Source organism: Heloderma suspectum, chromosome 4 (genome assembly GCF_057233095.1).
Source record: "Heloderma suspectum isolate Gila_16-S chromosome 4, 16-S_ref, whole genome shotgun sequence".
In the NCBI taxonomy this organism is placed as follows: Eukaryota; Metazoa; Chordata; class Lepidosauria; order Squamata; family Helodermatidae; genus Heloderma; species Heloderma suspectum.
The window spans coordinates 33,978,435-34,049,911 of record NC_139461.1 but is presented as its reverse complement, the minus strand read 5'-3'; the positions used below and the strand labels follow the sequence as shown (position 1 = coordinate 34,049,911).

General features: G+C 46.6%; 2 protein-coding genes across 2 annotated transcripts; both read right to left on the bottom strand.

Moving 5' to 3' along the window:
* Nucleotides 1–14,095: 14,095 nt before the first annotated feature.
* On the bottom strand, nucleotides 14,096–19,843 carry LOC146346682 (uncharacterized). The gene is made up of 3 exons (XM_084851446.1): nucleotides 19,780–19,843; nucleotides 14,259–15,139; nucleotides 14,096–14,176 (listed from the first exon to the last, which is right to left on the bottom strand). The coding sequence occupies exons 1-3, from the start codon at nucleotides 19,841–19,843 to the stop codon at nucleotides 14,096–14,098; spliced, it is 1,026 nt and encodes a 341-aa protein (XP_084707572.1).
* Nucleotides 19,844–22,022: 2,179 nt separating this feature from the next.
* Nucleotides 22,023–46,954, bottom strand: KCNV1 (potassium voltage-gated channel modifier subfamily V member 1). Its single transcript, XM_084847986.1, has 4 exons — nucleotides 46,811–46,954; nucleotides 39,077–39,597; nucleotides 31,631–32,157; nucleotides 22,023–22,853 (listed from the first exon to the last, which is right to left on the bottom strand). Exons 2-4 carry the CDS (start codon nucleotides 39,556–39,558, stop codon nucleotides 22,342–22,344), a joined length of 1,521 nt encoding a protein of 506 aa, XP_084704112.1. The 5' UTR covers nucleotides 39,559–39,597; nucleotides 46,811–46,954; the 3' UTR covers nucleotides 22,023–22,341.
* Between the last annotated feature and the right edge of the window lie 24,523 nt (nucleotides 46,955–71,477).

Sequence of the window (71,477 nt, the reverse complement as noted above, 5' to 3'; positions counted from 1 at the left end):
GGATCATAGTAAGCCCTTAGTTTGCTTCTAAACAATTATGTGAAGTAATATGTATTTGTCAAATCGATTTGACTTTCCCATGGATTTATATAAAACAAAAAGCTTCAGCATGAACTTTGAGCTAGGGAGCTTTTGAAGCTTTTTTTACCAGATGTGTCTTGCCACTGACACCAGTACTGCACAAAGGAGCTAACATATATTTTTTTCCACATCAAATCAGCAAATGAATATATTCCATCATGGCTTTAATTCCAGTCACTAAGGAAAGAGGTACACGCAGCAGTCCTGTGTTCTTCATGACTAACAATATTGTTTACACGTTTGGGTTGCTGTGGTGACAGTATCACATACATATTAAAGTTCAGGCAACAACTTTCTGGCAATATAATTAGATTCATGCTCGCTTACAAAATCCTCTTCATTCACGTCATTTGCTTAGACTTCTGTTACTGATATCTGACCTAGCTCCATAACAAAATGCTCTTAACTGGCTGCATCAAAAACTGGTAGGCTAAGCATAGATAAATCTCTGTTGATAGTTTGCCTCAGTTTTCATCCATTTATGTTTCCTCTATATTTCCCCAGAACTTTGGCCAACCCTAGACATCCCAGTATGGGTAACAGCAGCATTCATTACTAAGTTTCAGTTGTTGATTCTTCCTCCAGACTGATATTGGTGGGCTTCATCTCATCAACCTACAAAAAGCTCTGTATTTCTGTTCCACTTCCAGCCTTTATCACTGGATTCTGTACTGTAGTGTATTGAAGCTTTAGCCACAGCAGAACTCATATAACTACTTACATTCCTGGGTTATTGTTCATCTGAAATGGGCCACCTCTCTATTCCATCCCAGTGACTGAAAGGGCACAAAGAGACTATAGTTGCCCTACAGCAGACTGTACTGCCAGACCTGCAGCAGGTGTCTTACAGCTCAGATAACCTCTGTATCTACCACTGGAATCCAGTTGTGGAGGTGAAGGCCTAGGACTTTACCAGAAATGGAGGTCTGATTGACAAGATTCTGGCTGTATGGGGTGCACTGTCTAGAAAATTGTCTCTGTGAACACACTGTGGCAAAAAGCCTTCATCACCAGGACAAGGCTTGCAGGATAGGGATGTATGACAAATTAGTTTCAGTCCATTTTTGATTATAATTTCTGCAGTTTGTATCTCCTGGAACCAAATGCAGACCTGAATGCATTGGTGGTTGAAGTTCATAGATTTGCAAGCTTGCAATGGGATTCGTGGAACAACAACAAAAAAGCATGAAAAAATGTGCACATTTGAAAAATGTACACAACCATGTATTAATCAATGGGAGAGAATGCGTACATTTTAAAAGTGTCCATAACTGATGCATACATTTGGTAAAATATGTATGAATTTTCATGCAAAAACCCAACAACAACAAAGCTCAAAATCGGATATGGACATGAGCTGGAATGAGCTTCAAGGTGGAAATTATGAAGCGCCCAGAGAGCTTCAGATATTGGGTGGTATAGAAATGTAATAAATAAATCGATAGATAGATAGATAGATAGATAGACAGACAGATAGGAGAACCTTCACGAGCTTGGGTTTTTCTGATTTGTACATCCCTATTGCAGGGGGATGGACATCTGTAGATGTGATGAGACAAATATGTTCTATTTACATATTCATGACATTAGCAGGGGCCACAGACATGAGCATGAAAAAATAGTCCCTCTTCTTTTTCTTCAAACCTTCACAAGCTAGTTCTTTTCTTTCAAAACTGCATTCCTACAGATATTTTAAAGCTTAGATTCCGGTTCATTTTTTTTTTTTTTCAGCAGCTGAAGCTGCTCCCTTAAAATGCCTACTTTGTCGTTCCTAGACTTACGATAAAATGAATCAGAGCTGGCAAATGTGTATGGGCTGTGATAGTGGGTGTGTTATAACAAAGCGGCTACTTCTAGTTCTCACTGTGGGTGTAAATGGAAAATCCCATCCATCTATGCAGTTCAGGCATATCGTGCAGGCAAGAATGACTTGGGAGAATGTCCCTGTGTATGGCAATGTTAATGAAGGAATCAGCCCTAGCTGGCAATTAGGCTTAGAATAGAGGCAATGCAGTTTGGGCATGAGAGAGTCAGATCTCAGTCCATTTAAGCTAATTAGGTGGCAAGGTTGGCCCCATAAATATAATTTGGAACATGGGAAGGGAAACCAGCTCCAGCTCCAGGCTTATGCGGATGCCCTGAGACTGTACCACTAGCTTGCAAGAGGCAGAATATACAGAATTATCTTATGCAGCTGCTGATCGAGACATAAATGATGAAAATAAGCAACTTGATGCAAATTTGCTTGCTTTTCCAAATGTATTTGTTTTGCAAAATGTGGCTTTTCTTTGTGCAAGATTAGAGCTACTTGGAGATACATATGCTGGTCTTTTGTTTGTGAGTAGAGAGAAGGTATAACCTTATGCATTAAAAAAAATCTCAGGGATACAGGAAGTGCCTTATATCTCAGGTCAGACTATTTGTCCATCTAACCTTATATTGTCTACTCTGATGGGCAGCAAATTTTATGGCCTCAAGCAAAGAGTTTTCACATTATCTCCTACCTGAGCCCTTCAACTGCAGATGCCAGGGATGGAACCTGAGACCATCTGTACACAAAGGATGGATACTACCACTGAGCTAAAGAGTGGCACTACCAAATTTAGTTTTCCTTGGATGGGAGAGCACTGGAGACTTATGGCACATTTGCAATATTTGATGTATTTACAGATAGACAGGCAGAGCATAAATGGAAGCAAAGAGGCACTCCTATAAAGGTGCAATCCTATGCATGTTAGACAGAAAAAAGTTCTACAACTCCCAGCATTCCCCAGCCAGCACTGTAGGACTTTTTTCTATCTAAACATGCATAGGATTGTACCCTAAAGCAGCAAAATGCAAATAGGGATGGGGGAGAAATCCATTCAGTTCACATTAATGCAAACTTATGTAATTTTGCAGCACTATGCAAACCAGACTCAGTTATTTGGCTCTCAGTTAGGAGAGCCAGTGTGGTGTAGTGGCAAGAGTGTTGAACTAGGAGCTGGGAGATCCAAGTTCTAGTCCCTGCTCGGCCATGGAAGCTCACTGGGTGACTTTGGGCCAGTCACAGACTCTCAGCCCACCTCACAGGGTTGTTGTTGTGAGGATAAAATGGAGAGGAGGAGGATAATGTAAGCTGCCTTGGGTTCCTTGCAAGAGGAAAAAAGGTGGGGTATAAATGCAATAAATAAATAAATAAATAAATAAATAAATAAATAATCCTTGGAAATTCATATGTTTACAGTGGAGGTCCACAAAGGTCCGCATAGTTAAAGCAATGGTATTCCCCATAGTAATTTATGGCTGTGAGAGCTGGATCGTAAGGAAGGCTGAGCAAAGGAAGATCGATGCTTTTGAACTGTGGTGTTGGAGGAAAATTCTGAGAGTGCCTTGGACTGCAAGAAGATCAAAGCAGTCCATACTCCAGGAAATAAAGCCAGACTGCTCACTTGAGGGAATGATATTAAAGACAAAACTGAAGTACTTTGGCCACATCATGAGAAGACAGGATACCCTGGAGAAGATGCTGATGCTAGGGAAAGTGGAAGGCAAAAGGAAGAGGGGCTGACCAAGGGCAAGATGGATAGATGATATTCTGGAGGTGACGGACTCGAACTTGGGGGAGCTGGGGGTGGCGACGGCCGACAGGAAGCTCTGGCGTGGGCTGGTCCATGAAGTCACAAAGAGTCGGAAGCGACTGACTGAATAAACAACAAACAGTGCAGTTCTCCAGTGGAAGAAATGTGTACAGACATGCCTATATTAGAGAAAACAATGTTCATATATGCATTATATTAGGAAAATTGCTTGCAAAAATGCTTACAGAAATCACCTATTAGGAGAAATGTGCACAAAAATGCTTATGAATTTTCATGCAACCTTTAAAAAAAAGTCTCAAAGATCGAGATGAACTGCACTTAAAACTGGAAAAATGAAAACAAAACAAAATTGACAGATTCATCCATCTGTTAAACACAAAAGAGTTTGGTTGAGGCTTCCAGCACCCATGGTGGTGTGGGGTACAAGTGACTGTGAAACAGGGAGGGGGGGCAGACCTGAGCTTTGAAGAATGTATCATATGAAGTTCAGCTTTCTCAGTTGAGTTATTTCATTCTTTTCCCAGCAGGTTCCCATGCTGAATGACAGGAAACTCTACAGGTAAATCTTGAGGTTGGGAATATGGTGATGGGGAAAAAAGAGCGACTCACCTGTTTAATGTTTGGCTGTGATATAGTTGGTGACGTTTCAGAAATTCTGCCCCCCCAAATATTTTCCCGAAACCAAAGGGCAAAAAAAATGGAAACTACCAGCACCTGATGTAAGGCCATATTTTTAACAGTCAGCCTAGATTGAAACAATAACAACAGTTGACTGGCAATAGCCTAAAGGCATCTGACTGATGCAGTTTTCTTCCCTTCTCACTTGCATGGGTAAAAATGCTCTCTGCTTCAGAGCTTTTAATAGGAAAGGAAAACCCCCTGGAAATATGGCATAGCTGAAATCAAACTTTCCTTCATGACTCAGAAAGGACTGGAAAGATAGCAGGATTGTCTGCTGTTTAACTGGTGAAGACTCTGTACCTTTCAAAGCTGCATGGCAGACAGAAATTAGACTGGTGACACTGTACTTGAGAAAGCTGTATGCCAGCTTGAGAAAGCTGACCACTTTAAAGTTACAGAATTTTGGTCCATAAAAATAAATTCCCCCAATGGCCAGTCAGCCACTGAATCTTAGAGGGGGTTTTCTAAAAAAAATTCCCCCAAGTGGCAAGCCTGCCTCTTGTGTATGAATCGTGCTGTATTCCCTACATAAGAATCCACACTTGGGAGAACTCAATTCACTATTAGCGTTCATGACGATATGGCATCCTTACCTAAACTGCAGAACAAAGGCGAGAGAAGAAAGGCAACTCTCATGGTAGCTTCTGATTCTACCTCTTGTTATTCAAAGCAATGGAGAGTTAAATGTAGGCCTCAGATGGTTTTAATATGTCAGAAAGTATGAATGTAACATGTATTGTTGATAAGAATTCATTGTTTTTCACAGGAGTGCTACTCATAGTAATCTATGTATGTTAACTGTAACGATAGGAGTAATTCGCTGTGTGCTATAAGCTAGCTTTGAGTGCAAAAATGTGTTCTTAGTAGGGATGTCAGAGAATTTCACAAATCTTGAGGAGGCCGAATGCCAGCGCATTCAGCCCACCGAAATCGGTGGCAGAACGGCCCGCCCTCCCGCCCCCTTCCTGGTGGCGGCGGCTCCGGCAGCGGCTCTGGCGGCGGCGGCTGTGATGGCCAGTCTTCCGACCGGCTGCTGCCGCCGCCATTTCCAAGTTTAAAAAAAACAAAAAACAAAAAAAGTGGTAGGCTATGTAAAGATTTACGTAGCCTATCATGGCTAAATTTTAAAAAACACCGTGATATCACGGCTGAGTAAACAAAAAACAAAAAAACGCGTGTACGCAAATGGCGGCGCCCATGGGCATCACCATTTGCGTACATGCGTTTTGTTGTTGTTTTTTTACTCGCATTTTTTTGTTTTTATTTGCGTACGTGCGTTTTTTTCCCTTTCTTTTAAATCAGCCGTGATAGGCTACGTAAACATTTACGTAGCCTATCACGGCTGACTGCAGGGACGCAAACGGTGGCGGCCATGGCCGCCGCCATTTGCGGACCCAGCCAGGATTCTGGGGGGGAGGGGGGAGCACCTCCCCCCCCGGCCAGAATTTCAGGGGGAGGGATGGAGCCTCTCCCCCCCACTGCAAATCAATTTTGTTAAAAGGTAAGTGACTTTCGTACATCCCTAGTTCTTAGACCTGCGACAAAGAAGCTTGCCATAGGTAGGTTGGTCAATTCTCGGAAGTAAAAAGCTCATTATCTCATGAGGAAATGGACCTTCACAAGGGTACCACTGAAGTTAGCGGTAAGCCTTGCTGAGTTATGGAGATGCCCTCCTGAAATCATGAGTAGGAGCTATGACTGAGTCCAAAATGTTAAGGTGCATAGATGTGTGTTAAGATAAAAGAACTAGAGTTATTACTAGGTAGAACTTTATAAGTGGTAAGATTCTAACATGACAGAGAGATCCTGGGAGAACAAGACACCTACCAAACATGATAACCTAAGCTCTGTCAACCCGGCCTATCAAACAGGAAGCTATAAAATCTTAATGATGACTGCTCAGTTGGTTGAGAGGAATAGAACTTTAGTTTTACTAAGAAATTAGTAATTTTACAAATTACTACATCTTAATTCGAAATTAATAATTATTTCTATTATGCTTCTAATCATCCTAATTGCATTATATGTAGTAATGTGTTTTGCTTGTTCCATCATTGCAAAGTGTTGTTATTCTTTAATACTGTTTGAGCAATAAATATATATTTTGCGGTACCACTTTGTGTTATTTGGCTTGACGGGCATTTCAGGGACAACCCATATCAATTAATTCTTGAAGCCCAGAATACTCAGCTGGGATTTACACAACTGTTGCTGAGTGGCATCTGTCTATACAGGTCCTGTTTTCTCTCTTGGTCAGGTCAGTCACAGACACATCTGGTCAGCTAAGAGAAGCAAGCTAGTGGAGTGGGAATAGTTTACCCATCTCAAGCACAGACACAATTTATCACTGTTAAAGAAATATTAATAGTAATGGGGTCACTATACAACAACTTCCACTGATTATTTAGGCCAGGAGCATGACTCACCTCAAAAGGATGAATGAGAAGTAAGAAGCTGTGAAAACATAGGACTCTACCAGATCCGGTTTTACTATTTACAAAAATTTGCAAATTTCTTCATATTTGGGAAGGAAAAAACTTGAGATTAAGGGCAAAATCCTATGGCCGCTAGACAGCAGCTAGATGGCCATAGGCTTGTTCAGTTTCTGGGAACTGACCTCAAAACCTGCGCTCTGAGGTTGGTTCCCGGAAAACTTTCTATCCACCTGCTCCCCTGCCACCTCATAGGTGGTGTGGATCGTCCCCGGCCTCCGTGGTGGATGAGCAGCATGGAGTGGGAGGAAAGGGGGCGTTCCTGGGGGCCGGGAGGGGCAGGGACCTTGGAAGGGCTGGTACGATGCTTCCTATGCGGCGTCTGGCTGTCCTCGCCCCCCGCTCCAAAGCACTGGAGCCAGACAGCCAAAATGGGCTGTCTGGCCACAAATGCAGGGTGGCTGGAGCGTGGAGGCAAAGATCCGCTCCACACTCCATCCACCCTGCATTGGATACGTGATCACCTCCAAGTTCAGAGGCGGCCACCTATCCTGATAGGATTGCTCCCTAAAAAAAATTCTTATGTTGCAGAAACCGAAATGGACAGATCTGTCCATCCAGGGTCAGGGCTTTGAATGCTTTGCTCTCAAAACTCCAGATTTGAATCCTTATGCATTCAGCCATGTTTGTGGTGATCTAGTAGGGCTGCTTCATCTGTTTTCGGAGAGGTTCCTTATCTCTAACAGCTACAACATGATCCTCCCCATGCTGGCAATAGCTGCAGCTATTCAATTTAGCTGGTGCAGGTGGGTGAGAATTTTGTTTCAGTTAGTGTTTTGATAAGAATTTACCCCAAATTTGCACATTTCTGCATATCCGGAATGGAAAGAATTTGAGATTTTAAAAATTTGAATGCAGGAGAAAGCGAAACTGACAGATTCATTGTTCCTTAGTTACAATGTCTCACGGGTAGTCGGCTATTTTCCATTTTAAAGGTCAGAGAAGGATTTTTGTTGTGTTTCACTTCTTAGTGCAGGTGTGTGACAAGATCCTCTTTGTGTCCTGGCAAGAAGGAGTTCCAGAAGTTGCTGTCCCACAGTTGCTGTCCCAGGAGGCTGTTCCAAGTGGTCCGGAGCCTGGTCGGTCCTGTGGCTCCGGAACCACTGGAGCATTCTCAGGCCTCCTGTGAGGCCTTGGCAAGGCACTTTGCAGATAAAATTGATCAGATTAGGTGTGTTACTCCGCACGCTGTGGACACAGTTAGTGAGCAAGAGGCGGCCTGTGGCAAACCGGTTTGGTGGGATCGGTTCCAGCTTCTTACTGCTGATGAAGTGGACAAGGTGCTTTCATCTGTAAGGCCGACCACCTGCTTACTTGATCTTTGCCCATCGTGGCTCATTATGGGCTGCAGAGAGAGGCTGGGTGAGGGGATCAGGGTGGTGGTGAACGCCTCCCTTGAGGAGGGAGTGATGCCATCAGCCCTCAAGGAGGCAGTGATAAGACTGCTCTTAAAGAAGCCCTCCTTGGATCCTCAAGTTCTGAACAACTTTCGCACAGTCTCAAATCTGCCATTTTTGGGCAAGGTGATTGAGCGGGTGGTGGCAGTGCAGTTGAAAGTGTAGCAGAAATCAGAGTCAGAGAGACCACAGAGTGAAGGAAAAAGAGATTCTTCTTTATTTAACGTGCGGGCTTGAGGCTGGAATCGTTTCCAAAGAGCCAGAAGCCCCGAATCACAGTAATACATGACTTTTATAGATATGACAGCAAGCAGTTTCCCCCTCCCCTTCTCTCACGGTTTCTAACTGCGAGGTCTATGAAAATGGGTAATAGGGCATGATTAGCAAAGAATGAGACCTTGATATGTATCCAAGCAATATGCAAGCCAAGCAGAGGACTGGAACATGATAGGCCAGTGTCAGAGAGACCCAGTCCTGTTAATAATTTGGGGAATTTCCACATTGCTGTTTCTGCTATCCTATGCCAGCTCAGCAAGGACATTTCTGATTTTTGACATGGCTGCTACATTCCCCCCTTTAATGCATAATTTTATTACAATTATAGCATTTAATTACACAAGAAGTTGGCAATGCATAACACAGGATTACTATAGCACTTTTACTGTATATCTTGCTGAGCTATCAAAGCATAGCGGGCAGCTGTTTTAGTGGCCGAGGCAGTAAACTGATGTTTCAGGCAACGCATGAACCAGGGGATGCAGGAGCACAACAGCATTCCTACCACTATTACTGGCAATATCAGAACGAACAATGCTTTTAGCCATCTGAGGTCTGGAAGCCAAGAGGTCAACCAATCGAGCCAATCATGTTTTCCTATTGTTATATCTGCCACTATATTACGCAGATTATTGATCTGCATATTTACAGCGTTGCTGTTATCAGTTAAATTAAAGCAACAAAGCTTTAATCCAGATGATGGAGAAGGAAAAGATAATCTATACCAGCTCTGTTTTCTAAGACGGCACCTCTTAGGTCACGTAATTCTTTATTTAATAATGACAGAGCTCGTGAGGTGGCATTTATGCTTTTGGCTAAGCTACAGGCTAACCTGTTAATCTCCAGACCATCGGCCAAGGCTAGGCCCAGCACTCCAACCAGAGATGCTGCTAATGCTAGTTTCTCTGAATCAGAGTACAGACTCACATGACTAGTACAGCTCTCAGTCAGCTGGAGCGCCCAGGGCTGTCGTTGGTGAATTTTCTCAGGCCATGGGGGAAGGACTGGTACCAGACGGCTAAGGCAACATGGGTGGTTATCAGACAAATTGGCAGGGATGAATGACCAGGTACGGGAACCACAGGTCCAAAACCATCCATGAGGCAGAAGTATATGTGCATAATTAAAGGATATGTTTTGAATTTCATTACAGTGGAAGGGGGGTCCAGGGATAGCTTTACATTTTCCAGAAGATTTTTGACAATTAATCATACGAGCACAGGTGGCATTTATACCAGCTACAATGGGAGTGCATAAAGTAAATTCAGTAGGAGGCAGAGTTTTTGTAACTGTGCCCCAGTTTGCATTTTGGGAATAAGTCAAATTTATATGATAATGGCTCAACATAGTATCATTTTGAATCCCATCGGGATGCCTACAAACGGGTATTAAACAGGAACTAATGAGTCTATTGGCTGGTATATCTTCTGGCAAACAAAAATGCTTTACTCCAGTGATATTAGCTAAGTGAAGGCAATAATTATCGGCAAACCTTAAGGGCATACTCCCCTCTCCCAAAGCAGGCCCCCCTTTAGCGCACAATACTGAGGAGGTGCAACTTATCACTACTAACATTGCAAAATACATGTTTAATCTTCTTTGGGATCTGACCGTACGCAGGGCAGCCATTTACCCGGCAAGCTGCAGTAGGGTCTAGTCCCGCTCTTCAATTCTCCAGCTGCAGGTCTGACCGTACGCAGGGGGAACAATTTCCTGGTATGTCCCCAGTAAGGTCTAGCCTGAGTCTTCTTTTACTGCTTTTTCTTTTTCAATACAACTTTTAAAGGATTGTCAGGATTTCTGTTTGCAATCCACTCCCCCCCTTTTGCTCTCTTGACTCGCGTCCAATGTATCCAAGGTTTAACTCCAGCTACTTTTACAGCTGTAGGGGTGGAAAGTATAACAGTATTTGGTCCTTTCCATCTGGGAGTTAAAGGGTCATTTTTCCAATCTTTGACCCACACTTCGTCTCCCAGCTGGAAAGGATGGATTTCAGTAATAGGAATTGGGGGTCTATTTTCCAAAATATACTGATGCTGGGCTTGAAGAACTTTGCCCAGTGCCTGAACCTCTTGGGTTAAACTAACATTGGCCAATTCTTGCAGGTCTCCCTTTAATCCTACTAAAATTTGGGGAGGCCTGCCATACATTAATTCAAAGGAAGACAGACCAGTAGTTTTGTGTGGAGTGCATCGAATTCTGAACAGAGCTAAGGGCAGCATCTCTATCCATTTTCGCTGAGTTTCCTGACACAGCTTGGCTAAGTGGGTCTTGAGGGTCCGATTCATCCTTTCCACTTGTCCAGAACTTTGCGGACGGTACGCACAATGGAGCTTCCACTGAATGCCTAATAAATGGTTAACTCCTTGCAACACCTTGTCAACAAATGCAGGGCCATTATCGGATCCAATAAATAGGGGTAATCCATGTCTCGGAATTATGTCTTTCATTAAGGCTTTTATAACTTCACGTGCTTTCTCAGTTCGGGTAGGATAGGCTTCTACCCATCTTGTATAAGAGCACACAAAAACTAGTAGATAACGATAATGGCCTACCCTAGGCATTTCAGTAAAATCAACAACTAGGGCCTCAAAAGGAAGAGTGCCAAGTTGCTGAATGCCGGGAGGGGGTCTCTTCCCTTGTCTGGGGTTATTTCTGGAGCATTCTATGCATCGCATAGATGCTAAATTGGCATAACTGTGTAGTTCATTGATGTAGACTTGCTTTTGTAGTAGTGCTGCCAGGGCACTTTTTCCCAGATGGGTAGCTTTATGTGCAGTCTGGACAATACTCCAAGCTAGCCGTTGTGGCACATAGATTCGTCCATCTGGCAGTTCCCACCACTTCTGGGCTATTTTCTTAGCTTGCAGGGTCTCAACAGCCATTTGATCCTCTTCTGGAGTGTAGGTTGGACGCACATCTGTCAAGTTAACTTGGAACAACGGGGCTTCCGAGATTGTCATCTCAATTTTTTCTCTATCGTGCTCGTCTCTGAGGGCAACTTGCTTGGCTACGTGATCTGCCCATCGATTGCCTTCTGCCACCTCACTTGTTCCCTTTTGATGCCCTTGGCAATGTATTACTGCCACACGTTTGGGGTGCCATACGACATCCAATAGAGCTGATATTTCTGTTATATTTTTGATACCATGTCCGGTGGAGTTTATTAATCCTTTCTCAGGGTACAATGCTCCATGGGCATGGAGGGTGGTGAAGGCATACTTAGAGTCCGTATAAATATTGACCGTGAGTCCAGCAGCCAACATCAGGGCTCGAATTAGGGCAATTAATTCTGCCTTTTGGGCTGAAGTTCCCACAGACAGAGGATTGGCCTCGATAACCTTATCTTTAGTTACTACTGCATAGCTGGCGTATCTTTTCCCATCTCGGACAAAACTGCTTCCATCAGTAAAGTAGGTGACGTCTGGGTGGGGCCAGGGGCTATCACGCAAGTCTGGACGACTGGAATAAACTTCATCCATAGTTTTGATGCAATCGTGCTCAGGCTGACCTCCTAGTTCTATTGGCAGCAGCGTGGCCGGATTTAAGTTGGATGACACTTCTAACTTGATACGTGGATTTTCACAGAGCATAGCTTGGTACTTGGTCATGCGCTCGTTGGTGAACCAATAATTTCCTTTATACTCCATTAGCGTGAGTACTGCATGTGGAACCCGGACGGTTAGTTCTTGTCCCATTGACAACTTATCGGCCTCTTTAACCAGGAGGGCGGTTGAGGCAATGGCTCTCAGGCAAGCTGGCCAGCCTTTGGCAACTACATCTAACTGCTTGGATAAATATGCAACAGGTCTGTGCCATGATCCAAGTTGCTGTGTCAGCACCCCTACAGCTACATTGTCTCGTTCATGGACATACAACAGGAAAGGCTTAGCCACATCAGGAAGTCCTAGAGCGGGCGCTTGGAGTAATGCTTTCTTAATATCTATGAAAGCTTGTTTTTGTGGCTCTCCCCACTGAAACGGAGCTGCCTCTGAACCTTTGGTAGCTTCATACAGAGGCTTACTCATTACAGCAAAGTTGGGAATCCAGATTCTACAAAACCCTGCAGCTGCAAGGAACTCCCGCACCTGCTTCCTAGTAGTTGGCTCTGGCAGGGCACACACAGTCTCTTTCCGTTCAGGACCCAATTCTCGCTGATGTTGAGATACTATGAACCCTAGATATCGTACCTGGGTTTTACAAAGTTGTGCCTTTTTCCGAGATACTTTATATCCTCGTTCCCACAGGAGTTGCAACAGTTCTTGGGTGCTTTGCCAGCATTCGAGTCTTGATGATGCTGCTAAGAGCAAATCATCAACGTACTGCAACAGAACTCTTTTCCCGGGTTCGGAATGAAAATTTTGGAGGTCTTGACTTAGGGCTGTCCCGAATAATGTGGGGGAGTTTTTGAAACCTTGGGGAAGACGGCCCCAGGTCAGTTGGGTCTTTCTCCCAGTCATGTGATCTTCCCATTGAAAGGCGTAAATAGCTTGGCTCTTAGGTGCCAGTCGGATACAGAAAAAGGCATCTTTTAAGTCTAAGGTAGTAAAGTGAGTTGCTTCAGATGGAATCAATCCCAACAAGACATAAGGGTTCGGGACCACCAGATGTATCGTCATGGTTGCTTGGTTGACCAGTCTGAGATCTTGCACTGGACGGTAATCTTCTGTGCTGCCGGGTTTCTTGATTGGCAGAAGGGGGGTATTCCATGGAGACTGACATTCTCGAAGGATACCATATTGTAACAGATGGTTTAGGTGCTTCTGAATTCCTAGCACCGCTCGGCGTGGCAGTGGATACTGACGTACGTGCACTGGTATTGCTCCTGGTTTTAATTCAACTACAACAGGGGGCACACATCTTGCCAATCCTGGTGGATTATCTTCAGCCCACACTCCAGGCACATGGAAAGCCTGCCATGGCTCTTCATCAAGTACTGGCATGGTCCAATGTAGCCTCCACTCTTCTTCCTGTGGATATGTGAGTGACAGGAGCTTACCTTCCTGGGGCCTGCGGAAGGCGACAGCCATTGTTCCATCTTCTTCAAAGGATATTTGGGCCCTCAGCTTTGACAACAAATCACATCCCAACAATGGCATAGGGCATTCAGGTAAATATAAAAACTGATGTTCTACTATGTGGCTTCCAAGCCGACAAGTCCGTTGCTGCAGCAAATGCTTTTCTTCTACTGCACCAGTTGCCCCAATCACCCGCACTTTTTGATGGGTGAGGGGAGCAATGGGGTAGGTCACCACTGATGATGCTGCTCCAGTGTCAATCATAAAATCAATATTTTGGCCCCCCACAGTGGCAGTGACCATGGGCTCCCCGGGGCCAAGATTAAAGGGGCCTGGTCTGTCCTATTCAAGACTTTCGGTTGCGGCCATTCCCGTAAAGGGATTCACTTCGTAATTCCCAGTTGATTCTCTTTGCATTTGCCAGTTATTCGGTTGCCAGCATGGCGGCTGTCCCCTCCCTCGTCCGTGGTAGCCCCCTCGATTTTCCGCCTGGTACATCGGATTGGTTCCATTTGGACACTCACGCCACCAATGCCCATCTTGTCCACATTGGGCGCACTGATTCCTTCTCAAAAATTCTCTTCTTCCTGCTCTCCCCTTTCCTCGTCCGCGTCCTCTTTGCTCTCTGCCCGGTCCTCCATCTTGCGGACCTACTAGTGCTGCAGCAAGCAGTTCCGCCTTTTTCACCATTCTCTTTTCCTTCTCTTTCTTTTCTTCTTGGTCCCTGTTTACATACACCTTCTGAGCGACTTCTAATAATTCCGTCAAATTCTTCCCAGCAAAACCATTTAACTTTTGTAGCTTTCTTTGAATATCTTTATAACTCTGAGTTACAAAGGCCATATTAATCACTTTCATATTTTCTTGGGCTTCTGGGTCGAGAGGGGTGTACTGGCGATATGCATCCAGGAGACGTTCTAAATATTCTCCAGGTGCTTCGGTTGCTCCTTGCAACACTTCAGAGACTTTTGTCATATTAATAGACTTTTTCATTCCTGCTCTCATAGCTTGTAACAGCAAGGTTTGGTACTGAGTGATGCGTTCTAACCCTGCCAGTAGGTTGGGATCCCAATGGGGATTTTCTAAGGGCACTCTCTCTCTCATCCATCCTTGGGGATTTACATAATTTTCTGGGGCTCTTTCTAAGGCGATTTGCTCCATTTGTTGATGGATTCGTCGCCTTTCCTCAGTGGTGAATAACGTCAAAAGCAACTGTTGGCAATCTTGCCAGTTAGGCATATGCGAGGCCATAATGCTGGAGCATAGTTCCACTAGCTCATTAGGCTTTGTGGTATATGAAGCATAATGGGTCTTCCAATTTAGCAAGTCTGAAGTTGTAAAGGGTGCATAAGTGTAGGCTTGGATGGGGATATAATGCTCTGCCACCTCGGGATCTGGGTTGTGCACCATCTGAGTTATCTGCCTCAGAGGAAGCAGAGGCTGGGCTTCACTCCCTGACTGCTGAGCCGTAGATGGGCTCAACCCCTCTTCTTTTTGCGAGCACATCTCTGTAAGGGCCGTTGCTGATTTTACTACTTCTTCTACCCAACTTCTCAATTCTGCAACCTCTTTTATTAATGCTGACTGAGGTGTAAGAGGGGACTCTCCCGATCCTGCAGAGATGGAAGCCTCAGCAGGCAATATCTGAGAGTTGAGGACCGTAGCTGAAATCGGCAAATTACTGCCCGTGGGGCTTGAAACTGATGGCGTCAATTCCAAGTCGAGGCGCGGGGCAGTGCCTCCGGAAGGGGAAGATGGCAGGGGCTCAGGATTTCGACGAGGCGGTCTTACAGTAACATGGGCCCGGGGTGGAAGCGGGGCATAAGCAGGTGGAAACGCCGTTAGCTCTGCCAGATCTTCACCTGGGGCTTCTAACACTGGCTGTAGTTTCTTGGCTAATTTTTCTTTTCTGAGCACCAAAACTTTTGCTTGGGATTCTAGGCATTTCTTTAGCCACGGAGGAGAAACACGGACTATGGAATCCCACGAGTCTATGTAGGGAAATTGATCAGGGTGCCCAGGGTTCCCAACTATGATGGCATATACACGACTGATTTTGCTGGGCTCCAAAGAGCCTCCAGTAGGCCATCCTACACCAAAAGATGGACACTCTATTTCACATAAAGTTCGCAACCGTTGAGGATTCATGGGGGGGTCCCCATAATCTCCACTAAAACCTTTCTTAAAATTTGCTAACATACATCCCAAGGGGGTGCAAGGTTTGCTTCCCCCGCCACCCATAGCCTCCCTCCTAAATTGAAGACAGACACAATTAGGGAATGGGATTGGTCAGTGAGTAAGGGGTCTCACTGGCCGACACAAGAGGATTTTACACACCACGCACTTTGCTACTGGCCTGGGCACCCGGACGGTCAACGGTATGCTTCAGAAACCGCAGTAGCCACTCACACAATCATCATTCTCTCCACTGCTTCCATATGTCCCTGCCACCCACTTTTCCCACTTTTTTACCAGAGCGGAAAACGGCTTCCCCAGCTTCCTCAGCTTCCTACTGAGTACTGGCGTGCTAGGTACTGGCGCCCACTCGGGGGTGTGATCAGGCCCCCCTTCTACCCGCAAGGAGTAGGTTCTTTTGTATACGTATACCACCAACACTGACCTTTTTTCATAAGGCGGGGCCCTCTTTTTTTCTGCCCAGTGGCCTTTCTCCCTAAAGGCGGGGCCCTCTTTTTCCCATATACTTGCCTTTCTCCTGAAGGCTTCCAATGTGGATTTCAACTCAATTGAAGCTGCGATACAGGCAGGGCTCAAGTTCCTTCCTCCGCTTCCCAAGGTTCTCTTGCCGCTCACTACCGTTCGGGCGGTCCCAGCTCAGGCTGTCTCCCGTTCATCCAACAAAAAGGTCGGTGGCGCCAAGAAAGGGAGGCATGCGGCGAGCCCGTCTCCCCGGTGCGGCGATCAAGAGCAGGCAACTGCCACCTGTCTGGCTCAGAGCCTGCCACATCCGAGTCACGGCACCATTTATGTAGCAGAAATCAGAGTCAGAGAGACCACAGAGTGAAGGAAAAAGAGATTCTTCTTTATTTAACGCGCGGGATTGAGGCTGGAATCGTTTCCAAAGAGCCAGAAGCCCCGAATCACAGTAATACATGACTTTTATAGATATGACAGCAAGCAGTTTCCCCCTCCCCTTCTCTCACGGTTTCTAACTGCGAGGTCTATGAAAATGGGTAATAGGGCATGATTAGCAAAGAATGAGACCTTGATATGTATCCAAGCAATATGCAAGCCAAGCAGAGGACTGGAACATGATATGCCAGTGTCAGAGAGACCCAGTCCTGTTAATAATTTGGGGAATTTCCACATTGCTGTTTCTGCTATCCTATGCCAGCTCAGCAAGGACATTTCTGATTTTTGACATGGCTGCTACATTGGCACACTTGGAAGAAACTGATTATCTAGACCCATTTCAGTCGGGCTTCAGGCTTGGGCATGGGACAGAAACGGCCTTGGTCACCTTGGTAGATGATATGAGGAGGGCTCTGGATAGGGGTGAATGCTCCTTCCTTGTTCTCCTCGACCTCTCAGCGGCTTTTGATACCGTTGACAACGGTATCCTCCTGGACCGCCTGGAGGGGTTGGGCATTGGAGACACCATATTGCGGTGGTTCCGGTCCTTCCTCTCCGGCAGGTACCAGAGGGTAGCACTGGGAGAGGAGGTTTTGGACCCGTGGCCGCTCACTTGTGGGGTGCCACAGGGTTCCATCCTCTCCCCGATGCTATTTAACATCTATCTGAAGCCGCTGGGGGCTATCATCAGGAGGTTTGGGGTGCAGTGTCATCAATATGCGGATGACACTCAGCTCTACCTCTCATTCAAATCTTCACCAAGGTTGGCCGTAGAATCCCTGTCCAAATGTCTGGAGACGGTGAGTGGCTGGATGGGGAGGAATAAGCTGAGGCTGAACCCTGACAAGACCAAGGTACTTTTGGTGGGAGACAAGAGGAGGCTAGGGGATGTTGACCTGGTGTTGAATGGGGTACAGCTACCCTTGAAAGACCAGGTCTGCAGCTTGGGGGTCAGTTTGGACTCCCAGCTGTCCATGGAGGCTCAGGTGTCAGCTGTGAGCCGGACAGGGCTGTATCAACTCCATCTGATACGGCGGCTGCACCCCTTCCTTCCCGACCATCTGCTCCCATCGGTAGTACATGCCCTGGTCTCCTCTCGTTTAGACTACTGTAATGCGCTCTACGTGGGGTTACCCTTGAAGACAGTTCGGAAGCTGCAGCTGGTACAGAATGCGGCGGCTCGCCTGATTAAAGGCAGCCGCTGGCAAGATCACATCACTCCAGTGCTGAAGGAGTTGCACTGGTTACCAGTTGTTTTCCGGGCCAAATTCAAGGTGTTGGTTTTGACCTTTAAAACCCTATATGGTTCTGGCCCAGCCTATCTTAAGGAGTGCCTCCAGCAGCACCAGACAGGCCGCTTAACAAGATCAGCCTCAGATGGCCTTCTCTTTGTCCCATCAGCCAGGACAGCTAGACTGGTGGGGACGAGGGAGAGGGCCTTTTCTGTAGTGGCCCCCACTCTGTGGAACTCCCTCCCTAGGGAACTCCGTCATGCCCCCTCTTTAATGAGCTTCCATCGTTCATTAAAAACGTGGCTGTTCAGGCAGGCATTTGGGGGTGGGTTAGGGTATTTTAGAAAATGTTTTTATTGTAGAATTTTATTGTTTTATTGTATGTTGTACATCGCCCAGAGTGGCTGGGTGACCAGCCAGATGGGCAATTAATAAATTAAATAATAAAAATAAAAAGAAGGCACAGTTAATTTATGGACCTGGTTGTGCTGACAACTTATGCAGAGAGTGGAAACTAAGCAACCACACGCACCATCATAGGCCTTGAAATGGAAATGCCAACAGATGATTCCTCTGACACTGTGCCAGTGGGCATCAATGTAACACAGAATTTGCTACCGCTGCTGAAATCATCCATCACTTGTCCAGCAGGGGACTTAGTAAGAAGAGGCCCAATGACATATGAGCCACAAACAAAAAGAGACCTCCTAATGTGAATGTTATCATCCATCACCACGGTTCTAGTTTGGTTCACAGCTAGTAAGCTCAATTATTAAGCATGTATAGAGTTCAACATCACTGCAGCTAGAACAGCAAGTGCACTCAGTGATATGCAAAACAGATGTTATTTTTCCAAGGCCTGTTGAGCCAGGGGTACGCACTGCGGTGCCCACAGGCACCAGTAAACCCCCAGACACCTTTCCTGGTGCTTCCCTCCCCCAGGTGCCCTACCCTTCTCACTTAAAAAAATAAAAATAAAATTAGGGAGCAATCCTATCTAGATAGGCGACTGTCTCCAAACTCGGAGGCGACCACCTATCCAAAGCAGGACAGGAGAAGCATGGAGGGGATTGTTCCCTCCGCACTTCTCCTGCCCTGCTTTTTCAGCTAGACAGTCTGTCTAGCCGCAGGAGGACGGAGCGGGGAAGGAGGCTGCTGTACGACACTGTCATACAGGCAGTTATGCTCTCCCCGCCCTGGAATGCCCCCAGCCATGCCCCTTTCCGGCCGCTCTGCACTCCTCTTGCAAGCGCGGACAGGGCTGTTCCATGCTGCCTCCGAGGCAGCGTGGAAGTGGGAGGAGGTCGATTCTCCTGGAACCAACCTTGGAATGCAGGCTCCAAGGTCGGTTCCTGGAAAACAACATATCCTACGGCCATCTAGCCACTGTCTAGTGGCCATAGGATTGCTCCCTTAATCTTTAATCTTCTTTAAAGATTGAAGAATAAAAAGATTTTATTCTTTAAAAGGAAAAGATTTGTGTATGAGCTGTGGGCTCAAAGGAGTTGTTTAGTGTGTTGGGGTTCAGACTTCACCTCTGTCTTGTACTTGTACAAGGTTACTTGTCCTTTGTGACTAGCCATACCTCCTGTGGCAGCCATTTTGTGGTGGTGCCCTAGATTATTTATTATTATTTATTACATTTCTATACCGCTCCACAGCTGAAGCTCTCTGGGTAGTTTACAGAAATCTCTGTTGATAGTTTCTCAAATTGTCCAATGTATCCACCAATCCAGAAAGGTTGCCTACCCTTGTATTAAGCCAAAACGTCTCACTTGAAGCTATGCAGCATCTTCTCTATCCATAGCAGCAAAACCATCCGAAACCAAAGTACAGTTCTTGGTGCAGTACAGTGGGCAGGGATGCCGCGGGTGCCTGACAGGGTCCGAGAATTCGTCGGGCTCCCCCTGCCCATGACCCCTGGACTGCACCCGCCGAGACGCTGTCCTTGCTCGCCCCCCCCACTCGCGCCTGCTCGCACTCTCCAGGACTCATCGCGATCCTGTTTGGTGAACGCTTGCCATTTTCACGCCTTTGATTGCTATGTAAAATAGGAAGTTATAAACACGTGCATATTTAAATATGCGCAGTTTGGAGCTGGGAAAGCTAAATAAATGCAATAGTAGAAGTATAATTTAAATATGCACATGTTTTTAACTTCCTGTTTTACGTAGCAATCAAAGGCGCAAAAATGGTGGGTGCTCACCGAACGGGATCGCGGTGAGCCCAGGGAACTCGCTGAGCTCGTGGGAGGCTCGAGCGTGGGTCTGGGGTGTGTGTGTGCAAGTGGGGGCACCACTTCAGCGAGCACCCGGAGAAACTGAGCTAGGGTGAGTTCTTACACCCCCAACAGTGGGAAATCCAGGAAGAACCTCTTGCTGTTTACTAGCAGAAATTCAAGAACTGGCTCTCTGAGCCTAATTTTACATCAGGGAAGGAGGCATGGCTGTTGCACCCCTTCCTCTAACCCCCAGGCATGCCAAGTAATGGTAGTTAAAAGAAACCCATGGCATGATGCCATCACATTTGGCGTGGACTCTTCAAGCAGCAGCCAATGAACTAGAGCAGGTAAGGGCTGAACATGATGTGACAGCACGTATTTCTTTTGAAAGTGTTAGCAGGGAGATAGGGGAGAGGAACACTGTTGGTGGCAATAGCTATGCCTCTCCATAATGTACAATTAAGCACTTACACAAGTACATCTATAGGACCACTTCCTCCCACATGAAGATGCCTGTCAATTACATCATCATTGGAGGCCCTGCTCTGTGTTCTGACACCAAGGGAGGTGTGACTAGCAGTAAAATGAGGCAGGGCCTTCTCTTTGGCAGCACCCCAGTTCTGAAACTCTCTTCTAATGGAGGTTGAACCGGCCCTTTTGGTGATTTTTTTTTTTGGCAAGCAGTCAAGAAGTGTTTATTTTTTAAAAAATTCACCAGGGTTTTCATGGGTTTTAACTCTATTTAACCCTGCTGGCTGTTGGTTTTATTTGGTTTTTGTAGAGGTCTTGCCAATCTCAATTTTTATGGTATCAAGTTTGTGTTTTTATTATGAACCACCTGGGAGGGGCCTAATGGAGGAAAAAAAGGCAGCATATCAATTTCTTTAAACAAATAAGGGTGTTTCACACTGTCCAAAGTGTCTGTACACAATATGTCCATTTGATCTTCCTTTCCGAAATTCTCTGACTTTGTAGCCCAAGTCTTTTTTCCCCTGTAGTGGCCTGCAGCTCTCAGTTATGACAATGGATTCCAGAAAGCTGGCTAGGCATGTAAAGGAGTGCATGAATTTTTTGATGTGTTTTTATTTTATTTGCTTTCTCTTCTTCAAGAGTGACAACATCAGCTGCTGGTTCCATAAGGCTTTGCCATGAGCATATTCTATAGCAAAGGGCATCTCACACTGGGCTGGATCCAGAGTTGTGCTCAGCGGAGGTCCACTCACAATGGAGGAAGGGGATGGGGAGCTGATTTTTGCCATTTCCTCCATTCCCCTGCAAAGCTGCTCTGGAGGGTCAGGGGACCCTCCAGAGCTGCATGAGAGGTGGCAGGGGGAAACAGTGAACATGGTTCCCCCCACTTTCCTCCAGCAGGGAGCAGCATCTGCAAGATCTCAGTGCATTCCATGAATGGTTGTTTGCCAAAGGGCCAGTCTGGATCCAGCATGTTATTTACAAAGTGGTGCAGTGTCTTCTGTAATCATTTCAGCACTTTTCTTGCTCTAAGACCTCTATCAATCTCTATCAACATTTTCTGTGTTTAACGATGCTATCCCATGCACACTTACCTGGGAGTAAATGCCACTGAACACTGTGGGATTTATAGCCTAATCCTATACCTGGATCCTGGGAAGTAAATCCCACAGAGAGAGCAGGGATTCAGATGTGCATTGTGGTATATGCTAGAACTGTATATGTTCCATGGTATATGCTAGAACAGATTATGCAAAAAAAAATTAAAATAAAATGGCTAGTGAAGATGTACCGTAGAAGCCTTAACATGGTGGGAAGATTAACGTATGAACTTTAACTCTTCTTAGCTCTTTCTCTGGCTATAAAAATGTAATACAAAGGAAATTTCATAAGGCATAATTTGGTATATTCCCTTTTTATGTTTTTAAATGCCTTTAAAATATTTGCAATTCAAAACAAAGCAGCATAACATGTTTTCATTTTGCTGACACTTTATTTTTGCATATTGGAATGAGCATCAAGGAGTTAGAGCTAAATTGTTGAAAAGATTGTTCTACTTGGAGGGGTCTGCCATTCTATTCCAAGGAAAGATATACATTTTAGGAGACTTCGCATCAGCATAACCTGAGAGTGTTTGCTTTTAATCTGCCTTCAGATTACGCCAGTTGTCATATGCTCAGCGACTTGGAAAAGCAAATTTTTAGGAGAGAATATTGAAGGATTGTTAGCTTTGCATTCGATACTGTATTATCAAAGCTGTCAAAACATTAGACAGCCATTCTAAAATAAAAATGTTTAAAAATCAAAACCAAAACTCATCTCCACCACTACTCCTAGTACTTGTTCTGTCTCGGCTTTTCAGCCTCAACACATCCATGACACTTCGAGCATATATGTCTCGTAAATTAATGTTGAGATTGGAGTCACTGGACATATTCTTGGTGAGCTTCTTTAAGGCTTCACGCTGGCGGAGGGCAGCTTCCTTGATCTTCAGTGTAAAGTAGCAGGCAGAAAAACGGTCATTGATTATGGCTATTGGCAAAGCCAGGACCAGTATTCCTGATAATATACACATAAAGGCAACTATCTTTCCCATTGTTGTGTCTGGTCGAATATCTCCATAGCCAACAGTGGTCATGGAGGTCGTAGCCCACCACCAGGCACAGGGCACACTCGTGAACGTTGTGCCTTTGACACCTTGCTCAACAAAATACTCTACCGTGGAAAAGATGGAGATGCCCACAGAGAGGAAAAGCAAGAGCATGCCAACCTCTTCGTAGCACTGTGCAATGGTCATCGCAAGGGACCGCAAACCTGGAATACAAGACAGGGTTTCAATTGGTGCCACACCCTCTGATTGCCTTCCTTCTTGAGTAAAGAAACATTGGTGGGTCGCTTCGGTCTATCAGATTGTCTCCTTCCCATTAAGCCAGAAATGAATCTTAAGGCAAAGGGTCCACCTGAGCATCCTATCAACTGATAGGAACTTGAAATAGGATGAGATCATCCCAGAGTGCAGGACACGGAATCATGGGCTCAAGTGACAGGAAGCCAGATCCCGGCTGAACATCAGGAAAAACTTCCTGACTGTTAGAGCAATATGACAATGGAACCAATGACCTAGGGAGGTGGTGGGCTCTCCCATGCTGGAGGCATTCAAGATGAGGCTGGACAGCCATCTGTCGGGGATACTTTGACTTGGATTCCTGCACTGAGCAGGGGGTTGGACTCAATGGTCTTGTAGGCCCCTTCCAACCCTACTACTCTATGATTCTATGATTCTGAGATGTACCGGCCATCTAGTCTTTTCCTGAAAGCCTCCCTAGAAGGTGGGTGGCTCCATAGCCTTCTTAGGCCACTTCTTCCAAAGTGTAACTGCTCTTACTGTTAAGATGTTCATTGAAATTATTAATAGACAGCTACTTCCTTGTAGTCCTGCCATTTTTTTTTTTTTAATCATGTGAGAACATAAGGAGGCATGAGCTGGCTTGGTTTAGAAAGAAGTCGATGTCTCTCTTTTACCCTCCCACCCAACATTTTACAGAACACCATTTTGGAAAATGCAAGTGAAATTATAGCATCCTTAAATATCTAATTGCACTGCTGGTGGGCCTGTAGATTAGCAGCAAGAACAACATGTTATGAGACTACCCGGGGAGTGTGATGGAATAGGGTTTTTATTTACTCAGTGATTTTGAGTAAGTCAGGCGAATGTCTCCATGCTCAATCAGCCTTGCATGGATTGCAACCTTCATTGAATAAAATAATTTTAGGTTTGCATTACCAGCTCTAAAGGGCCATGCATATAACCTTCTACCTTTAAACAAGACTACACCTGACAGCTTAAAAAAACATTTTTAAGGAGATCTGTATGTAATGTTTAATGACAAAAAGTGTCAGTCAATCATTTTTGAAACAGGGTTGGAGAACCTGTGGCCCTCCAGATGTTGTTTGACTGCACCTCCCATAAGCCCTAGCCAGCATAGCCAATGGTGAAGGTTGATGGGAGTTTTAGTTCAAAAACATATGGAGGGCCACACATTCATCATCCCAGTTTTAAAAATATGACTTTTCTTCAAGCAATAAAAATACTTATCATCTTTCTCAAAATCTTTAAACACTTCCTAGTATTAGCATTAGCCTAATTGCTCTCATCCAGTATTTAACAAGAGAACAGGCCATATTTAGCGAAGAGGAAATGAAAAGGTTTTGGAGATACAGGACATGAGGTCTCAATGAATGCAAGAGACTCACCGAAACCCAAAGCATGATTTTCCTGACATCGCTAGAAGCTAGTCCTGCCTTAATGGCTGAAGCAGAAAAACAGATCCAGCGTCCTTGATAGTTGGGTGGCAACCAACACCCGGTAATGTAGAACAATTTCTTCCCATGCCTTGGATCCAGTTCTTCTGTATAACCCACACGAGCATTTGCCCTTTTAAAGCAGCAGCATCATGCGCTTGGCTCATATTTCGAAGGTTGGCTCAGGATCCGTTCCGCGTTCCACTGAAGTTATTAAGAGCTATGGCTTATCCAGTGCTCTCCCCATTTTGCATTGGAGGATTCTTGCCTGTGTGAAATAGCTGACTTCCATCTGCTCTATCTCAATGCTAAATGTATATGAAAAAATGAATTTTAGAGGCAGCAACTGCAACTAGGCATACTCAAGAGGACTGCAGGCTCTCTAGGATAGTGCAACATTCAGATGAAAAAGGCCCCAGGAGAAGGGAGGGCAGACTTTTTAGCATTATCGCTTAATGTTATTTGCAGTGGCTTCTTGCAGCGCTTAGTATAGTTAGGGTACAGTCTCTCCCTGCATGGGTGCAACACCCAGATAAGAGGGAGAGCTGGGGATTATAGGAGGACATACACAGGCTGCCCCCATTCTCAATAATGCCCCAGTGTGCTGCAGGAAGGGGAAAGGTTAGGACCCCAGGGGCTATTGAGTTCTATACTAATCCCTATGTTCATGGATAGCTGTGCCCATACACAGAAATGCATTACACCTGAAGTAATCACACATGCATGTTTATCATCAATGACGTCAAGTGACAATGAACATGTATGAATCTATTGCGGATGCTTGCAGCTAGCCACTCGCCTTATCACCTATGATGAATAAAAACTGATTCCAAGGAACCAGGAAGGGAAAATGTTCCTTTTATCTTTAAGTCACCAGTGAGCAACGTTGGTATGCCAAGTAAATATGCATATATATACTCATTCACACATGTACAAGATTTATGGTTCTGTTTCTTCTTCATGCTCACTCTAGCCCTGTTCAGGTGTTCACCTGAATGTGTGAGGGCTTAAAGTGGATAGAGGGTTGGGGCCGTGCACACTGCCCCTGCCACCCTCAGTCCAGATCTTGCTGTATCCAACTGACAAGATCTGAAAGGGAGTTCTACTTGCGTTGGCTTCAACATGAGCAGAACTCTCCGCACGATTGCAGACCCTGCCTTATCAGAGAAGTCTATTCGCATTCAAACAAACATAAGTAGAACTCCCTTTCAGAACTTGCCGATTCAACAGGACAAGGTCAGAACTGAGGCGGGTGGAGACAATGTGCCCAGAGACAGAGGGGGTGGGACCAGCATGTATGACCCCAAACCCACTACACACTTTTAGCCCTCACAGTCCTGAACAATATATTGTAAATTTTTAAATCTATAGATTTATGAACTGGATGTGGTACTGGTAGTCATTAGTTTTATTTTGGAGTATTATCCAGTAGAAGAATTGTGGAAATACATGGTACAGCTGCTGGTGGGCCATTCCTTCATTGGGTAGATTGCTGGTTAATAGTTCAAAGATGTTCAGTTTATCATTCATCAATGGCAGCCAATAGTTAGGAGACGGTATCTTGAGAGATGGGGTTTTCTGTGTTCTGGAACCCCCTGGGTCTGAAGGGATAGGGCAGAGATGCAGCAGGAAAAGCAGTTTGTAGTTGGGAAGTGACAGAAAGAAATCTGTGAGCTTTCAGCTGGATTTAGCTGTAACTGAGGGGGCAACTTGGGAGCTGGTCTTCATTGCTCTGTGGGGTATCCTCTGCCTTGTGGGAGGGCCTGTTTGCCTCTATTTCAGTTCTGTTTCTATATAGCTATCTTCAAATATCTGAAGGGCTGACATGTAGAAGATGAGCAGACTTGCTATCTGTTACTCCAGGGGGCAGACTAGAAGTAATGGGTGGAAATGGCAGGAAAGCAGACATCAGCATAACATTAGGAGAAACTTCCTAATGGTAAGAGCTCTGCCACAGGAGGTGGTGGGCTCTCTTTCACTGGAGAGATTTAAGCAGTGCCTGGACAGCCCTCTGTTCATTGTATCCTACATCAAGCAGCGAGGTTGGTGTGTTGGACTAGATGACCTCCAAGGTCTCTTCCAACGCTGTGACTTGTAAATAAAGTATCATGAAGACAACTTAAATTTACAGTGTCCTCTCAAGTGAAAGAAACTGAACCTGGAAGTACTTGTCTGGCAATTCTCCCCACTTGAAGAAGTGTGTGTGTGTGTGTGTGTGTGTGTGTGGTGGGTGTGTGGGTGTGTGGGGTGGAATAATAAATGAATCCAAGGCAACATTTCAGAAGAGCCGTAGCTCAGTGGTAGAGCACATGCTTTGCATGCACAAGGCCCCAGGTTTGATCCCCGGCATCTCCAGGTAGGGCTGGAAAAACTCCTGCATGAAACCCCGGACAGCTGCTGCCGCCAGTGAGTGTTGACAACACTGGGCTTTTGTTGTTGTTCAGTCGTTCAGTCGTGTCCGACTCTTCGTGACCCCATGGACCATAGCATGCCAGGCCTTACTGTCCTGCGCTCTCTCCCGGAGCGTGCTCAAGTTCATATTCATTGCAGCGGTGATGCCATCTAGCCATCTCATCCTCTGCCGTCCCCTTCTCCTTTTGCCTTCAGTCTTTCCCAGCATCAGGGTCTTTTCCAGAGAGTTTTCTCTTTGCAACACTGGGCTAGATGGACCTATAGTCTGACTCACTATAAGGCAGCTTCCTGTGTTCCTGTGATCCCACCAGCTGAAAATACATAGCTGCTGCAGCTACTATGCCTTCCCATTTGAGAGCTGCATTTAGTTCTTGAACAGAACAGAGTGTATCATCAACTTGCAAGTGTTCAGAATGGCTGCTGTTCATACCAACACCCCCTCCGGACAAATGTTTCCAAATGCCAGTCCAGTTTGATTTGAACAGTAACAAAACAATGGTATGTGGGTATAGCTGAGCCTTGCCAACTTGCTCACTGTTGACAATGAAACTGGCAGACAACAAATGGGGCTAACAGAGCCGTGCAAGGGAGATGAAAGGTGATAGTAGGTGTGTGCAGAAGGAGTTTCTGGCATGTCCATTTAATTGATCTGTGTTAGGCCTGGGGCTCAAAGAGTAGCTGTGGTGTAGCCCATTATTTCTGGGCTGTACCACGCTCCTATGGCTGACATTGATTGCTCATATGGCTAACATTGTTTCTGGACTGTACCACTTCAGATGGCTCATATGGGTAGTGGAAAAACAAAGCAAAACAACAAATCAGATACCCTGCAGAGAGGAAACTAGATGCTAGGGTGAAGTGTTCTAAGCTTCCTAACTTGCTAGCTTTGTATATGTAGGAACATGTGTGTGTTTTTGTTTGTTTGTTTGTTACATTTATATCCCACCTTTTTTCTTCCTTAAGGAACCCAAGGGGGCATACATAATCCTCCTCCATTTTATCCTCACAACAACAACAACCCTGTGAGGTGGGTTGGGCTGAGAGTCTGTGACTGGTCCAAAGTCACCCAGTGAGCTTCCATGGCCGAGTGGGGACTAGAACCCTGATCTCCTGGCTCCCAGTCCAACACTCTAGCCACTACACCATGCTGGCTCTCTGTGGTGTGTGTGTGTGTGTGTGTGTGTGTGTGTATAAAGGAGTTATCAATATGTGGATGACACCCGGTTCTATCTCTCCTTTTCATCAAACCCAGGTGAGGCAGTGGCTGTTCTGAATCAATGCCTGGGTACGGTAATGGACTGGATGAGGGCCAATAAACTGAGACTCAACCTAGACAAGATGGAGGTACTGTTGGTGGGTGGTTTGTCTGCCCAGCTAAGTGATGTTCAAGCTGGAGTGGGTTGCACTCCTCCTAAAGGATCAGGTTTGTAGTTTGGGGGTGCTCTTGGACCCAGAACTGTTGCTTGAGGCATAGGTGGACTCGGTGGCACGGAGCACTTTTTATCAGCTTAGGTGGATATACCAATTACACCCTGATCTGGATGGATAAGCCTAGCTACAGTTATCCATGCTCTGATAACCGTTCATCTGGATTACTGCAATGCTTTATACGTGGGGCTGCCTTTGAAAACAGTCCGGAAACTTCAGCTGGTCCAAAACAGGGCAGCAAGATTGTTAATGGGGTCTGGCCAACATGGTCATATTAGGCCAGTACTTTTCCAGCTGCACTGGCTGCCGGTCCATTTCCAGGCCTGATTCAAAGTGCAGGTATTAACATTCAAAGCCCTAAATGGCCTGGGGCCAGGTTACCTGAAGGATTGTCTCCCTCCCATATATACCTGCCTGGACCCTAAGGATCATCTTCAATGACCCTTCTCTAGGAGTCGCGGTAAAGGAAGTGAGGTGGGTGGTTACTAAGAAGAAGGCCTTTTCTGTTGTGGTGCCCCAGTTGTGCAAGGAGCTTCTTGTGCAAACTCAGCACATGCAGAAAGAAGGCTGATCTCTTCCTTCCCCAGAGCAATTGGAACTAAAATCACTGCCTCCCCCACCCCCAGCATGGCTAGACTTCTTGGAAAGAAGGTTATTATTATTGGCACCAATAATAATTTTTTACGTAAGCATTCTCCCTCTCTCTCACACACACACTCTGATCATCCTTTGGAAGGAAGAGATAAGCCTCTCCTCTCCATGTCCTGCATTCCCAGTAAGGATCCCTCCCCACTCCATCTCTCTAATTACTTAAAATAAAAATGGTGACATAGCTGCAAAATTGGTGTCACATGTAGTTTGGCCTTCCAATGCAGCCCTAAAGGGGAGGAGGCCTAAATAAGTAGCTTTTGTAGTTTTCCCCCCTGTGTGCATGTGAAGGTTTGAGGCCTACAAAGGTAAAGGGAAAAAAGGTCAGGCTTACAGGCCCGGAGTTTTTGTTGGGAGGGGGTATCCCTAAGAGGAACAGTTTCATTTCCCCAGCTACTTTTCAGTTTTATTTCCTCAGTTAAGTTTCATTTCTTCATGTATGAAACAGTACTTTTGGTTTTGAGGGAAGAGGGTATATAGAGTGAGAGAGCCAGTAAGACCAGAGTCGGGGAGATCACAGCCTGAAAAGGAAGTAGGAAGAAGCAGCCTTGAAAAGTCTAAGAACAACTAGAGTAATAGAACTTGCCTTTTGCAACTTTCATTTTCTCTTAAATGCCCTTTGTATCACACAGTTCTATTGTTTAAATACCTTTAGTTGTGATTTGCTTGCTTTAACTTACTAGTAAACTGTTGTGGTTAACCCTGTGTCTAGAGTGTCAATCACCCCACACCTATAGCCTAAACCCCACGTTATTGGGAAGGGGAAGTTAAAAGAAGGAAGGTGGGACTCTTAAGGAGGCAATAGATGCTTAAGGAGTTGCTCAGGGGATCCAAGTCATAGGGGGAACCCTGACAGTGCACTTTTAGTAATTCTTTGATGATTTATTCATTTCAAAAGGGAGGGCAGATCTGAAGAAGATTTAGGGGTGTAAACCTCTGGTATTTCTCTGTCCCAGTGATAGTACATTTATCAGAGGTTCCTTGAAGATAAGATTAGTAAAGGAGGAAATGGGCACCACCACCAATCATGGTCTGCAATGGAAAGCCACAGGAGAGAGAGAATTGGTTGGGTTCTAAGGTGCATTTTCGTTGTATGCAGAGCAATGATGGAGCCCAATAGACCTGACCAGCACCCCAGAACCTGGGCAGGTAGCTTCATGTATTCCTCCTGCATGCACTTATGAGTGATGAAGAGCGGGATAATAGGCAAACAGCGCAGTTGTGTGGACTAACTGAGGACATTTCTCATTAATGTTCTGGTGCTTGTAGAAGAGTAGGGGTAAATTCAGTACAGAACCAGGGAAGAGCAAGGAAAAAGAGCAAGCAAAGGAGCAGTAGATAAGGAGAGCCCAAGTCAATCTACTTGCACCATTTCTGCACAGCATCATTTTCATCAGTTTCCCTCTGGGGATTAGCAGCCCCAATCCCACACCCACCCCATCTCTGCTGCGAAAATGCCTCCGCTACCACCATCTGCCCTCCTCAAAGTAAGTTACTAAGCCTTTGGTAGGGGGAAGGAAGAACTGACTCAGGGTGCATTGTCAGCCTCTGAGCTTTTTGCAGTTATTCAACAAATCAAGTGCTCACAAAGAGCACAAGCCTTTGTGAGTGTTCAGTTTGAATGCTCAACCCCTTTTGGGGGAGCAGAAGGATATTTTTGGATCCCTACTTTCATTCTCGGCCGTGGCCCCCAATTGTGGAATGCTCTCCCCAGTGAGGTCTACCTGGCACTAACATTGTCATTTGCTGTGCCGGTTAAGACTTTCCAGGCATTTGACGGCATATGATGGGGCTTTGAATTTAGTTGTTTACCAGGTCTTGCATTGGTAATTGTTTTTAGCCCTTTTAAATTGTTTTAAATCTTGTCTGTTTGAAACCCCTGCTGAGAGATGCCTTCAGTCTTTTTTAGAAAAAGGCATCTAATAAATTTAACAAATGAAATGGGAAAAAAAAGGTCTGTATCCTACCCCATCTATCTGGTGGGATGCTTGTTTGCCTGCATCTTGGGAATGATGCCAGGGAAAGAGGAGTCAATGGCAAGTTTGGCGACTATGAAGTCTGGCTGGCTACCAAGCCCAGCTACATTTTGTGCACCCTTGCCTATTCAAGATTTAGCTTCCAATGTCCCCCTTCCCTGCTCCCCTCTGGATCGAACAAAAACTGGGGCTGTGCACTGCTTCAGCCCAAATCCCAAATTGGATCGGGGTGTTTTGGGCTGAAGCAGTCTGTTTTCAGAGCGGGTTGGGGGTGACCCGAAGTGGCCTAATCCAGGTAGCTGCCCACCCAACCACGCAAGCCCCTCGCTCCTTACCTAGACCTGTGAGGAGCACCCACAGCCATCGCAGTCTTGGAGGGAGTCACCATGGTGACTCTTCTTCTTCTGGTAAGTGAACGGTGTGTAGATTGCAGCCATAAAGGGGTCTGTAATACTGCATACAGGGCCCCTTTACAGCCACAATCTACACACCATTTACTTACTGGAAGAAGAAGAGTCTCCATTTTAAAAGAAAATGGCAACACCCTCCAAGACAGCAGTGGCTGCGGGCACTCCCCACTGGTCCAAGTAAGGAGAAGCAGGAGGCTTGCATGGCTGGGTGCGGGGCTTGCACAGCTGGGGTGTGTGTGTGGGCTTTGGCTGTCCGAATCTTGTTTTGGATCTGGAGGCCAGCGTAGGTTGGCCTGAGGTGGGTCGGGGCCAATCTGGAAGCTCCAAATCAGCCTCTGGAGTGGGTTGGGGGTTCCCTGCAGAGCCCTAATAGAAACATCATTCCCCAAGAGGCTCCCAGCCCGGGTGGATTTACCTGTTGAATGCCTGCCCAACTTCAACATGCGCAGACCCCTCAGTAGCCTCAACACCTGGACAATGCGACCCATGTTTTCCAGCTCCTGGGAGCTTTGTCTGCCACGCAAGCTCTCCACCAGCAGGGTGATGTAGAAGGGCAAAATAGCTAGAAGATCTATGATGTTTGCTACATTCCTCATGAAGTGGCATCTGTTCCGTACACAGAGGAAGCGCAGGATAAACTCTCCCGTGAACCAGGCGATGCACACATACTCCAGGATGTCCAGGAACTGTGGCGGCAGCCAGCTCAGCTCCACTGAAATCAGGGCCATGTTGGCAATAGAGATGATGACAAAGGCCATGGAGATAGTGCCGAAAGTCCTGGCAGCTACAGAAGACCCAGGTTTTTCCAATATTTCCCAAAGCTTCTGCCTGAAGCCAGGGCAGAGGCCCCCAGAGAATTCTTCCTCCTCATCTTGGGCATCCAGTTCTTCAGCATCTTTCTTGATATCCAAAGCTTCACTCAGTTCTTTGCGTCTGAAGTACCTGTGCAGGGTGGTTGACCACAAGTGTTACATGACCACAAGTCAACACGCGAAACCAATGAAAAACATGTACTGCAGAATTCTGATCCTACACATCATGGAGAACTTCAGTAAGGGAGGTAAAGACTCTATTGCCATAAGCCAGGGGTGGAGAACCTCAGGCCTGGGGGCCAAACCAGCCTTTCATGGTTCCTCAGATGGCCACGCCCTTTCCCCCCAACCACCTTTGTTTGGCGGTTTCCCAGCTTTTGTGCAGTTTTTTCTCCCCATTCTAAAAGGCTGAAGTAGCTCTCCTAAGGCTTAGTTACTGGCAGTGAGAGCTTTAAGCTAAAATACATTGGGATGTTGGTCCCGCCCCCTTTGCCTTCAGCCACACACACCACTGGAATGTGGCCCCCGAGAGCTTCCCTGAAATGGAATTTGACCCTTGGACTGAAAGAGGTTCTGCACCCCCGCAATAAGTTGGAGATGTAGCTATTGTGAGTAGAGCTGTGTGCAGATGGCCTCTTCAAATTCTCCAGACTATTTGTGGGCAGAGAAATTGGGGGCACAGTTTCGCCAGATTTCTCCTAAGGGAGGAGAAATTCTCCAACAGTTTCTCACAGATAGGACTCACTATTGGCAGGGGCTGTAGCACAGGGTTCTTTTTTCCTAAGAGCTTTTGGTTTATTGCTTTGCTTCTCTAGGTGGCAACTGCATCGACTGTGTTGAGGCTTCCACTTTTCTGAGGAAGAATGTTGACTTTCTTGTGGTTTCTGAGCTTATCTAATCTCTGTGAGGTGGCCGAGGGTGCTGTGTGTGTTTTCTCTTTCTATTACACATCTCTTTATTGTTCTGCAGCCTCCCAGGACACCTGCCATTCCTGAACTGAAAAGGGCCCATGGGAGGAATTACCTCATGATGTCTTCCTCATGATAGCTTTAAATTGAAGTGTGGGAAGCTGAGGAGGCTACAAGCTGCCACAGAGATTATTGTACAATGAAAGACAGGACAATCATGCACACTCTTCAGCCACCTCATAAGTAAAGGAAGGACAAGAACCCCAAACCCAACCCATAAGAATTTCTCTGAAATTTCTCCTCCTTTGAATGTCTTTTCAAAAGCAATTTCTTTTCTATCAAATTGAATGAGAATGGTTGAAAAAAAGTGGGAGAAATTTTCGGCACAGCACTAATTGTGAGTGTCTCAGAGGTGTGAAGCTGGATAGTCACCAAAGGTAACATCCCTAAAGTGAACCTAAAAAGGGCACAGCCTCCCTCTTGCCATAAATCCAGTTTTTCTTTAACACACACAACTGCTGAGGAGATACTATTTCAATGCTATGTTGGCCAGCTAGTTTAGCTATCTGACAAAGAACATTACCTCAGCCCACCAGTGGGAGCTCCCTGTTCCTCAGAGGACCCTAGTGCTCAGAGGACCCCCATCCCCCAGATGGGGGATATGTGGCTCAACAACACTACAAGTGAGAAGGATCTTGGAATTGTTGTCGATCACAAATTGAATATGAGCCAACAATGTGATGTGGCTGCAAAAAAGGCAAATGCTATTTTGGGCTGCATTAATAGAAGCATAACTTCCAAATCCTGGGAAGTACTAGTTCCCCTCTACTTAGCACTGGTTAGGCCTCATCTGGAGTACTGTGTCCAGTTCCGGGCACCACACTTGAAGAAGGATGCAGATTGCAGACAAACTGGAGAGGGTTCAGAGGAGGGCAACAAAGATGATCAGGGGACTGGAAACAAAGCCCTGTGAGGAGAGACTGAAAGAACTGGGCATGTCTAGCCTTGAGAAGACTGAGGGGAGATAGGATAGTGCTCTTCAAGTACTTGAATGGTTGTCACAGAGAGGAAGGCCAGGATCTCTTCTTGATCATCCCAGAGTGCAGGACACGGAATAATGGGCTCAAGGAAGCCAGATTCCGGCTGAACATCAGGAAAAACTTCCTGTTAGAGCAATACAACAATGGAACCAATGACCTAGGGAGGTAGTGGGCTCTCCCACACTGGAGGCATTCAAGACGAGGCTGGACAGCCATCTGTCAGGGATGCTCTGAGGATTCCTGCACTGAGCAGGGGGTTGGACTCGATGGCCTTGTAGGCCCCTTCCAACCCTACCATTCTATGATTCTAGTTGTAGCTGGAATCTTACACTCTCGATAATGTTTCAGTGGAGGGACAAGAGAGTAATATACAGTATCATGTAGGGATGTAGGGATTTGTGTAAAATCTGAAAATTCGTGGATTGTCAGGCACCTTTTGTTTCATCGTCCATTCACAGACGGATTCGATTTTTTTTCAATTATGCAGAAAAATACAAAAAATAATTTCGTAAAAGAGTTTGCAACAATTTACATAATTTACCTTAGTATGTAACATTTAGCATATCGCCCCCCATTCTATTCAACTTTCCCCCATGTATATTACCATTCTCAGCAGAAACGTGTGTATTTTCCTATGAATAAATATGCATACATTTTGGGAAAGAAAAAAAAGATCCAGAAGTCCATGGACTCTGTGCAGCCTGAGGAGGTCAGTCCACAGTGGATTCCACAGGCTGGATTCTTAGAAATCTGAGCTCATTTTAGTCCATCTCGAATCTCTCCAGCATCCCTAGTATCATGTATATTTTTTTTCTTTTCTCTGTGTCTTCAATGCGAATTTTGGGGGGTTTATGGCTTGCCAGTTTTGGCAATTTGGGAACTGTTTGGGTCTTTACGATAGCTGCATTTTCTGACGGTTGTTTATTGCATTGGGTGGATTGGTTTTATTGCATGTATATTTTGTTGTTGTAATCTGCTTTAAGTTTTTAAGTTTTTTTTGGAAAAAAAGAGGAGGGATCAGTTTTTAAATTAATTAATAAATAAAATACAGGGAATAAGAACCAGGAAGCAATGCTGGCATATTTGGAAAGAAGGAGCCTCCATCCTAATTTAAGAAGTTGGTGGGCCTAACCTGCAAAGCACATATTCAACACCTGTAACAGTTTAGCCCAACCTGTTGCCCTCCTGATGTTTTAGACTACAACTCCCAACAGTCCTGACCACTGGTCATGCTGGGACTTGTTGGAGTTGAAGTCCAAAGTATCTAGTGGGTAGAAGGAAGGGTTGGGGAAGGCTGATTTAACGCATAATGTGAAATACCAAGAAGTGCCTGTCATTAGGTCATAATTTGCACAGGTCTTGAATCTTTTGTTTCTATTAAAATGTTTTAATGGTCTTAACATAGCTTTTTATTGTTCTATCTTTCTTGCTCACCGCTCCAAAATCTTTTGATGTGGAGTGGTATATAAATATGGTAAATAAAATAAATAAATACATCTAATTTTGAAGGAAGGGAAAGGCATGGTAAAGACAGCATCCCTTTGCTGAGCATCTTTTCCTCAGCCCCCCTGAGTCAGAGGGAGCTACTTCTGGGCAGCCTTGAACTCCAACACCTCTTGTTTGAGAAAGGAGAGTCCCCTGCGATCAATTCCCCCATCTCACCAGTGATATGAAAAAGTTCTGGATCACAGTTCTACTTCCTATGCCAGCAGTGCAAACAGGAGGGGAAGAGTTGGTATGGGAAGTAAACACTTGATCCGTAATGCATGATGTCTACATGTACCAGTGCAGCATGGGAATCTACTACAGCCAGGAGTTTTGCCATGGCAGCCATAGATAGATGGTAAATTGTTAAGTTGAAAAAATTGTATTTTTATAGAGCATATATGACAGAAAGGGGGATCTTGAAGACATGAGGTTACCAAGTTATTAAGGCACCCAGCAAGTCAGCTTTGTAGTCAACATGATCTTAGATCTTGTATATGATCTTAGTCAGCAAGCTGTGCTGTATCCCTTTCCTCCTCCTCACATGACAGAAGCATCTCAACAGGCTACTGAGTTAAGTGACCCTGGAACTTTATTCTTGGAGAATATTTCCACCCAGATAAGATGGACCTTTTCCTATTGCATGTGGCTGGGTGTGCTCGCTTGGGTCATCGGCCAAGCAAAGTTCTTCACAGACCAGCTTTCCCAGTTGTGGCACATGCTGTGGTCTATGGGATTTGTTCTCCCTCCAAGATTAATAGCAGCAGTGTGGGGAAAATAAATGCTCATCACAAAAATCACTATAACCTGGCTTGAATTTTCCCAGATACTTCCCCCGTCCCTTCTGCTATTCCCTTCCACTTGTAACCTTCGAGTCCCTATCCATCAACACATCTGAAGTGTCGAACTTGACTGACTGCCACCCCATATTGTAGTCTTCCCCCACCTAGTGTTCTCCAAATGTGTTGGATGACAACTGCCATCACCCACAGTCATCTAGGGATGATGGGAACTGTAGTCTAACACACCTGGAAGGCGCCAGGCTGGAGAAAGCTGCCATACTGGATCTCCACTGCTGCTCCTTCAAAAATGAGTTACTACTGAACTCAACCACTCCTCCAGTTCTCGGTCATGTTGCTGCCGCAGGCAGGCAGGCAGGCAGGCAGTTCATGTCGGTGCCGCCCAGCCTACTACCTCATGCATATTCCCTTCATCTGTGTTCATCCACGCAGCCAAATGAATCCATCTAACCCACAGGTGGGCAGATGTCAGGCTTGCTGGAAATATTTTTTTTTTTTACTACAGTGCCAAGGTCTACAAAACTACACCAGTCTACACAGCTGATTTAATGCAGAGGGAGAGTACATTGGGGTCATTTGTGACAGATGACTCTGATACCAATCTGCAGCAACCCTGCAGCTTCTCACTGGAAATGGCATGTTTCGGGAGAGTTGTTTTAGTGCGTTGTTTGCCTCAAATGCCGCTCCAGAGCGGTTGCGCTGTAGTGTGCCCCACCCCCGCATTTCATCCTGGCTGTGCCTATTTCTGCGATCTGGCAGTGACCTGGTTTAGGGGTGGGCCCCCCTCCCCCTCCCCCTCCCCCTCCCCCCCCATTTCCTCTTTTCTCCCATTCACAGTAGGGCTGCTTTCACAACAAATAGCTTCCTTTTCCCATTCATAACAGCAGTAGCGCTATTTCATTCACAATAGTGGAGTAGCCAGTTTATACATAGTGCATAATAAAGACATAGTGCACTACACAGAGTAGAAGGAGAAAGGGCAGCCAGTAGCAGGAGCCTGCAGCGGTGGTATTTTGCAGTGGTGTTACTGCGATACACTTACAACTAAAGAATACACAGGGGGAAAAGAGAAAGGGCAGCCAGTAGCAATAGCCTGCAACAAAAGGAATTTCACAATACACTTACAATGAAGGAAAACACAGGGGGAAAGGAGAAAGGGCAGCCAGTACAGCATGGAAAGGGCTGGGAACAAGCCTCCCGAATAATCGAATTGCACTGGGTCACCCCTTCAGAGTAACACAGCAGTTTGTTTTCCATTCACAGATAGAAGCCTCTGATTCATTCATGCATTCATTCCTCAGTCATGCTGCTTCTCCCTTTCAGAATAGTCCTGTGTGTGTGCAATTTTCCTGTGTATTTGTGAGCAAGAGGAGGAGGCTTAGTGCAGGGTTGGGGAAGTGGAAGCAACAGCAGCAGCAACTGCTGCTGACTGCAGAGCGCTAGCAGAGGGAGGCAACTCCGGCCCTTTCCCTCCATGCCGGACCTAGGCACCTCCTGTCTGCCCGTCCATCCTTGGATTTCAATACTGCTGGTTCCCGGTTGGTGGATGTGATGGGGAGAGGTGTAGTGTAAACTACCTGGCATTACTTATCTCTTCCATTACACTTCCCTGAGCAGTACAGCATGGAGACGGACAGGAAGCAAACCTCTCTCATTGGCTGAGCAGTATCTATGGGGTTGATGACATTCACATCTACTAGCCCACCCAACCACAAAGTAAGGCAGATTAAAGGGCAGTTTGACTTGTGAAAAGCGGGTTCTAAGGTAGCATTTACTCCACATTTTGCTTCATGTGCCCCTACTTACTTACTTATTGCATTTATATCCCTCCATTTTCCTTCTTGCAAGGAACCCAAGGCGGCATACATGATCCTCCTCCTCTCCCTTTTATCCTCACAACAACAACCCTGTGAGGTAGGTTGGGCTGAGAGTCTGTGACTGGCCCAAAGTCCCCCAGTGAGCTTCAGGGCCAAGTGGGGACTAGAACCCGGATCTCCTGGCTCCCGGTCCAACATTCTCACCACTATACCACACTGGTGGACCAAAGCTGACTTCATGAAAATCCAGATAATACGAGAAGTGCTTATCCTTCCATTTTCATGTAGATGACCAGAGACGGGAAAAAAATGGCAGCTCAGGTGGCAGAGTTAATTACCTACTGCACCCCGTGAACCAGACACAAGGATATATATAGAAATCTACATGCGAGTGACCATAGGAAATCTAAAACATTACTCCAAGGCAGTGGAGGCTGGTGGCTCTGATTTCAGTGGGGCTGTGAATCCACTTTGGGTTTCAGTCAGAACCAGTCAGAACTCTAAAGGAGCTATCGAAGGTTCTGAAGCCATTTTAAGCCACTAGTCTCCACTCCTCCAGGGCATGGTCTGAAGGCACCTGACGCAGCCACCTTGTTGAAGCTAAGCAGATATGGGTCTGGTTGGTGCTTGGAGGGGAGTCCACCTGGGAACCATACGTAGCCAGTTTGAATTCCAGGATGGAAGAAAGGTGGGATATAAATATGATAAATAAATAAAACAAATAAAACTGGCCAGCAGAACTAAAGGAAGATCTAGTGAAAAACAATCAATGAGTACTCCTATTTTACAGGTGAGGAATACTGAGGCCGAGAGATAAGAAATTAGCACAAGGCCAGCCATGGCAGAAGTTTGTTATTTGTTTGCTTTTTAATCCCCTTGTTCTTGTTAAAGTCAGAACTCCTTAGAGATCTACTGCAAACCACCCAGAGATCTACATTCTTCCCACCTTGATCCAAGACGCCCTACTGGATTTCTACCCACTGACAACAGAACGCCCACCTGTCCCTGCAGCAAGAGTCTATGCTGAGCTCGTCCAGCCCCCAGTACCGGATCTCCTGCAGGAAAGAAAGGGCACACAGCTGATCCATAACATGTAGCCGGCCGGTCTGGTAATAATTATGGATGTAGCTAAATGCCTGAGAGCTACGATCAAAGAAATACTCGTTCTCCACCAAGTTGGCATCGTCGCAGAGGTCCAGGAGGCTGGAAGCCACATCCCGGGCGGCTGATACCACCACAGCCAGCTTGCCCAGGCGAGTGTCCGGGTAGCAGCACAGCTTTTGCTGGGACAGCACGAAGCGGGCACCTCCCACATTGATGGTGATGCAGTCCAACGAAGGGGCCACCCGCTGCAGCAAGGATCCAGGCTCCTCCTCACTACAGAAGACGCTGGACTCTAGGGACCCCAAGGACGTGCTCTCATCCAGCTCCTCTGCAGATGCCCCAGAAGAAAGGGACAGGCAGCAAGGAGGTGACTTCATCCTTCAGCTGCCAGAAGCAGCCGCCACCTTCTCTCTTTCCTAGGGGGGGAAATTTATTTATTTATTTATTTATTTCATTTCTATACCACCCAATAGCCGAAGCTCTCTGGGCGGTTCACAAAAATTAAAACCAAACAGCACAGAATAAAACAATACAAAATATATAAAACACTGAAACCACAGTATAACAATGCAACCAGAACAAAACCTAGCAGAGGTGCAGGGATTTAAAATACAGATTTAAAACAGCAAAGCTAAAAGTCTAAAAAGCTAAAATGCTAAAATGCCTGGGAAAATAAAAAGGTCTTCACCTGGCACTGGAAAGAATACAATGTAGGTGCCAGGAGAACCTCACTAGGGAGCTCATTCCACAGCCGGGGTGCCACAGCAGAAAAGGCCCTCCTCCTAGTAGCCACCTGCCTTTCTTCCTTTGGCAGGGGCTCATGGAGAACGGCCACTGAGGATGATCTTAAAGTCCAGGCAGGCACATATGGGAGGGGGCAATCCTTCAGATAACCTGGCCCCAAGCCATTATGGGCTTTGAATGTTAATACCAGCACTTTGAATCGGGCCCGGAAATGGACTGGCAGCCAGTGCAGTACATACTGGCGTAATATGAGCTCATTGGCCAGTCCCTGTTAACAGTCTTGCTGCCCTATTTTGGACCAGCTGAAGTTTCCGGACCGTTTTCAAAGGCAGCCCCACATATAACGCATTGCAGTAATTGAGACGAGAAGTTATCAGAGCATGGATAACTGTAGCTAGGCTATCTCTGTCCAGATAAGGGCGTAGTTGGTATACCAGCCTAAGCTGATAAAAAGTGCTCCGTGCCACTGAGTTCACCTGTGCCTCAAGTGACAGTTCTGGATCCAAGAGCACCCCCAAACTATGAACGTGATTCTTTAGGGGGAGTGCAACCCCCTCCAGAACAGGTTGAATATCACCTAGCCGGGCAGATGAACCACCCACTAACAGTACCTTTGTCTTGTCTGGATTGAGTTTCAGTTTATTGGCCCTCATCCAGTCCATTACCGTGCCCAGGCCCTGATTCAGAACAGCCACTGCCTCACCTGGATTTGATGAGAAAGAGAGGTAGAGCTGGGTGTCATCTGCATATTGATGGCACCTCAGCCCACACCTCTGGATAACCTCCCCCAGCGGTTTCATGTAGATGTTAAACAGCATGGGGGATAAAACAGAGCCCTGTGGAACCCCATGGCACAATTGCCATGGCACAGAGCAATAATCCCCCAGCACCACCTTCTGGAATCGGCCATCCAAGTAGGAGCAGAACCACTGTAGTGCAGTGCCTCCAACTCCCAACCCAGACAACCTGTCCAGAAGGATACCATGGTCGATGGTATCGAAAGCCGCTAAGAGGTCCAGGAGAATCAACAGGGTCGCACTCCCCCGTCCCTCTCCCGGCAGAGGTCATCCCACAGGGTGACCAGGGCAGTTTCCATTCCAAAACCAGGCCTGAAGCCCTATTAAAATGGATCTAGATAATCCGTTTCATTCAAGAGTGCCTGGAGCTGTCCTGCAACCACCCGCTCAAGCACCTTGCCCAGGAAGGGGATGTTGGCCACTGGCCTATAATGGTTAACATTCCTCCAGGTCCAGGTTAGGCTTTTTCAGGAGTGGTCTAATTACTGCCTCTTTTAAAGCGGCAGGCACCACTCCCTCTCTCAAGGAGGAATTTACAACCTCCTGGACCCAGCCGGACAACCCCTCCTTGTTTGATTTAATAAGCTATGAAGGGCAAGGGTCAAGCACACAAGTGGCCGATCAGACTTGGCCAAGCACCTTGTCTGCATCCTCAGGCCTCAATAATTGAAACTCATCCAACCGAACTGGACCAGACGGTGCTCTGAATGCCTCTACCAATGGAACTGCATTAATCGTGGTGTCCAATTCATGGCAAATCTGAGCGAATTTATCCTCAAAGTGCTGCACAAACTCGTGGAAGAAAAATGATCACAGATTAAGGTGGAAGAGCCCATTCTGGGGGAAGGGAACCGAATTACAATGATGGCCATTTTGGGGCGGGGGGGGTGAGAGTTTCCTCAAATATCCCCAAGATCAGGCCTGTTGGTATTATTTTCATTCATCACCACACTGTAGAAGTGTAGAAATTAGGATGCGTCAACTTTGGCCAACCTGGTGGCCTCCAGATGTGTTGGACTACAACTCCCAGCATCCTCAAGCCAGCCATGCATGGGAGTTGTATTCCAACACATCTGGAGGGCGCCAGCTTGAGCAAGGCTGGATTACAGGATAACAACTGCAAGTTTTGTTTTTAAAAATGGGGGTGGAGGTTGGTTTCTAGCCACTATGCTTGTGAAAATAAGTCACAGAGGAGAGTCGATGGGATGTCGAGTGGGTAGGGTGTGGAACTCCTATGCTCTATATCAGCTTTTCCCAACCTGGTGCCCTCCAGATGTGCTGGACTGCAACTCCCATCATTCCTAGTTAGCATGGCCAATGGCCAATCTATATATTCTTACTCCTCTTAAGTGGTTAGTAGAAGCAGCTGGCCACAAGCCAAAAGCTTGAGGATATTATTACAGTGTGAGATAGAAACATTTTAAATAACTATTTTAAAAATAAAAACTTAATTATTCAAGTTTCAGAATGTGGTTTCTTGGGGTGCAAAATCTACATTTTCTTGGCACAGAATATGGATTCCTGAAATCTGGCATGGTGTCCTAGGGCTTTTCCAGATGAGGCTTTTTGCAGGTCACTTTACTGTGTCTTCTGCTCCTGAATTCTTTGTGGGATTAAGACTTTGCACCCAGAGAAACCATATTCTGAAACCTGAATAATTATGTTTTTATTTTTCTGGGTTTTTTCCTCTACACATATTTTTCCCCCAGGGTTTTTTCTTCTCTGCCTTTCTACATGTTCTACTACATAACCTCTAGGTGGTTCTGTGGTATAGTAGAATTGCACAACTACACAAGCATTTCATTCCACCATTCCTCAAAATGCCAGACTTTCCCCCCTGTGAAAATGCTTGGAAAGCACAGGAGAGGCCCTGGACGATGACCATGTCTCTAATGCACCTGCAAACTACCGTGAATGAGGAATGGTGAGCGCACAATAAAAGCATCAACTAGCAAAGCTCCTAGTATACTCCCTCCCCCCAAATAATTTTAAATCAGGTTTTACAAGACTGCTGCCTATGGCCCTATTTAGATGCCCCCTCCCAATGCACAATTAGAATAGCATGCAGGGGAGAGCGAGGACAAGTGTGTTGGCCCTACCTGCACCATCCCATCTTCACCAGCCATCTCCACAACTCTCCATGTACTGGAGGTGCAACAGAGTTCAGAATTCTGAACTCTCAGAACCACTGTCTATTCACTTTGAGAAATCATGGAGGACGGGTGACATGCCAGGTGACTGAAGGAGGGCTAATGTTGTCCCTATCTTCAAAAAGGGCAAAAAGGAGGAACCTGGGAACTACAGACCAGTCAGTCTGACATCAATCCCTGGGAAAATCCTGGAGCAAATGATAAAGCAATCCATCTGTAAGCACCTTGAAAACAACACAGTGATTACTCGAAGCCAACATGGATTTCTCAAGAACAAATCCTGCCAGATGAATCTGATCTCATTTTTTGAGCAAGTAACCTCCCTTGTGGACTGTGGGAATGCTGTGGACGTAATATACCTCGACTTCAGCAAAGCTTTCGGCAAAGTGCCCCATGATATCCTGATGAGCAAACTAGCTCAAAGTGGACTAGATGAAACAACGATCCGGTGGATCCACAGTTGGCTACAGAATCAGACTCAAAGAGTGCTTATCAATGGGACCTTCTCAAACTGGGGAGAGGTAATGAGTGGGGTACCGCAGGGCTCAGTCCTGGACCCAGTGCTCTTCAACATTTTTATTAATGACTTGGAGGAGGAGGTGCAGGGAATGCTGATCAAATTTGCAGATGACACAAAATTGGTCGGGATAGCTACTACCTTGGAAGACAGAAACAAAATTCAAAATGATCTTGATAGACTGGAGCGCTGGGCAGAAAACAACAGAATGACATTTAATAGGGATAAATGCCAAGTTCTGCACCTAGGAAAAGAAACCAAATGCACAGTTACAAGATGGGGGGTATGTGGCTCAACAACACTACAAGCGAGAAGGATCTTGGAATTGCTGTAGATCACAAGCTGAATATGAGCCAACCATGTGATGTGGCTGCAAAAAAGGCAAATGCTCTTTTGGGCTGCATTAATAGAAGCATAGCTTCCTAATCCAGGGAAGTACTAGTTCCCCTCTGCTCAGCACTGGCCTCATCTGGAGTACTGTGTCCAGTTCTGGGCACCACATTTTAAGAAGGATGCAGACAAGCTGGAGAGGGTTCAGAGGAGGGCAACAAAGATGATCAGGGGACTGGAAACAAAGCCCTATGAAGACAGACTGGAAGAACTGGGCATGTTTAGCCTTGAGAAGAGAAGACTGAGGGGAGATATGATAGCACTGTTCAAGTACTTGAAAGGTTGTCACAGAGAGGAAGGCCAGCATCTCTTCTCGCTCATCCCAGAGTGCAGGACACGGAATAATGGGCTCAAGTGACAGGAAGCCAGATTCTGTCTGAACATCAGGGAAAACTTCCTCATTGTTAGAGCAATACGATGCATGAATATGAACTGATGCATGCATAAGCTCTTGTATTTAGTACTGTTATAATACTTTGTAGTAAAAGACAAAAAGACAAAATCTTGTCTGAGAGAGTCTCTTAAGAACTAGAATTCTGTACTAATATCAGAGTGAAGTACTGAACTGGCTCTAGTTGTTTTCTGGTTGTAAGAGAAATCTGATTGCATACACAGTGGACAGGTGATCAGTGGTTGCCAACGTACAGACAATATAGTTTGAGAGAATCTCTGAACCAGGACATATGCCACACATCCACTGCAATGCAGGTGGGGGCAGTTATGCCCAGCTCCAGTGGTGAGGCGGAGCTAGTGCTCTGCCAAATTCTGTCCTCCAATTTCCGGAAAGCTTTCTCCCCCCATGAAAGAAGCTTCCATTGTTCTGCCTCATTCAGGATGTTTTATGATTTATGTTTGCAGTGTTTTTGAGCTTACCTAATCACAGCTAAACTCCCAGGCTGCCTGCACATCCTGACCTGGAAAAGCCCTATGGGAGGAATTACATCATGGTGCTTTAAACTGGGCTTTAATTGAAGTCTAGGAAGCTGAGGAGGTCACAGGCTGCGGGAGAGAAGTTTGCACAATGAGACACTTGTGCTCACTCCTTGGCCACCTCCTAAATAAGGAAAGCCCAAGAAACTCAAACCCAACCCATGAGAATTTCTCCGAAATTTCTTCACCATTGAATTTCTTTTGGGAAGCAATTTCTCCTCTATCAAGTTGAATGAGAATGCTTGAAAAAAAAGTGGGAGAATTTTTCAGCACAGCAGTACTTTCTATGCTTTTAGAAAGATTTTCCTTCCCTCTCTTCCCCAATTCTTTTCCAAACCTTATCTTTTTTATATTTTTGCTGCACCACTTCATTTCCAGCCAGAAATTCTGGACCCACCTGTATTTTGACAGTCTTCCTCTGGGGCAGCATAAGATGGCCTACCTGGAGCGATCCCATTACAGCTTTGCCACCAAGCTACAGGCTAGGTCAGGCTGGCAGATAGCCACTTGCTCCAAATCATCTTTAAAGGGTTTTAACACAGCTCTCCCTGGTGAATGTCCAGCACTCTTTCCACGCCATCACTTGGCATTCATATTGTGCTGTGCAACATGACAGAACCTCGGAAACAGAGCACGTCTGGGGAGTGCTTGCCTAATGAAAAATGTTGACTTTTCTTCTGATTATTATTTTGAATCAGAGACCATCTAGGAAATGCTTCCTAGAAGTACGCCATGATGTTTGGGGATGACCATTCACTAGAGCCAAGGAAACCCTCTTGACCTCTTAGACTACTAAACAATCCCATGTGATTAAGAAAAAGATATTACATAATTGCTGGTTCTATTAACACATCACTAAAATGATAGCATTGGCTATTAGTCTAGCTGTGTGCTTATTATGTTTCCTCTTTGGAGTTTATTTAATAAGAGTAGCTTCCTTTTCAGCATAATTCAGCATTTAGCCTGCAACCCTATGCACATCTATCTGGGAGTAAGCCCCACTGAACACAGTAGTACTTACTTCTGTGTAAGCATGAGTAGGATTGTGCCATTAATCTGTATTCCTCCGGCAAGGAACATACATTTTCATGGCCATTAACGACCCTTTTAAAACTGGCTTATTTTAATTAATCGTTCACAGTCTCTGTCTTCTTTTGTGTCTTCTGTAGATTACAAGCCATTCTTTTTGGCTTTAAAAAGAAAATGTCCTGCACCTAGTGTAATATTAGAGACTTAATAATAATAAATGACATACATTTTTTATCAACATGGCCCTTAATCAAATTGCATCATCAGTAAAGCAAAACAAATAGCAAAGTTAGATAGAAATGATCATTTAAAAAAAATGTTAAAATCGATTAGCAATGCTTACAGTGTATTCTGACAAACTGTGAAGCAATTCAGTGTCTCTTTGCTGATCCAGTGGGTAGAATCCAATGTTAGTTCTACATAGAGTAGACCCACTGAAATGAATGGGACTTTAGTCATGTCTAACCTACATCCTATTCATTTCAATGGATCTACTCTATGTAGGGCTAACTTTGGATACTACCCAGTGACAGCACAATCCTTTACTTGAAAGTAAGCTCAATTGAGTTCAATGGGGCTTACTCTCTTAGTAAGTGTGCACTGGATTTCAGCCTGAAAAAGGCTGCATCAATCATCTGAAATGCAACCGTCAAAAGCTGCTTTGAAATGATGTTTAAGAACTCTTAAGGAATTGATAAGTGATGCTTCGAGGCTGTAGAACTCGGTGCACATTTACCAAGGAGTTAGTCCCATTAAACACAAACGGGCTTACTTCCGAGTAAGCACGCAAAGGATTGCGCTGTCAGTGTCCACGCTACCTGCAAAAAAGAAAAAAAAAACCTCAGTCCAAAAAGTACCAGACGGTACTTTGTATTCCATCCTTCCCCAATCTGGTTCCCGCCAGATGTTCTGGATTACAACTCCCAGCATTCCCGACCCTTCACCACGCCGGCTGGGGCTGATGGGAGTTGTAGTCCCAAGCATCAGGAATGCACTAGGTTGGGGAATGCTGTGTGTAATCGAGCCATCCCCCCACCCCCAGGACAGAAGCACAAGGCGACACGCCGCTTACCTTCCTCCCCTCCCGCTGCCCCACGGACATCTGGGCGGCTGCTAAAGCGGCCGCTGCCTTTCCTCGGCTCGGTCTCGGTTGACGGGCGGGCGCCTTGCGAGGGCGCCGGCTCGTCTGAAGAGCGCCTCTCCCCCGACGCGCTCTGCCAGCGGCTCTCAACTTCTGCGGGAGTCTTTCGACGGCGCTTCTTTGCTGGTCACGTGAGCGGGCCGGGGAACAAATCAGCGCGCAGCTCCTGGGCGAAAAATATACATCCTTCCCTCATCATCATCATCAGCAGCAGCAGCAAGAGGGCTGAGCTCACCGAACCGGGCTTCTTTGGCAAGGGCCTGGACCAACCAGTGGAGGCTGGTGGCTCCAACTTCGGTGGGGCTACATGCCATTGAAGATTTCAGTCAGAACCAGCCAGAACTCCAGAGAAGCTATCCAAAGCGCTGAACCTAACCCCTCAAATAGGTCCAGCGCCTTGGATATCCCCTTTAGAATTCTGGATGGGTCTAACTGAAACCCGGAATGGAATCACAGCCCCACTGACATTGGAGCCACCAGCCTCCACTGGGCAAGGATCTTTCCCCAGCCTGTCTTTGCGCCACCAGCAACTGAATACTGGGCTCTCGGCGTGCAGCAGGACCCGTCCTTTGCTGCCGCTGCCGCCGAGTTGCGCAGCCCAACCTCCCGAGTGCTTGTTTGGAAGTCAGCCTCCATGAGTCCAAAGGGATTTTCTCCCAAGGAAGCCCGCCCAGGATAATTGCAGCCTTACGCTTAGGTTATGTTTTCTCGGAAGCAAGGTCAGCAGGCCTCGTTATGCTTGAGATTCGTTGGGGACCGTTTTAAGTTCCTCAAGTCGCAATGCTATACAGGTTTAGACAGGAAAAAAGTCCTACAACTCCTAGCATTCCCGAGCTGGCATGGATGGCTGGGGAATGCTGGGAATTGTAGGACTTTTTTCGGTCTAAAGCTGCATAGGATTGCAGCCTTACTGTACAACTATAAATAGCTCTCATCTTTACGCCAGCAGTCTGTGCTTTATTGTATTGTATTGTATTGTATTGTATTTATTTTCCCCTTCATGGATCGCTGCCTTGTTGTGGCGAAGGGGCTTGCGTAACTCAGTGAAGCCATAAGCTATGCCGTGCAGGGCCACCCAAGACGGACAGGTCATGGCAGAGAGTTCTGACAAAATGTGGTCCACTGGAGAAGGAAATGGCAACCCACTCCAGTATTCTTGCCAAGAAAACCCCATGGAACGTATCACAAGGCTAAAAGAGATGACGCCGGAAGATGAGCCCCTCAGGTCGGAAGGTGTCCAATATGCTACTGGGGAAGAGCAGAGGGTATTTCCAAGTAGCGCCAGAAAGAGTGAAGCGGCTGGGCCAAAGCCGAAAGGACACTCAGCTGTGGATGTGTCTGGCGGTGAAAAGAAAATCCGATGCTGTAAAGAACAATATTGTTTAGGAACCTGGAATGTCAGATCAATGAATCAAGGTAAGCTGGAGGTGGTCAAACATGAGATGGCAAGATTGAACATCGACATTTTGGGAATCAGCGAACTAAAATGGACAGGCATGGGTGAATTTAATTCAGGTGACCATCATATCTACTATTGTGGGCAAGAATCCCTTAGAAGAAATGGAGTAGCACTCATAGTCAACAAAAGGGTGGGAAAAGCAGTACTCGGGTACAATCTTAAAAATGATAGAATGATCTCAGTACGAATCCAAGGCAAACCATTCAACATCACAGTAATTCAAGTCTATGCCCCAACCACTGAGGCCAAAGAAGCTGAGGTTGATCGGTTCTATGAAGACCTACAACACCTTCTAGAACTAACACCAAAAAAAGTTATCCTCTTCATCATAGGGGATTGGAATGCTAAAGTAGGAAGTCAAGAAATCACCGGGATAACTGGCAGGCATGGCCTTGGTGTACAAAATGAAGCAGGACAAAAGCTAATAGAATTTTGCCAAGAGAACACGCTGATCATAGCAAACACTCTTTTCCAACAGCACAAGAGGCGACTCTACACATGGACGTCACCAGATGGTCAATATCGAAATCAGATTGATTATGTCCTTTGCAGCCAAAGATGGAGAAGCTCCATACAGTCAGTCAAAACAAGACCTGGAGCTGACTGTGGCTCAGATCATGAGCTTCTTGTTGCAAAATTTTGGCTTAAATTGAAGAACGTAGGGAAAACCACTAAACCTTTCAGGTACGACCTAAATCATATCCCTGATGAATATACAGTGGAGGTGAGGAATAGATTTCAGGGATTAGACCTGATAGACAGAGTGCCTGAGGAACTATGGACGGAGGTCCTTAACATTGTTCAGGAGGCAGCAACGAAATCCGTCCCAAAGAAAAAGAAATGCAAGAAAGCCAAGTGGCTGTCTGATGAGGCTTTACAAGTAGCTGAGGAAAGAAGGGAAGCGAAAAGCAAAGGAGAAAGGGGAAGATATATCCAACTGAATGCAGAGTTCCAGAGAATAGCAAGGAGAGACAAGAAGGCCTTCTTAAATGAACAATGCAAAGAAATCGAGGAAAACAACAGAATGGGAAAGACTAGAGATCTCTTCAAGAAAATTGGAGATCTCAAGGGAACGTTTTGTGCAAAGATGGGCATGATAAAGGACAAAGAAGGCAGGGACCTAACAGAAGCTGATGAGATTAAGAAGAGGTGGCAAGAATACACAGAAGAACTATACAGGAAAGATCTGAATGTCCCTGATAGCCATGATAGTGTGGTCACTGAACTTGACCCGGACATCCTCGAGAGTGAAGTCAAGTGGGCCTTAGGAAGCATTAGTAACAACAAAGCTAGCGGAGATGACAGTCTTCCAGCTGAGCTATTTAAAATCCTAAAAGATGATGCTGTTAAAGTGCTGCATTCAATATGCCAACAAATTTGGAACACTCAACAATGGCCACAAGACTGGAAAAGGTCAGTTTACATTCCAATTCCAAAGAAGGGCAACGCCAAAGAGTGTTCAAACTACCGCACAATTGCGCTCATTTCACATGCCAGCAAGGTGATGCTCAAAATCCTACAAGCTAGGCTTCAGCAGTATGCGAACCGAGAACTACCGGAAATACAAGCTGGGTTTCGAAGAGGCAGAGGAACTAGAGATCAAATCGCCAACATTCGCTGCATCATGGAGAAAGCAAGAGAATTCCAGAAAAACGTCTATTTCTGCTTCATTGACTACGCTAAAGCCTTTGATTGTGTGGATCACAACAAACTGTGGCAAATTCTTAAAGTGATGGGAGTACCAGACCACCTTACCTGTCTCCTGAGAAACCTGTACGAGGGTCAAGAACCAGAGATGGAACAACCGATTGGTTCCAAATTGGGAAAGGAGGACGACAAGGCTGCATATTGTCACCCTGCTTATTTAACTTATATGCAGAGTACATCATGAGAAATGCCGGGTTGGATGAATCAGAGGTCGGAATTAAGATTGCCGGGAGAATTATCAACAACCTCCGATATGCAGACGATACCACCCTAATGGCAGAAAGTGAAGAGGATCTCAAGAGCCTCTTGTTGAGGGTGAAAGAGGAGAGTGCAAAAGCTGGTTTGAAACTCAACATTAAAAAAACTAAGTTCATGTCATCTGGCCCTATCACTTCCTGGCATATAGAAGGGGAAGAAATGGAAGCAGTGACAGATTTTACTTTCTTGGGCTCCAAGATCACCGCAGACGGTGACTGTAGCCATGAAATTAAAAGACGCTTGCTCCTTGGGAGGAAAGCTATGGCAAACCTAGACAGCATAGTAAGAAGCAGAGACATCACCTTGCCGACAAAGGTCCGTCTAATCAAAGCTATGGTTTTCCCAGTAGTAATGTATGGCTGTGAGAGCTGGACTATAAGGAAGGCTGAGCGCCGAAGAATTGATGCTTTCGAACTGTGGTGCTGGAGAAGACTCTTACGAGTCCCCTGGACTGCAAGGAGGTCAAATCAGTCCATCCTAAAGGAAATCAACCCTGAGTGCTCATTGGAAGGACAGATACTGAAGCTGAAGCTCCAATATTTTGGCCACCTAATGCGAAGAGAAAACTCCCTGGAAAAGACCCTGATGCTGGGAAAGACTGAAGGCAAAAGGAGAAGGGGACGGCAGAGGATGAGATGGCTAGATAGCATCACGGATGCAATGAATATGAACTTGAGCACGCTCCAGGAGAGAGCGCAGGACAGGAAGGCCTGGCGTGCTATGGTCCATGGGGTCACGAAGAGTCGGACACGACTGAACGACTGAACAACAACATTGTATTTATTTACAATATTTATATACCACTTCTCATTTGAAACCAACCCCGAGAAGAGAGAAAGTGAAACCCTCCATTAACACATCTTTAATATTCATTTCTTCCTGTTCTTGATTTGTTGTTGTTCAGTCGTTCAGTCATGTCCGACTCTTCGTGACCCCACATTGCATCGGTGATGCTATCTAGCCATCTCATCCTCTGCTGTCGCCTTCTCCTTTTGCCTTCAATCTTTCCCAGCATCAGGGTCTTTTCCAGGGACTTTTCTCTTCGCATTAGGTGGCCAAAAATATTTGAGCTTCAGTTTCGGTATCTGTCCTTCCAATGACCAGTCAGGGTTGATTTCCTTTCGGATTGACTGATCTGACCTCCTTGCAGTCCAGGGGACTCGTAAGAGTCTTCTCCAGCACCACAGTTTGAAAGCATCAATTCTTCGGCGCTCAGCCTTCCTTATAGTCCAGCTCTCACAGCCATACATTACTACTGGGAAAACCATAGCTTTGATTAGACGGACCTTTGTCGGCAAGGTGATGTCTCTGCTTCTTACTATGCTGTCTAGGTTTGCCATAGCTTTCCTCCCAAGGAGCAAGCGTCTTTTAATTTCATGGCTACAGTCACCGTCTGCGGTGATCTTGGAGCCCAAGAAAGTAAAATCTGTCACTGCTTCCATTTCTTCCCCTTCTATATGCCAGGAAGTGATAGGGCCAGATGACATGAACTTAGTTTTTTTAATGTTGAGTTTCAAACCAGCTTTTGCACTCTCCTCTTTCACCCTCAACAAGAGGCTCTTGAGATCCTCTTCACTTTCTGCCATTAGGGTGGTATCGTCTGCATATCGGAGGTTGTTGATAATTCTCCCGGCAATCTTAATTCCGACCTCTGATTCATCCAACCCGGCATTTCTCATGATGTACTCTGCATATAAGTTAAATAAGCAGGGTGACAATATGCAGCCTTGTCGTCCTCCTTTCCCAATTTGGAACCAATCGGTTGTTCCATCTCTGGTTCTTGACCCTCGTACAGGTTTCTCAGGAGACAGGTAAGGTGGTCTGGTACTCCCATCACTTTAAGAATTTGCCACAGTTTGTTGTGATCCACACAATCAAAGGCTTTAGCGTAGTCAATGAAGCAGAAATAGACGTTTTTCTGGAATTCTCTTGCTTTCTCCATGATGCAGCGAATGTTGGCGATTTGATCTCTAGTTCCTCTGCCTCTTCGAAACCCAGCTTGTACTTCCGGTAGTTCTCGGGTCGCATACTGCTGAAGCCTAGCTTGTAGGATTTTGAGCATCACCTTGCTGGCATGTGAAATGAGCGCAATTGTGCGGTAGTTTGAACACTCTTTGGCATTGCCCTTCTTTGGAATTGGAATGTAAACTGACCTTTTCCAGTCTTGTGGCCACTGTTGAGTGTTCCAGATTTGTTGGCATATTGAATGCAGCACTTTAACAGCATCATCTTTTAGGATTTTAAATAGCTCGGCTGGAATACTGTCATCTCCGCTAGCTTTGTTGTTACTAATGCTTCCTAAGGCCCACTTGACTTCACTCTCGAGGATGTCCGGCTCAAGTTCAGTGACCGCACTATCATGGCTATCAGGGACATTCAGATCTTTCCTGTATAGTTCTTCTGTGTATTCTTGCCACCTCTTCTTAATATCATCTGCTTCTGTTAGATCCCTGCCTTCTTTGTCCTTTATCATGCCTGTCTTTGCACAAAATGTTCCCTTGAGATCTCCGATTTTCTTGAAAAGGTTTCTAGTCTTTCCCATTCTATTGTTTTCTTCGATTTCTTTGCATTGTTCATTGAAGAAGGCCTTCTTGTGTCTCCTTGCTATTCTCTGGAACTCTGCATTCAGTTGGATATATCTTCCCCTTTCTCCCTTGCTTTTCGCTTCCCTTCTTTCCTCAGCTACTTGTAAAGCCTCATCAGACAGCCACTTTGCTTTCTTGCATTTTTTTTTATTTGGGATGGATTGAGTTGCTGCCTCCTGAACAATGTTACAGACCTCTGTCCATAGTTCCTCAGGCACTCTGTCTATCAGGTCTAATCCCTTAAATCTATTCCTCACCTCCACTGTATATTCATAGTGGATATGATTTAGGTCATACCTGAATGGTTTAGTGGTTTTCCTACGTTCTTCAATTTAAGCCGAAATTTTGCGATAAGAAGCTCATGATCTGACTCTCTTGTTTTTACTGACTGTATAGAGCTTCTCCATCTTTGGCTGCAAAGTACATAATCAATCGGATTTCGATATTGACCTTCTGGTGATGTCCATGTATAGAGTCGCCTCTTGTGCTGTTGGAAAAGCATGTTTGCTATGATCAGCATGTTCTCTTGGCAAAACTCTATTAGCCTATGTCCTGCTTCATTTTGTACACCAAGGTCATGCTTGCCTTTTATCCTGGTGATTTCTTGACTTCCTACTTTAGCATTCCAATCTCCTGTGATGAAAAGGACATCTTTTTTTGGTGTTAGTTCTAGAAGGTGTTGTAGGTCTTCATAGAACCGATCAACCTCAGCTTCTTCAGCCTCAGTGGTTGGGGCATAGACTTGAACATAGACTTTAGCACTCCCGAGGCTGAAACCCTATACACACTTACCTGGGAGTAAGTCCCATTGAACTCAATGGGTTGTACCAAAAGTTACTCTGAGTTATGGCCCATTCATTCCAATGGGTCTACTTTAAGTAGGATCTTAAACATAGCAACATCTTCTAAATCTGGGACAGTTTGTGGTGGTGAATAAATGACTGAGGTCTCTTCTTCACATGCACACAACATAGATCAAGGATGCAATTATTACAAATCCTGCACTGAGTAGGGGGTTGGACAAGATGACCTCCAAGGGATTGTTTTGCTTGGAGAAAAGGCTAGTATGGGGAGACACCATAGAGGTGTACTGTACAGAATTATGTATGGTTGGAGAATGTGGATGGGGAGACATTTTTTTTCCTCTCTCATAATACTAGAACCCATGGTCATCTCATGAAGCTGACTGGTGGGATATTCAGGACAGATCAAAGGAATGACTCCTTCACACAGCCCATAGTTAAACTATGGAATAGGGATGTTGGAGAATTTCTCCACGAATCTCTGGGAGGCCGAATGCCAACGCATTCGGCCCCCCGAAATTGGTGGGGAAATTCTCCGCCCCCCCCAGGATGGGACTTACCTCGTGCGAATGTCCCTCTCGGCGGCGGGTCCCGGCGGCGGTTCGGCAGCGGCGGCGGCCGGTCTTCCGACCAGCTGCCGCCGCCACCATTTCCCAGTAAAGTAACCCCCTCCCAAACTTGATAGGCTACGTAACGATTTACATAGCCTATCATGGCTTGATTTTCAAAGTCAGCCGTGATAGGTTATGTAAATCTTTGCGTAGCCTATCACGGCTGATTTTGAAAAAAAAAAAAAAAGCACGTACGCAAATGGCGGCGCCCATGGGCGCCGCCATTTGCGTTCCTTATTTGGGCACGGGTAGTCTTCGTGGGCCGCGGTGGCTTAGTGGTTAAGACGCTGAACTGCAGACTGGAAGGTCGGCAGGTCAGCAGTTCGAGACCCGAGTGCTGCGTGACAGAGTGAGCTCCTGTCTTCAGTCCCAGCTTCTGCCAACCTAGCAGTTCGAAAGCAAGAAATTGCAAGTAGATAAATAGGTACCGCCTCGGCGGGAAAGGTAACAGCGTTCCGTGCACCTCGGTGTTCAGTCATGCCGGCCACATGACCACGGAAGTGTCTTCGGACAGTGCTGGCTCTTTGGCTTAGAAACGGGGATGAGCACCGCACCCTAGAGTCGGACACGACTGGATGGGGACGCCTTTACCTTTTTTTTTTTTTTAGTCTTCGTAAAGATTTACACAGACTATGGCGAAAATAAGGGCAACGCTATTTGCGTTGCCCTTCTTTTCGCCGTAGTCTACATAAATCTTTACATAGACTACCCATGCCCAAATAAGGAATGCAAATGGCGGCGCCCATGGGCGCCGCCATTTGCGTACGCGCTTCCCCCCCCAAAGGTAGCCATGATAGGCTACGTAAAGATTTACGTAGCCTATCACGGCTGATTTTGAAAATCTAGCTGTGATAGGCTACGTAAATCGTTACGTAGCCTATCACTTTTTTTTTTTTTTTACAATTTACTTTTTTATTTCGTGGCCGGGGAGACGGGGCGCTCCCCCCCAGCCAGAATTTCGGCGGGGAGGGATGGGGCGCCTCCCCCCCAGCCAGAATTTCGGCCGGGAGGGGCGGGGCGCCTCCTCACCCGCCAAGAATTTCGGGGGGAGAACTGGAGCGCCCCCCCCACCGAAAACAGCTGCGGGACCAGGTAAGGGGCTTTCGTCCATCCTTACTATGGAATTTGCTACCACAGGATGTAGTGATGACCACCAATTTGGATGGCTTTAAAAGAGGGTTAGACAAATTCTTGGAGGATCAGGCTATCAATGGCTCCTAGGCCTGATGGGTATACACTACCTCCAGGATCAGAGGCAGTTAGGGATGTACAAAAGTCTCTTACCTGTATCGAAATTTGATTCGCGGTGGGGGGGAGGTGCTCCGTCCCTCCCCCCGGAATTCTGGCCGGGGGGAGGTGCTCCGTCCCTCCACCCCCGAATCCTGGCCAGCAGGGCTGAAAATGGCAGCGGCCGTAGCCGCCGCCGTTTGCGTCCCTGCAGTCAGCCATGATAGGCTATGTAAATGTTTACGTAGCCTATCACGGCTGAGTGAAAACAAAAAACCAAAAACCGCACGTATGCAAATGCTATGCTATTTGCATTCCCCTTATCTTAAATAGCTATGCTATTTGCGTTCCCCTTATTTTCGCCATAGTCTACGTAAATGTTTACGTAGACTAGACGTGCCAAAATAAGGAACGGAAATGGCGGCGCCCATGGGCGCCGCCATTTGCGTACACGCAGTTCCCCCCCCCACTCAGCTGTGATAGGCTACGTAAACATTTACGTAGCCTATCACGGTATTTTTTAAAAATCTAGCCGTGATAGGCTACGTAAATCTTTACGTAGCCTATCACATTTTTTTTGTTTTTACTGGAAATGGCAGCGGCGGCAGCTGGTCGGAAGACTGGCTGTTGCAGCCGCCGCCGAACTGCCGCCGGAGCCGCCGCCGCCGCCAGGAGGATTCACCCAAGGTAAGTCCCGTCCCGGGGTGGGGGGGTGGCAGACCGTTTTGCCACCAATTTCGGGGGGCCGAATGCGCTGGCATTCGGCCTCCCCGAGATTCGTGGCAAAATTCTCTGACATCCCTAGAGGCAGTATGCCTGTGTACACCCGTTGCTAGGAAACAGAGGTGGGAGGGTGCTGTTGCTTTCATGTCTTGCTTGTGGGTTTCCTGTGGACAGCTGGTTGGCCACCGTGTGAACAGAATGCTGGACTAGATGGACCCTTGGCCTGATCCAGCAGGGCTCTCCTTATGTTCTTATGTCCTTAAGGTGATTCTAGATTGGAGTTTCAGGGCAATTCCACCATACATAGAAGAAACTCCCTTGGATTGGAAGCATTTTCAGAATGACTCACTTTCACACTTATACATTTACCCCAGTCAGTAAGGTGTTTCATTCCAACAAAATAACATTTTGTAATGGTGTTATCTTAAGTTTACATAATGCAGGACCTTATCTATTCTTTCTTTCTTTTGCGAGATAAATTCTGGAAGTGGCATTCCTAACATTTTCTCCCCATTTCAGCTTGGATGATCTAAGTAATCAAATTCTTTGATGCCAATAAACAATGGAGAAACATGTGCCAATAGCTTCCAGAAGGGGCGGCCATGCTAATCTGTTGGAGGAAGAACAAGAACTAAGGGCACAATCCTATGCATATTTAGACAGAAAAGAAGTCCTACAATTCCCAACATGCCCCAGCCAGCAGGGCTGGCTGGGGCATGCTGGGAATTGTAGGGCTTCTTTTTCTGTCTGAACTTGCATAGGACTGTACCCCAAGAGTTTTGTGGCACATTAAAGACTGACAAATAATATTTTTATGGCATACACTTTCATGGGCTAGAGTCAAAGTGATCGCTAATCCCCAAAAGCTGAGGACATAATACATTTATTAGTCTTCAAGGTGCCACAAGACTCTTTTGTGTAATAATACACAACAGACCAGTTTGCCTTCTGTTTTTCTAAACTTTCTAAATAGGGCGGCAACCAGAACAGAGGCTACAACCCTATCTGCACTTGTCTGGGAGTAAGTCCCATTGAAGTCCGTGGGCTTACTTCTGAGTAGACATGCACTGTACAAATATGACAGAACAATTCAAGTTTGGATAAATAAAATTAGGATTTTTGTTTGCACATGAATTAGAGTTAGGAGAGTTTGCTGCAGATCTCAGCCTGATTTGATCTTTACTCCCTGGTGTACTAGGAATGAGAAACAGGAAGGTGCTTCTCTTCCTTCCCTTGGAGCTAAAAGGAGCATCAGCTGCTAGGATGCTTCACAACTCTCTGGGAGACTCAGAAACATCTGCTCTGTCTTTTCAGTTAGTGACAGAGAACATAAGCAGATGGTTTATTCATTCCCTGAGCATCCATGTCATAGGTCTAAACAAATTTGTACCTTATGCAAGTTGATAGTAAAATCCACTGATTGATCTCCTCACAGACAGTTGAGGGCTGTTTTGTTGCTTTGCTATGGAAAATCTCTGTGTTATGGTCTACAGAAATTCAAAACAAGGGCCTGAATATGGCTTAGGAAGTGTGGTTTTGCACTAGGACTGTTTTCACTAGTGAAAACACAGATCAAATGCCCTAAGTAGTTGCTAAAAATTTATATCCTGAAACTCACAATTTTCAGTCAGATGTGTCTACTTGGAAGTAAGCCCCAATGAGTTTGATGGGACTTTCCGCCCTATAAGTGTGTATAGGATTGCAGCCCAAAGTGGAGTTTAGCCACAAGGATGAAGTTTAGATTCTGTTTTTAGTGCCAGGCAGGGACAGGCTGATATTAGGGGCAAGAGGGGCAGCCATTCACCTCCCTCCTCCCACTCACCTTCCCCAGTCTCCCCAGACCTTGATGATGATGATGATGCATGGAAATGCAGCAGCAACTTGCAATATCTTCACTTCTTCCTCCCTTTGCATTCTCCATTGCTGGCTAGGTGAATGTCAGGGTTCCCTTTTTGCCTGGCTGAGAACTCCAAGAGCCAAATCAACACTCAGATCAGAGGCTGCATTTCCAATAGGGATGGCAGAGAATTTCTCCACGAATCTCGGGGAGGCCGAATGCCAATGCATTCGGCCCCCTGAAATTGGCAGTGAAATTCTCCGTCCCCCCGCCCACCCCCTCGGGATGGGACTTACCTCCCTCGAATGTCCCTCTCGGTGGCGGGTCCCGGCGGCGGTTTGGTGGCGGTTCAGCAGGGGCGGCGGCCGGTCTTCCGACCGGCTGCCGCCATTACAAAGTGAATGTAACCCCCCCCCAAAAAAAGTGCTTACGCAAATGGTGGCGCCCATGGGCGCCGCCATTTGAGTACACGCTTCCCCCCCCAAGTCACCCGTGATAGGCTACGTAATGATTTACATAGCCTATCATGGCTGACTTTGGAAATCTAGCCGTGATAGGCTACGTAAATTGTTACGTAGCCTATCACCGGTGTGTGTGTGTTTTTTTACATTCACATTTTTATTTCGTGGCCGGGGAGACAGGGCGCTTCTCCCCGGCCTGAATTTCGGCCGGGCGACATGGGGCACCTCCCCCCCTGGCCTGAATTTTGGCTGGGCGAGGCGGGGCGCCTCCCCACCTGGCCTGAACTTCGGGGGGAGAACCGAAGTGCCTCCCCCCCACCGCGAAGCAAGCTGCGGGACCAGGTAACTGACTTTTGTACATCCCTAATTTCCAAGGCTTTAATTCCATTTACTTTAATGAGGCATACAGATGCAAATTGCTAGAGACAACAAAAGAAACAGCCTTCAGGTGTTCAAAGGGAAACTACAAAAGTTGATCTCCCTTTGGGAAAAAAGGCAGCAAGCTCTCTTAATTGAAGGGTTGGGAGGGGAAGATCTCCCCCTCTCCCGTGACATGTCCAGGTGCAGCTGTTGATGCCGAGCCAATCGGGCAAAGCACCGAAGTTCAGCCTGTGCGACTTCCCGCTTGTACCGGCATCTGCATCTTGTGTCTAAGAGTTCAGGTTGTTCTTCCCTCACCTTCCCCTTTTTGTTATCACTCCCAGGGATGTGTGAATCTGGGGGGGGGGGCTCTCCATGCAGCTGTGCCTCTGAAGCCTGGGAAAGTTCCTCCCCCACAGGTAACAGCTCTTCCTCAAATCTGAACTACTCTGACACTCTATAAGCTCAGGGGCAGCCCTGACAGCAAATGCTAACATGTGCAATGGTTGTGCAATGGGTGTTGTTGCTGGAATAGGAGAATGTGGGTCCAAAGGAGTGCTTTTGTGTAGGGATGTCAGAGAATTCCACCATGGATCTCGGTGAGGCCGAACGTCAGTGCATTCGGCCCCTCGAACTCCGTGGCGGAACACCCCCACCCCCACCCCGCGGATCCCCCCCGGAATGAGACTTACCTGGGGCTGATGTTCCGGGTGGTGGTGGCTCCGGCGGCGGCTTCGGCGGCTGGTCTTCTGACTGGCTGCTGCCGCCACCATTTGCAGTCTTGTCATTTTTTTTTTTTACAAGACGTGATAGGCTACATAAAGATTTACGTAGCCTATCATGGCTGGGTAAAAAACAACAACAACCCGCGTATGCAAATGGCGGCGGCTACGCTATTTGCATTCCCCTTTATTTTCGCCGTCATAGTCTACGTAAATATTTACATAGATTAAGATGGCCAAAAATAAGGAACGCAAATGGCGGTGGCCGTAGCCGCTGCCATTTGCGTACGTGGGTTTGTTTGTTTGTTTTACCCAGAGCCCTCGGCGGCTGGAAACCTGGCTGCGGACGGCTCTGGCCTGAGCCTGGCCGGCCGCTCTGCAGACCTGCTGCGGAGCACAGCCGACCATGGAGGATTCCGGGGGGGAGGATCGGATCGCCTCCCCCCCCGTCGAGGATTCTGGGGGGAGGGACGGAATGTCTCCTCCCCCACCATCAACATAATCCACGGAAAGGTAAGTGACTTTTGTACATCCCTACTTTTGTGTGGCTGTGTGAATCCCTCCTGCTTTCCATATGGTGTTTAAGTTCATGAGCCTCAGTTTCTCCTTTCTGTGGTATGGGGTCTTTGCTGCTGGAGATTCCAAAGATTGCACTGCCTCTGGTGCCCTGTCCGCTGCCTCACCAGCTTCAGTGGGCACCAGCCACCATTGCTGCTCTGTAGAGTAATACAAGCACCTGAAATTAATTCTCACACCTCTGCAGTTGGAGAGCAAGGATGTCATGGCAAAGGCCCTGACTTCCAGGCAGGCTTAAAGCTCAGCAGTGCAGTGCTTCCTTTTAGAAAATGCTGGATCAAACTGAGGGCTAGCCCTGTATGGAGGTCAGTTAAACATTCTATATTAGTCAGCAGGGCTCAGACAAATGCCACCTTTGTCTTCCTATCTGTGTTCCTGCCCCTCTTTGTGACTTTGATAAGATATTGTTACATAACCACTCAGAATCAGAACCACCAGTCCCACTGATTTCAGTGTTTGCATACCTCACCTCATTTTAATACTTTACATAATCTTGTCAATTATGTACTGACTAATGATGAAGACATCTGCATATTACGGTGTAATTACCAGGTTCACTTTTGCATGCATAGCTTGAGCGTGATCGCCTCAAGAGAATATAATCCAGAGCCATGGTTGTTACTTAGTTCATGTAAGGTTCAGGAATCTATATACGTAATTTTGGCCATTCCTTCAGTCTGTCGTGTGATGACATTGCTGCTTTAAGAGAGGTGTACTTAAATGTATTCATATTGCAGAAAAATAATACACTTCCAACTGCTAGCCACATATTTCAGATGGAATTTACATGCCTGTGGAAGTTTGCAAATCACCTGGGAGACAAGCATCTTTCACATGGGAAACATGGAGCAGACAAGACACAGTGGGCGGCCTGGTTTGCATGACTGCTGCAGCCCACTGTGGTTTATTTCAGCCACAGTGGGTTGTGATGTGTGCCGGTGGCCATTGTGATTAAGCCACAGTGGGCAGTTGCCAGCTTATCGTGATGTGTAAACCCAGCAAGGGTGGGATGTTGCTGTGGTTAACAAACCACCTGCACCCCCTGGGCTGTTCTGGGGCTGTGGGTGATTTTCTAAACACAGAAACAACCCACCCTGTGCGGGGTTTGGATGCCATGATAAGCCACAGTGCCTGATTGCCATGGCCTGAATAATCACAATGGCTGCCGGCACGCAACACACCGTGGCTTAAATAAGCCATGGTGGGCTCCAGTGATTGTGCGAATCAGCCCATTGATGTCAACAGGACTACTTGAGAGTAAATTTGCATAATATCTTTACAGTGAATTTGAGATTATTTGGTCAGGTCAACTTCCCCCAAAATATGCATGAACTGGCTAGGCAGATCCCATCACTGATGACCAAATGGCATTGTGGATATCCCTTTCAAAAGTTTGCACAAACCTTTTAGTCAATTTCATCCTCATGAAGACCTGGGATAAATGTCAGAAATTCTTTCAGATTGGTTCTGAATGTTGATCTCTCCAACATAAATTAGAAGTGTGAATGGAAGAAAATAAATAAATATGGAGAAGACTTGTATGAAATGAGATGGCTGTTTACATTCCGGTCATGTAGATGTACAACCTCACAGCTCCTGTGTTTAGATTGGCCCAGGTCATCAGACTTGTTTATGATCATGTTAAAGAGCATCCTTCCCCAACTTGGGGCCTTGCAGATGTGGCAGACTTCAACTCCCATCCCGACTAGCCAGCATGTGGTCTGGGGATGATGGGAGTTGTAGTCCAACATCTGAAGGACACCAGGCTGGAAAAGGCTGCTCTACAGCTCAGATGTGGAGACGTCAACTGAAAAATGTACCTGAAAGAACAACTTCATGCCTTCAATCCAGATCTTCATAAAGACAATGTTTGCTGACAGGCTGTGCTATCTATGTTTGAAGGTCCAAATTGTCATTCATGATGCCTGAAAAAAGAATAAGAACACAAGAAGAACCATGCTGGATCAGACCAGGGGTCCATCTGGTCCAGCATTCGGTTCATACACTGGCCAGCCATAAGTAGGACATAAGTGCAATAGCATGCTCCTGCTTGTGTTCTCCATCAACTGGTGTACACAGGCATACTGTCTCTGATAGTGGAGGTAATTTATAGCCATCAGGACTAGTAGCCATTGATAGCCTTCTCCTCCATGAATTTGTCTAATCCCCCTTAAAGCCATCTAACTGGTGGCCATCACTACATCCAGTGGTAGCAAATTCCATAGCTGAACTATGCACTGTCACCAGTGATGTGATCTATCTAGCCCAGTAGTAGGCAACATGGCAACCATGGTCAGCAGGACACCAACAGACACCTTTCTTGGTACCCACTGAGGTGTGCTACCCCTCCCACTTTAAAAAAAATAAAAAATAAATGTTCTTACTGGCAGCTAGGATAGCTTCTTAACAAAGTGAGGGCCTCTAGCTGCTCCCTTATTCTTTCCCCATGAATATTGCTGGGGCATATGTGGATCTCAGAGACATTTTTAGGAAATGAAGATGCCAGGTGGCTGCAGGCTGATGCTTTCATCCACACACATACCCATTTTGTGGTGGTGCCCAGGACAGTTTCTCCAACTGCCAAATGTGCCCCAAAAGGTTGCTGACCCCTGGTCTAGCTGGTGCAGCAAAAATTATCTGGAAAGCTATGTATGATGACTATTGAACATTTAATGGGTCCTTTACCATAAAGATGCACAGTTACACAAATTTACTCATGAGTTATCCTGTTACCAGCTCCATCTGAGCTGTGTGAGTGTCTTTTAGTTGATTTGCACATGTCCATATGTGTACAGTGTCCACCTGAAATCTGTTTATTTATGATTGAAATTTATATCCCACCCTTCAATCACATTAACAAGGCAGCTTATAATAACAATAATTTTTAAAACACAATAAACATAGAGCTGGAAGTGCATTATTTGGGGCCCAGCCTGGAACTAAGCTCCTGCACTGTATTGGGTTGCATTATTCACTTTGGTGGATAATAAGTTGTGAACTCTGCCCTGGAGCTTCCTTTCAATGCGGAGAAAACTGGCATAAAGAGCAGGCATTTAATAGGATTTCTCTTCCTTTAATAATTCTCATATAAGTGTCCAAATAGATATAATTGTACCTTGGGTACAAGTAAAGGTTCATCTGTTGCTTTACTGAAACTTGGAGCTGAGCTGAAACTTTTATGGTGCATTCCAAAAGAATGCACCATGGAAGTTCATGTTTTGTTTTGTTTTTAAATTCTTGATGGACTCTGTTGAGTACCAACATTCAATAGCTCAGATAGTCAGACCTCATCTAGTCTGGTGAAAGGATCCTGAGACTGAAGTTGATCACAAGCTCAACCTGAGTTAGCAGTGTGATGCAGCTGCAAAAAAGGCTAATTCAATTTTAGGCTGCATTAATAGAACTATACTTTTCAAGTCATGACACTTCCAGCTCTATGATTCTATGATACATATAGATTCTCTTTACCTGTTTTATTCACTATTGACAAGAACAATTTATGTTCTCAATTGAATATATGAGTCAATTGTCTATGAGGCTGAATTGATTATGAAATATACAGATTTCACTTTACCTGTTTTGTTCACTATCGACAAGAATAATTCTTGTTCTAAATGAGTCAATCGAGTATATGAGGCTGAACTGACTACATAAGCCTGAACATCCAGGTTTTATTGCAGTTGAATTGTTATTGTCCCATCCACACTCATGCCCTGCACCACTTCTATTAGCACCAAAGCTATAGGGTATAAATAATTTGGGTCCAATATACTGAAGACATCCAGTACAAGTCCAGAAAATTGTCTGAAAGCACATGCTGTGGTTTAATCTGGAAGGTAAGCATTTCTGGGCCTGTAAATTGCCTAGATGGGAGACTGGATTCAGAACTATATGTAAGGGACTAGCTCCTTGGAGGAAGAGCAACATATAAACTATGTACCATCATGGTTTCTCAAGTCATCCATGAGTCATAACCACTGCTTGACAATACTATATGTGAACCAACCTAGAGTACCATGCTCATGCAGAGAAGGTATTCTCAGTGCTTGGCAGATAACTGAAATTTCACCTATCACTCACCAAAGCTAGAACCTAAGCATTTTTCAGTAGTCTATTAAGATGTTTCTGTTGTCTTCTAGTAATTGGGGTAAACTGTAGAAAATGAGGTCTTCTAAGCAGCTTTTCCCTCTTTTTAACACTTGTCATTGAATTTTGAAAACACCTGCTGTGGGGATACCAAGGGCCAAAACAAATAGAACTTTAAATCCATATCTAGCAACTATGTCTTTTTTTCATCTTTATTCTAGATCTAGGACCCCCTGAGATAGATCTTGAGAGCTCCCCCTAACCCCCATGTTAGGGTTCTGATCTAGAGAAGCCTCACTGCACCTACTCTAGAGTAAAAATGGGAAAAAGACATAGCTGCCAGGTACAGATTTAAAGTCATGTCTGTTTTGGCCCTGACACATGCCACTTTGTGAGAAGCATATGCATATCTTTCATAGTACCAGTATGATTCTGTCCCATACTCAATTCTGCTTTATGCAATTAATTTTTTAAAAAAGCATGCACAGCAACTTGGGCTTCATTCTTCTTCATCCTCCAGATTCCCTGTGCTGAGTTCATTAGATAGAAGTAACCATGGTGATTATTTGCATCCCTATAATCTTGAGGGCAGATGTCTGTGATATGTTGTAGATGAACATAGGAAGCTGCTTGATACTGACTCAGACCATTGGTCCAACTAGCCCAGTATTGTCAACACTGACCAGCAGCAGCTCTCCAGGGTTACCGTTTCAGGCAGGAATCTTTCCTCACCCTACCTGGAGAAGCTGGGGATTGCACTTGGGACCTTCCGCATGCAGTGCAGGTGCTCTACCACGCATGGTAGCTATCCTAAAGTGAAAGCTTCTTGCAGAACACAATTCCCACTCTCCTGATGGTGGAGGCCTTATTCTGACACGTGTTCATATCCAACAGAGTCTTTATATTCTCCTGTAGCCTGGTTAACATTCCCAGGCACTACCTGCTTCCTGAGTTGTGGAGAGCCTTAAAGAGGCAGTCCTCTGTCTGAACTACGTGCCAGCATTAGCACCAGACTTCTGTTGTCTTCCAGGCATATTTCAAAGTGCTGGTTTTCAGCAAAAAGGCTTAACCCAATGTACGTAAGTGATTCCCTTTCCACCTGTAGCCTGTCATAGGCCAACCAAGAAAATTAACTTTGATATTTTTAATGTTATCACATGCAAATCCCCCTTTCCCAGAGCTTGTGACCAAAGCCACACTCAGTGACCAGGCCATTGACATACAGAGAGGAGGGATGGACAGGTAAGGAGACCACATGGTGCAAGCTGCAGAGGTGTTCAACCCAGGCTGCTGGTGTCAGGAGTGCCCTAGCTGCCTCTTGCAGTCCCCTGCAATAGCCAACTCAGGACACAGATGATGAGGATTCTTTCCGAGGCTTTATTCCTTTATGACTCTTTCAGATACTGATCATTAGTGACTAAGCAAGGAACAGCACTGGGGAAAGATAGCAGAGTAGCCTAAGCTCCAGGTAAGGCACTTGGTCCCTGTTTGAAGGGGAACCACGGGAAGACCCTGAACCTATGGGCTATGGAGAGATCCTCCCTCTTTCCCTTGGGTCCTTGGGACATGACCGTTGTTTGAGCACCAAATGAGTGGTACGCCTCCTTTCAGTGCCCTCCATCTGTCGTCACTCCCTGCATCTGCACCGAGCGTCCAGCAAGCCCCCCTCCAGCGCTCTCTCACTGCCATGGTCACTATCTCTCCCAGGAATGCTGGCAGGAGGAATCCCTGCCAGCTGCTGTGCTTGTGAGAGATGAGCAAGCTCCTCTCCCATGGATTGCTGTTCTTCCTCAGAATTAGAACTGCTCTGGGACTCTATGGGCTCAGTTTCCACCCTGACATCATCCCTGCTCCCATGAGGCCCCCCCCTCATGCTCCTCCCCTGAGGCCCCGGGTTTGTGGGGGTACAGCTGGTGGAGTGCCTCAGCAGCAACGGAGCATGCACATTTTCCACGGGTTCCCAGGATCGCTCATCAGGCCCGTACCCCTTCTAGTCCACCAGATATTGCAAGCGGCTGCGACAAAGGTGGGAGTCCAGAATCTCCATGACCTCAAACTCCTCCTCCCCCTCCACCAGCACTGGCAGCAGGGGGGAGCTGGCTGAGTGATGAGGGTCACCAGAAACCAGGGGGGACAGCAAGGACCGATGAAGAACAGGATGGATCTTCATGGAGGGGGGGAGAGCCAGGCGAAAAGCAACAGGGTTAATCTGGGCCATAATCTGGAAAGGCCCCATGCGGCGAGGTGCGAGCTTCCTTGCGGGCGAGTGAGAGGGGAGGTATTGGGTGGACAACCAAACCCAGTCCCCTAGTTGCAGAGACGGACCCAGCTGGTGCCGCCAGTCCACAGAGGCCTTGTAGGCTGTCTTGGCTTGCTTGAGGGAGTCCCGTAAGAGGTGGTTTACCATTCGCAACTCCTCTAAAAACTCATGGGCTGCTGGCACCGAAGAGGGAGCTAGGGTGGATGGGAAAGCCTTGGGGTGGTAACCAAAATTGGCAAAAAAGATGGAGTCTGGCAGGTGGAAGCATTGCAGGCATTGTTATAAGCAAATTCTGTGAGAGGCAGCAAGGAAAACCAGTCATCCTGCTGGTAATTGACATAACAGTGCAAATATTGCTCCAGAGTCTCATTGGTCCGCTTGGTCTGACCGTCCATCTGTGGATGGTGGATGGAGGAAAAACAGTGCATCACATGGAGAAGCCCAAGTAGCTCCCTCCAGAAATGGGCAGTGAATTGTGCCCCTCTATCCCAAATGAGACCCTCGGGCCATCCGTGGAGCCAGAAATCATGCACCAAAAAAAGCTCCGCCGTCTCCCTGGCTGTGGGCAACCCAGAGGAGGGGATGAAATGGGCCATCTTAGAAAACAAATCCACCACCACCAGAATGGTGGTCTTACAGTGTGAGTGAGGCAAGTCAGTGATGAAGTCAAGGGAGAGCAGTTTCCAAGGTCCTGAGGGGGTAGGCAGGGGGTGAAGCAAGCCTGTGGCTGCTGGCAGGTTGGGCAGGAGGTGACATAGGGACTTGACATCCCGACACACACGATGCCACCAAAAATCCCACGTCACTCCGTGCAGGGTCTTGGCGAAGCCAAAATGCCCAGCGGTGGGGGAGTCGTGGCACTGATGGAGGACCTTCTCGCGGAGGGGTCTAGAAGGCACATAGACCCGGCTGGAATGGTAAAGCAGGCCACCTCGCAAAGAGAAGGGGGTAGAGTGGGGGGGGCAGAGGCTAGCCCCAATTCCTCCATTTTTGTGCGGACAAAAGCATCCTGAGCCTGTTCATTGTGAATAAGCTCCTCCCAAGAGTGAGGCACCACAGCTGCCGCCAGGCTCGGGGGGGGGGGGAAGAATCAGAGAGGGGGGGGATTTCCCTCACCCCCTGGCTGGAGGTCCAGCTTATGAGAAAGAGCATCTGCTTGCAGGTTGTCAGAGGCCTTCACATGGCAAACCTTAAGGTGGAACTGGGGGGAAAAAAGCGACCACCTAATCTGCCGCTGGTTTAAGGCACGGGCTGTCTGAAGAAGCTCCAGGTTGTGATGGTCAGTTCTAACTTCGACTGGGTGCTGTTGCTGTGCCCCCTCCAGAAGATGACACCAGGTCTCCAAAGCAGACTTGATGGCCAACAGTTCCTTCTCCCAGATGGTATAATTCCTCTCAGACATGTTCCTAGAGTGGTAGGCGCAGGGTTGCAACCCGCTGCCTGCCCGATCTGGCTGAAAAAGCACCGCCCCCACCCCAAAGTCAGAGGCATCAGTTTGCACTACAAAAGGCTTCCTGGGGTTGGGATGTAACAGGATCGGCTCAGAACTAAAAAGCTTCTTAAGTTCCTCGAAAGCCTGTTGGCCAGATGACGTCCAATGAAAAGGAGATTTCCTGCCCTTAAGGAGGTCTGTGAGAGGAGATGTCAGCCGAGCAAAGCTGGGCAGGAACTTTCTGTAAAAATTCGCAAACCCCGTTGCAAGTCCTTCTTGGTGGATGGAGCCTGCCAGGAGAAGACAGCCTGGACCTTTGCAGGATCCATCCTGATACCGTCAGCTGAGATAATGTAGCTGAGATAGTCCAAAGAGGTTAGGTCAAATGCACATTTCTCCAGCTTGGCATAAAGATGGTGCTTGTGGAGGCGCTGGAGGATGGCGGAGACATGGTGCTGATGGGCATGGGGGTCCTCAAAAAATATAAGTAAATCATTGAGATAAACAATGAGGAAAGTGTACAAATAGTCCCGGAAGATGGCATTCATAAAACGTAAAAATCTGGGGGGGGGGGGTTGCAGGCAAGCCCAAACGGCATCACTAGGTATTCATACGCTCCGTACCAGGTGCCGAAACAGGTCTTCCACTCCTCCCCCTCCCGGATGCGAATCAGATTCAGATTGTAAGCACCACGCAGGTCTAACTTTGTGAAAATCTTGGCTCGCCCCAGGTGCTCCAGCATCTCCGGTGTGAGGAGGAGGAGAGGGTACTTGTTGTGGATCGAGACTGAATTCAATGCTCTGAAGTTGTGCAGTGGGCAGAGTTCTCCCAATTTTTTGTGCACAAACATGGTAGGGGCGCAGGCAGGGGAGGAGGAGGGGCAAATGAAGCCACGTCTGAGGTTTGTGTCCAAAAACTCCCACAGAGCTCGAAGTTCTGGCTCCAACATTGAATACAGCTGGCCGGCAGGGATGGTCACCCCAGGAATGAGGTTAATGGCACAGTCAAAAGGGCAGTGAGGGAGGAGCTGGTTGGCCTCCTTCTTGTCGAAAACATCCCGAAAAGCCGCATACTTCTCTGTAGCTGAAGAACTGCCAGAAGCAGATGAGGAGGGGGAGGAAAGGGTTAAAGCCTGGGCTGGGACTGGTGCCTCCGTCGGGAGTAGGGATGTATGAAAGGTACTTACCTTTTGGGGATTATACTAATGGTGCGGGGGGAGGCATTCCGTCCCTCCCCCTGGAATCCTTGCTGGGGGGGGAGGCGCTCCGTTCCTCCCCCCCAGAATCCTGGCCGGCCGGCTGTGCTCCGCAGCAATTCTGCAGAGCCGCCAGCCAGCTCCGCCAGCAGCCGGACATCCGGCCGCTGGCTAGCAGGGATGCAAATGGCGGCGGCCGTAGCCGCCGCCATTTGCGTCCCTGCAGTCAGCCGTAATAGGCTACGTAAATGTTTACGTAGCCTATCACGGCTGATTAAAAAAAAACACACGCGTACGCAAATGGCGGCGCCCATGGTCGCCGCCATTTGCGTTCCTTATTTTCGCACGTCTTAGTCTACGTAAACATTTACGTAGACTAAGACGGCGAAAATAAGGGGAACGCAAATAGCGTAGCGTCTACGCTATTACATACGTAAAATATGTAATATTTTATACTATAATATAGTATAATATTTTATTACATTTTATATTACATACATAGCGTCTACGCTTTTACATACGTAAAAATGTTTACATAGACTAAGACGTGCCAAAATAAGGAACGCAAATGGCAGCGCCCATGGGCGCCGCCATTTGCATATGCGCGTTTTTTTTTTAAAGTCAGCTGTGATAGGCTACGTAAACATTTATGTAGCCTATCATGGTGTTTTTTTTTTAAATCTAGCCGTGATAGGCTACGTAAATCTTTACATAGCCTATCACATTTTTATTTTTTTTTAAAACCTGGAAATGGTGGCGGCAGCAGCCGGTCGTAAGACCGGCCGCTGGAGCTGCCGCCGCCACCGAACCACTGCCGGAGCCGCTGCCACCAGGAAGATCCGCCCCAGGTAAGTCCCGTCCCGGGGGGGTGGCGGGGGGGTGGCGGGCCATTCCACCACCGATTTCGGGGGGCCGAATGCACTGGCATTCGGCCTCCCCAAGATCCGTGGCGGAGCTTTCGTACATCCCTAGTTGGCAGGCAATGCTTCTGGCAGTAAGGAGACGCAAACTCCACCTGATGAAACCCCAAAGAAATCTGAGGATTATGCTTAGAGAGCCAGGAAACATGCAGCACGATTGGGTATTGGGGAACCTTGGCCAAGTGAAACTGAATCTGCTTAACGTGGGACTAGGTGCACAGAGTGAGCGGAGCTGTATTCCGGGTCACCACGCTCGAAGAAAGAGGACGCCCATCGATGGTCTCCAATGCCAAGGGGGCAGGAAGAGGCAGGGTAGGAATCTTGTGGATGTGAGTGAACATTTCATCCATGAAACTGGTCATAGCCCCAGAGTCCACTAAAGCTAGGGCCTCCACCCCACTCCACTGGGAAGAGCGGAGGTGAACATGCAATAGCAGATGGGAGGGTGGGGGGGTTGCGGAAGGCACCCACCTGGTGGGGAACCGACCCCCACATTGGAGACCCCCAACAGGCTTGGGGGGCAGCCTAGTCAGGCCTGGGTATGAGGAGGAGGAGGAAGGAGAGGAGGGGGAGGCAGTGGGGCTGCAGGTCTGGCGTGGCAGGTTTTGGTGAAATGTCCCAGCTTTCCACACTGAAAGCATCAGTGCACCACCGCTCTAGTTCCTCTGGTGGCAGCGGGGCTCGGGTAGATCCCAGCTGCATCGGGGTCTCCTGTGCCCCCACCGCAGGGTGGGGGTGAGGGAGGGGGCAGGAATCGTGGGGGAATGGGAGGAGGGAAATCTCAGCCCCTGGCACCCCACCGGGTCTGCCGGTGCCCCTCCAGCTGACTATCTATCTGGAGGCAGGTCTGGATGAGGTCCTTCAAAGTAGGCGGGCTAGGCGTGCATGCCAACTCATCCAAGATCTTGTCGTTCAAACCGTCCAAAAACTGAGCCACCAGTGTGGCATCATTGCACTGTAAATCCTGCATCAGCAAGCGAAAAGTTGTTGCGTAGCTGGAAACTGAGTCCTTGCCCTGCCTGAGGTGGCGAATCTCCCGAGAAGCCGTCTGCGTACACAGGGGGTCACCGAAAAAACTGGCCATTGCTGTCATGAAACCTTGATAGTCCCCGAGCACGGGGTCATTAGCGAGAAGAAGTCCCGAAGCCCATCTAGCTGCCACACCTGAAAGTAGGTTAATGATAAAGCCCACACGAACCTGTTCAATCAGGAAATCCTCAGGTTGTAGGCACATGGACAGATCCGATTGGGCCTGGAAAATCTGAAAAAGTCCTTTCTCACCAGAAAACTTCTCTGGCAGAGCCACCGGGCACTTGCAGCGGGGGGGAATCAGAGGAGATGGGGGTTGAACCGCAGCTTGCAGACTCTGTACAGCA

Excerpts from the sequence above, each read along its gene's own strand:
- KCNV1 (XM_084847986.1), bottom strand. The coding sequence starts at position 39,558 with ATGAAGTCACCTCCTTGCTGCCTGTCCCTTTCTTCTGGGGCATCTGCA. Across the intron at positions 32,158-39,076 it reads GACTCTTGCTGCAGGGACAG|GTACTTCAGACGCAAAGAAC; the intron begins GTGGGCGTTCTG and ends CACCCTGCACAG. Across the intron at positions 22,854-31,630 it reads GTTGGGCAGGCATTCAACAG|GTTTGCGGTCCCTTGCGATG; the intron begins GTAAATCCACCC and ends CTTGTATTCCAG.
- LOC146346682 (XM_084851446.1), bottom strand. The coding sequence starts at position 19,843 with ATGAGTCCTGGAGAGTGCGAGCAGGCGCGAGTGGGGGGGGCGAGCAAG. Across the intron at positions 15,140-19,779 it reads CAAGGACAGCGTCTCGGCGG|GATCGGGAGAGTCCCCTCTT; the intron begins GTGCAGTCCAGG and ends CCATCTCTGCAG. Across the intron at positions 14,177-14,258 it reads AAGTCGCTCAGAAGGTGTAT|GTCCGCAAGATGGAGGACCG; the intron begins GTAAACAGGGAC and ends CAGCACTAGTAG.